The 64,920-nt window shown below is 46.0% G+C and overlaps 4 protein-coding genes across 4 annotated transcripts; 1 reads left to right on the top strand and 3 right to left on the bottom strand.

Annotated features, from left to right (window-relative positions):
* Positions 1 to 4,723: 4,723 nt before the first annotated feature.
* On the bottom strand, positions 4,724 to 39,555 carry LOC135827467 (receptor-type tyrosine-protein phosphatase F-like). The gene is made up of 11 exons (XM_065339960.1): positions 39,310 to 39,555; positions 30,474 to 30,755; positions 26,990 to 27,292; positions 20,740 to 21,027; positions 13,509 to 13,805; positions 12,681 to 12,962; positions 11,207 to 11,512; positions 9,980 to 10,279; positions 8,492 to 8,785; positions 6,786 to 7,076; positions 4,724 to 6,020 (listed from the first exon to the last, which is right to left on the bottom strand). The coding sequence occupies exons 2-11, from the start codon at positions 30,676 to 30,678 to the stop codon at positions 5,542 to 5,544; spliced, it is 3,045 nt and encodes a 1,014-aa protein (XP_065196032.1). The 5' UTR covers positions 30,679 to 30,755; positions 39,310 to 39,555; the 3' UTR covers positions 4,724 to 5,541.
* LOC135827189 (piggyBac transposable element-derived protein 4-like) lies at positions 33,344 to 35,311 on the bottom strand. The gene is made up of 2 exons (XM_065339717.1): positions 35,054 to 35,311; positions 33,344 to 34,618 (listed from the first exon to the last, which is right to left on the bottom strand). The coding sequence occupies exons 1-2, from the start codon at positions 35,309 to 35,311 to the stop codon at positions 33,344 to 33,346; spliced, it is 1,533 nt and encodes a 510-aa protein (XP_065195789.1).
* Positions 39,556 to 53,379: 13,824 nt separating the features above from the next.
* On the top strand, positions 53,380 to 55,360 carry LOC135827533 (uncharacterized). The gene is made up of 2 exons (XM_065340016.1): positions 53,380 to 54,777; positions 54,876 to 55,360. The coding sequence occupies exons 1-2, from the start codon at positions 53,389 to 53,391 to the stop codon at positions 54,876 to 54,878; spliced, it is 1,392 nt and encodes a 463-aa protein (XP_065196088.1). The 5' UTR covers positions 53,380 to 53,388; the 3' UTR covers positions 54,879 to 55,360.
* Positions 55,361 to 62,377: 7,017 nt separating this feature from the next.
* LOC135827188 (uncharacterized) lies at positions 62,378 to 63,094 on the bottom strand. The gene has a single exon (XM_065339715.1). The coding sequence runs from the start codon at positions 63,092 to 63,094 to the stop codon at positions 62,378 to 62,380; it is 717 nt and encodes a 238-aa protein (XP_065195787.1).
* Between the last annotated feature and the right edge of the window lie 1,826 nt (positions 63,095 to 64,920).

The following is a 64,920-nucleotide window of genomic DNA, read 5'->3' as shown; positions in this document are numbered from 1 at the left end:
GGGCTAAGGTGTACCATCAAAAGAATGGGGTGACCATGGGCAGTAATCTTGTTCTCTACCACAGAAGGATTCTTTTCCGATTTCTGGTTTACAAATGCCAATAAATATTTCTGAAATCATCATTCTGTGAGAGACAGCCTTTGTCTGGTGAGAAGGCATCATTGCCTGTTCGCGTGATGAAGTAAAATACAGAGTACCATACCAATGATTCCATACCACTTATGTCACAGCACTTATCCCTGGTGTGTTCCGCGAGGCTTGCTACCAGCTGTGTTCCCAACAGCTGCAAAGCTTTGTGAATGTCTGCTTTGCCATGAAATCTGTTGAAGTATGTTTTTTTTAGTCAAGCAAGCAACAGTCAACATAATGGCAAGCCGTGCCACTGTATACTGCTGGTCAATGAAGTCCGATAGCATGAGTCAAGTATGCGGGCACTGTGCAGCCTGATACATGCAAACACTGGGATATTTGCTGGTCCAGGCCGCAAACTTGACTCACGCAATCTGGTTTCATTGAGCAGCATTGCGCGTGGGTAGTACATGGGTGATATATGAAAGTCGCTCTCATGGGTAATCCAAATCTTGCCAATGTTTATGGCTGACAGGCACAACCTGCCATCATGAACAGTGCCTGCCAAGCTACTGGAGTGGGGAGTCATGGAAATACACCATCATGAATAGTGCAGTCATATGTCACTGCATAGCCCAGCAGAAGGGCCACACTCCTCCACAATACACCCCCCCCCCCCCATGGGCCCATACGCATTGACCAGGCCCGTGATGTTTACAAGACCACCACTGCAGAAGTGTGGTCCTACAGAGCCCCAACACTAAGCCTGGGCCAGAGCTGGGTTCATGTAAGCAATGCCAGCAGTCCGGGATAGTACAAGTGGGAACGCTTTTGAAAGTAATATCTACCACATCACTAGCAAACACCGGCCGAAATGTCTTTCTTACATGTGACTCAGCAAAGCCTACACTGGCCGAAGTTCTACCGCTACAAGCATGACACTTTTAGTGTATTTTGGACTGCTTCTATCTGTGTGCGTAGCCCCCAGACACACAAACAAGTAAAAAAACATCTTCCAAAAATTTGTTTGTGACCTCACGTACCGTTTTCCCGGCCCGCTCACTGCTTCTGCATCGCCTGTTCTTCTCGGCGAGACTCGACGTCACTCTGGCGTGCTGCATGTGCGCCGCGACGCCAGGGGAAGCACGCTTCCCTGCCGATAAGCCGAGGACACCGTTACTACTGACTTCTTGGAAACAAACAGCAAAGAAAACTCTCTTGTCCACGCTAAAAATACCAAAGATGAAAACCGCTTTCTCTGCAAGCACAAAAAACGACTGGTGCCTCAGTTTTGTGTGTACAAGAAAGTTCAGCGGTTGCTCTCTGAACTAGTGTGGCTTTCGCACTATGTAGACGCTGGCGCACAGTGCGATCTAACCTACACGCAGGCCAGGGCTTGCCTACACCGAGTCCGTTCTGGACTGTAGACAGTGCAGACTCTAGCACTGAGCAGCAGTGGCAGCCACTTCTCACTTGTGCGGACTCTGTTCTCCAGCAGCGCGCCATTCCGCTCGTGTTGGGGTGCAAGGCTGACTTGTAAACTCCACACACACGCATACACACAGCTTGCGCACCGGATCCAATAGACAGGGTCGAACAGACGTGCGAACAGCCACCCTCGTATGGCACACTGAACGTGTGCATGGCGCTTGCCAAATAATTATTACCTCCACATCATGCATTGTCTGCTTCCTACACGAAAGGATGCGAAAGGAAAGATCATTCTTCGAAAGTGCAAGCTTTGTAGCAGAGAGTTTATAAATCACACCATTTCGGATCCAAGCCCGCCAACCACGTTTGACCCGGATCAAATCCGGACGAACGAATGGGTAACAGCCAGCCGCCTTCCACAGTCTACTGTATCGCTTGCTGGTAGCAGTCAACATTGGCAGTGCGCTAACAAGGGACAGCGAACCAGACTCCATACTACTACTAACTTCCGCCTTTGCATAACTGTAGAGTGTACACCATGCATGGGATGTAGTTTAGATTTACCGCGGTTTGAGCCACTGAGTAGCAAAATACATTGTAGACTCCACCACTCCCTGCTTTGACTTTTGAGCCTTGGTAGATGTACGTTGCTAGCTACAGACAGTACATTGTACAATCGCAATCCATTATGTACTGCTCAATGAAATCCAGTCGTGTCACTCGGGTACGCGCCGGGCATTCCGCAGCCGTAGACCTGCGAACACTGGCCTGCGAAACAGTGCAAGGCGCAAACTTGAGTGACATGACTGGATTTCATTGAACAACACTTCGTAGTTCTGAGGTACTAAGCTGAGACAACTGATAAGTAGATCTACCTATTATCACTCCCTTAGTATTGACTCACATTGATTTTTGCCATACCTAAGCTGTCAAATATTCCTGCATATTTCACTCCTTAGGGCTACATTGACTGCTTATATTTGACTGCTTAGGGTTTGCGCAGTTGAACGGTGCCTAGTGCAGCATTGTCACTGCATGAGTAGGTGGTGGTGCAACGGTTGTGCAATCATAAAACCGGGATTCATGAGGTTATCGTTCTGGAATTTGAAATACGGACTGTTTGTCGTGATAAATCTAATATTGACTTCATACTTGGCCAGTATAGGAAATAAAAACCTCGTAAAAGAACTCGGCTTCGCCTCGGTCTTTTACTCGGCTTTTATTTCCTATATTGACCTCGTAGTCAGTCAATATTAGATATTGACTGAGTACGAGGTCAATATATCGGTAGGAATTAAAAGCCGAGTAAAAGACCGAGCCGAAGCCGAGGTCTTTTATGAGTTTTTTTATTTTCTATACTGACCAAGTACGAAGTCAATATTAGATTTATCACGACAAACAGTCCGTGTTTTAAATTCCAGAACGATAACCTCATGAATCCCGGTTTTATGATTGCAGTTGCACCATCACCTACTCATGCAGTGACCATGCTGCACTAGGCACCGTTCAACTGCGCAACCCCCAAGCAGTCAAATATAGGCAGTCAATAAAGCCCTAAGGAGTGAAAATATGCAGGAATATTTAACTGCTTAGGAACTGTATAGCGAAAATCAATGGGAGGGACTGAGTCAATACTAAGAGAGTGATAATGCACTGCACTAATAGTAATAGAGCAGGCTGGTCAATGGAATCCAGTCACGCCACTCAAGCTTGCGCCTTGCATCATTGCGCAGCCCAGTGTCCGCAGGTCTAGGGATGGGCAACGCCCGGCGCGTACTTGAGTGACGGGACTGGATTTCGTACAGCAGTACGTACATGTACAGTGCTGGCAACTGAAATCCGACCCCCTAGCGGTGCGCTAGCCGCGTTAGCGATTCGTACGAGGGTTGTTGCTACCTTACCTTTTCATCCGATCACGGACATCACACCCGGAACAAAGGATACATGTTCAACTTGCCGCATTCTCTCCCTCTTCATAATAATTCTATTCTCTTTTTCTCTTTCGTGTCAATGATACACAGTGGTACGTGGTGCAGACTGATTTGAGCGAGAATATGAATAAGAGAATAGTTTTAAGCGATTTTCATCCTGAAACCACCAGTACAATGACATGGACAAGAACATTACGAAAAGAGCACAGTCATGCGCTTCGTTACAAGCCCGGGGGGGGGCACTATTCAAGAGAGGGCTCTATTTTTTCAGTGGCTCTTAGAGACAGGGGCTCTATTCGAGATAGGGCACTATTCAAGAGAGGGCTCTATAAATAGCGCGGGTACGGTATACCATTCCTGGCTAGATAAATAAGGCCGCATCATACTATTAGCGCCGGGACAGCCTGGGGGTTACGCGGCCCTAGCACCACACACAACACTCTACGCACCCGAGGGCAGCGCTACTTTATACTTGAACCCGGATTTCTCCAGCCAGAACTGTACTGTAGTACTGTCACTGGTAGCACAACCATGTAGAGTCGTGGCCAAAGGAATCCGACCCTGGAGTCAAAAGTAGGGGCGCGTTTCCATGTCAATTACATCATGCATGTTCCCAAAACTTATCTGAGGGTCGCAGGGGCCGCATTAGCCTTGGCGCTGCTTTCGGCACGTGTGTTGGATATTATGATATCTTTGGCCACAACTGTACTGCAGTAAAACTCCCCAGATCCGGGAGGATCCGGGCAAGTTAGGACTGAGCACTGCCCCCCCCCCGTAACTAGGCACTGCCCGTAACTAGGCACTGCCCGCAAGTAGGCACTGCCCGTAACTCAGAACACAAATACTTCCTAAATGAAAGTAAACATTTTGTAATGTTCTGAGTTGCGACAATTCTGTAAACCTCCGTTGTGCCTTTTGTGTGTAACATTGATTACAAAGCTGGGGCACAAGTTATGCGTTAGAGTCCACCAACTATACCAGGTTTTGAACAGTCAGACGTGCATAAGGTAGCTCCAGACTGACAAGGAGTACCGAAACATTCCACGGCAAGGAAGTGAGCTTGAGCATTGCTCGATAGCGCTAAACAACGGCCTACCAACTTGGAAGGTTCATTGATATTAGTGATAGTTCCAAAAAAAGGGAAGGTAAGCGCCACCAAGCCGAACACAAGCTACATTCCAGGGCAAGGTGGAAGGCTGGCTTGGTACGATAACAGGACCGTAAGACCATTCGACTATACGGTCTAACCACAATCCGACAACGCAAAACAACAACCACCCAACTTGGGAGGCTCAATTTTTATCAAGGATAAGTATTGAAAGGGAAGCCTCGCGAGGACTAATTGCAACAAACCGAATGCCGATATCCTACAGTACTGTACTTGGTGAATGCTTATGAAGTAGGGTGGTTCTACCTGTATAAAAACAGCCTTACATTGACTTTTAAAAAGCAATACGCCCTATCATCGCATGTGCAGGAATTCAATACTTGAAGCATGTGAAAAGGAGAAATGCCTGTTCCATAGGTAAAGGTAACGATAGAAAAGAAAGCCTTGCGTATCACTTTAGGCGCATTCATCCAACTCACTTTGTCGAAGGATTTTATCCACTTGGCCTAGAACCCAGCACTCAGTGCAGCTGAATGCATTGAAAGTGCTAAAATATTCAAAAGCTAAAGTTTTAAATGGGAAGTATTCCCATGGAGGCGATTTGCAAAAGGGCTAAAGCCACAGGAGCAGAGGTTTGATGAATGCAATACAACGTGCCAGCGTTTGTGAAGATCAAACCTAAAGTAAGAACATTTACCTGAACTGTTGCTGGTGACGACAGAAAAATGGTTCGTAGCAGTAGAGCAACTTGCTGCATATTCTCATATCACTCTATAAATTACTGGCCTCTTGGCTATGCCAAAAAAAACATGAAATTTAATTTATTCAAAGTACAATAGGAATTGAGGAATTATAATTATTATTTCGTAGAGAGTGTTGGGGGTATGGTGTGTGGCCGCAGTGTCGTCATAGTATGTTGGTGCACGTTATCAGTGGTGCGTTGTATCCGCAATCTGCTACAGTGCATGTGCGCAACGCTTAGCTGGATGTTATCAATTCAGGCTAGCAGTCTTCAGAAACGATACAATCGCCGAGAGTGGTCTCATACACTATATCATCTCCCAGAGGCTCATCGGTCACGACAGCTTTGGGTTGGTTTGACGGCATTTCTGAAACATCAGCATAAACCGGGTCACTTTCTTCCACCAGCCCAACTGTTTCATATGCCCCATCATCCATTTTCACGGGATTCGAGGAACATGGCAGTATCACTGCCCCGTACGCGTCATTGCTGGTGAGTAGAGCCTTTTCAACTTGAGGAGTTGGTTCACTTCCCTTCATGATTTCTGCGGTGTTCTGTTTGTCCATGGAAGCGAGTGGAATTCTCGGTGAATCTGATTCCCTGGGTATATACCTGGCTTTGTTACGGCGCTTCCATGCAATAATGACGATGAGAGCTAGGACAGTGAGAACAAGAAACGATGATAGGATTCCAATTGTTATGGTTGTGGTAGCGCTGGTTCCTTGTTGTTGTTGCTGATCTACCACAAAACAGAGAAAGAGCAGGACAAAAGGATGAAGATTGCAAGAAATGAACTGTGTTACTTGTAAAAACTTCTTCCACCTCTAACCTCAGCTGCCAGCGCTATCATCAAGTTCTTCCACCTCTAACCTCAGCTGCCACGCTATCATCCAGATAGCGCTGGTAGTCCTTAAAGTTTCATTCATTGTTTGCTTGTGAAATGCCAATTGAAACTATCTGCCGTTCAAGCTCTTTTCCTATTCCTAGTGGGCAATTCACACGACAGGCAAATCCACGTGCATGGGACCGTTGCTATGGTATTTCCCCAGTGAACGAGAAAAGTGACAGAAAGTGGCTGAAAAGTGCAAACGAGCTGGGGGCCCACTTTTACGATAGTTGTGGCGTGCTCGAGCACATTTACACCAGAAAGCGCGAAACAAGACTTGATTTTTTACGCAGCTCTTTTCACCATGATAATTATTGTATGTGTGTTTTGACAATTTGAAATACTCATGGCAACTGGTGGGTGAATCATTCAAAAATGCAAACGTGCCTGTTGTCGAGCGCAGATGTGTGAATCCACACAGACACGTTTTTCTCGTGAATCACAAGTAAAATGCGCAAGTGCCTGTCGTTTCGAATCGCCTATAAGGCAGTGGCTGCGTTTGGTCAACAACACGCTGTTTGGAAAATGCCTATCTACCACCCACAATACTAGTTACACTGTACATGGTCTGGCAAGATCTTCAGGACCGCCGTAAGAATATAAAACCCCAAGTCTTACCAGTTTCCAATGTCCTGACTGTATAGGAACGAGACAGTGGACTTCTTCGTCCATTGGTGTTGTTGACAAAAACTACCAGGCTGAATGCAGTGTCATCTTGCAGACCAAGCAATGTTATTCTTGGCATTTTGCTGCACGTTGTTCTGGTTTCACCTTGGCTGGATGTACCAAAAAGAGTCAGCGTGGCTTGAATGCAGAATCGCGATACCCTGAAGTTTCCTTGTTCCACCCAGACTTGCCCAGTGATTGTTGCTGATGTGGAAGAAAAGTTGGCAGTGGGTTGTCCAGGAACTGTGAGCACAAGAAATACCGGACCAATTGAACTATCAAAACATGTGAGTACTTGTACTCTGAGTTTCTGGAAGGCTGTCAAATGAATGAGGTTAATAAAGATGTGACAATAGCCCTAAAGTTATTGAGCTGCCATTCACATACATACACACACACACACACCTTGAACCTTGAAACTGCCACCTAAATGTGATCCAGTGCTTCAACACACGACCGCATGCACGCACGCGCACACACACATACACAGACACAGACACACACACACACACACGCATTCACACACTCGTCAATCTTAGATATACAAGTAATCATCGGTTTAATGTAATTATTACCATCGAATACGAAAGCTAATGCACTCAAAAACAATCGTTTGAAATAGGGATCTCTGAATTTAGTACCAAAAATAAAGTGTAACTGATCACACAGGTCAACACTAACATCTATGTTCTTCCAGCAGGATAAAGTCATTTGAAACTCTCCACCTCTCAACACTGCGCTCTTGGCCCACATTCACCACACCATAGCGACGAAGTGTGTTATGCAACTATATTCAATACAGGGTTGCTCTAGGGTTATAGCTGGCTTGAAATTGAACACGGGCAGCTGGGCTAGGACCATTGAAAGTGGCGTAGATAAGCATAACTCCACACATGCAGTATAGCATGGTTATGTACTGCAGATCTGTGGCCATTTGTGTGCAACTGCATGCAGGAATGTACGGGAAAACTACTATAGTGCAGTACTCTTTACTACCTGCATCAAGGTTATAGCCAGAACCAAAGTGAAGGGGGAGGGGGGGGGGGATCATCGGACCCAAATGTTTGTGATATCACCGCCATTGTGGCCGCAAGTTTCATCGACACCAGCACTAGTAAGCAATTGACCAACTTCCATTCCACGTATTTATTTACTGGCAACTGGAACCTGCCATAAGTATGGGTTTCAGAGGTAATTAATGATTATGTGAGTGCACCTACATCATGTGTACTCATATTATTGCTAAAAAAAGGTGGCATTCGCACTCTGAAGGGTAGAGCGTTCATTTTGAAAGGGGGCTGTACTGAAGTTTTATAGCACTCGTGACGTTTCTCAATATCCACAGACTCCACTATATCCATACTTACTCACCACACTCTGTCTCCAGGCAACACCAATCACTGAAAAAGAATATAATCAAATCATTCAAACTTTCGGGGAAGGCCCATCTTGTGACGTGGCAAAATAATACCCCGCTCGTCAAGTTTGGGAAAAGTCACCTGAGACTATGTGGCGTGGCAAAATAATACCCCGCTCGTCAAGTTTGGGAAAAGTCACCTGAGACTATGTGTGTGTGTGTGTTTGTGTGTGTGTTTGTGTATGTGTGTGTGTGTGTGTGTGTGTGTGTGTGTGTGTGTGTGTGTGTGTGCATAGCTTACTAGATTCATCTGTCCGTTGTGGTACGGGGCTACCAAATGGACCAGGTGCAGCCTCTGTCACAGCCCTCACAGACAGGTTGTACACAGTGTTGATCTCAAGCTGGGTGATAGTCAGACTGGTCTCGTTGCTTGTCACATTGAACACCTGTGAGTAGTTTGCAGGGCTGACAATCATGATGTCATAGCGTACCAACACACCGTTTAGATCTTGCTGCGTGAGCCGTCGCCAGGCCAGCTGCAGAGCAGTGCTGCTCAAGTAGGATGTGTTGGTCACGGTTGGTCCAATACTTGGTGCTGCAGATGATGTATCAACAGTAAAGACAATGATAGTGAGCAACAATAACAGTACCATCATCATAGAGCATCATTGTCATTACTGGGTTTTTGGAATGAGATTTGGCAAAGTGATTCCCAACCATCTTGCCCTCAAACCCAATTGAAGATTCCTAGGTTACGATAATTTGAAAATGCCTACCCCACCGAGCCCATCGGGTTGATGCTTGTATGAGCGGCCAAGAGAGGGTTAAAAGGCATCCTCAGGACAGTAGTGGCTCTAGGGCAAGTTTGTGGTAAGCTGAAACCCCTGAAATCTCCACGCAAAGTGGTCATTGACTGCCCCAGCCATGTATTGCTTGGAATTAACAAAACTTACCAACTAAGATGCTTTGATTACGTTGAAGTATTCACGCAAAGTTTTATACAATATTGGAAAGATGTTAAAATATGTCCTACATTGTATCAAAGTTGTATTCGTAAAACTAACAAGGGAGACAGACGTAGTCGGATAGTCTGAGGCGATAACTGAAAAACAAAGTGGAGAAAGTTCAGATCGTGCTAAGAAGGGTCAAACGTTTCCAACTTGGCAGTGACCCACGGGTGATTGGAAGCTCAGTCTGACCTGGCGCAAGGGTAACATGGACACAGCACTCAGTGGGGTTTTTACGTCTTTGGCCATGTTGTGGTGGGTCTGATCCACTCATCAGCTACCACTAGGATGTGCGTATGTGGGTGGGTGGTGTGTTCCAAGGTGCGGAAGAGTAGGCTTGGCCTACTCTCTTCAAACGGTCAATTATTTGAAAGCAAGGCTATGCTGAAGGTATCGTACTGCTCTGCGCGAGCTGATGTCTGAACTAGGGAAGTTAGCAGCCCTCCATGTCCTAGGCCTACGCATCTTACAATGTTCAGTTATAGAGAAGGGCAAACCAATGCAGTGTTCTTGTTGGTACTCGGAGGCTCTGTGTTTTTTGTTACTCAGAGTTTCCAGTTTTAGCAATCACCAGACAGCTGCCACAGCTAGCTTAGTATGTTCTGTGCAGCGATCCCGATACCCTTGGTCGGGGAGTCCACCGCACCTCACCAGCGCAGCTCAAGTAGCGCCTACAGCCCCATTGCTGTTTTTGTTGTTGTTGTTTTGTCTTTGTTTTGTTTCCCATTCTTCCGTAGGTATGGGCCCTGTGATAAAGAACACAGTGTTCAAATCCACCTCACCTGCTTGCTGGGTCTGGAATGATGTGAAATTAGAGATATCTCCCCTGCCAATATTAGTAGCAGCGGCAATGCCCACTTCATACATCGTGTATGGTTTCAACCCGACAAATGTTCCACTAAGAGCAGGTGCAAGGAATGTTTGGTTTGAGACTTCACTGACGGGATAGATAGCTGTGACGTTGACATGGTATGATCGGATTATTCCATTCTGGTCTAGTAGTGGAATTGGAGACCATTGAAGCTGAGCAGATGTGCTGGTCTCGCCGGTAGCAGCCAGGTTCGACGGAGCACGACTTGGAACTAGAACAACAAGTCAGAGGATGATTAAACACAACCACTTGATAAGTACATTGCTTGACAGAATAGCAGGTGAAATTGCTACATGTATTGTATTGTATTTATTTAAAATATTTCTCCAAAAGCAAATGGATGCTTATCACGGAAGTCTCCTACATAAATATAGCAAGAAAAATGGGGAAATGGGGGAGAGGAGAGGGGAAGATGAAGCATGGGAAAAGGGAAATAAGCACCTAAATATCGAGGTATAAAAGCAGGAACAAATCGACGAGAGAAGAAATCACCTCTGCAGTTATTAGCTGGACATTTAGATGAGAAAAAAACCCAGCAAGGATGCATTTCTAGTAAGTACACTGCAGCTTTTCGCTTTACATATGTATTGCATTGCCTTTTCTACCATGATTTTCTAAAATAGAAAGGTAAGACTCCGTTAGAGCAAATTTCTGAATTAAGGAAAGTGAAAGTGAACTTCAAAAGGTTGGAATTCGATCCCAGATGACAAAATTACTTGATCCACCTAGCTTTTATTTATTATTTTTTCTTACGAATGACAATCCCTGCAATCAGACAGAGACAGGGAAAAGGCATTAAGAAGGAGAAGAAAGGATAATGACGAACGGCTACCTGCAGGGGTTGCTAAGCTAGCAGCAGTGCAGGCGAGGTGTTGTAGGCTCCCCCGATCACTGGTCTCGGGTTCCTGGCCGCATTACATTTTGTGTCATGAACCAACAGCCAAACACAGCATGGTATTGTGCATGGCACGGGGTAGTGCGAGGTCACGTACCGTCTATACATGGCGACAGAAAGGGAAAGGACTATGTCGTGAATGGGTGAAAGGATAACGTGATACAGGATAGGACACTACATGCACCAAAGATAAGAATAGATAGAGTACAGCTTCTGCAGGTCACTAGAAACCAAGGATCTTACCTCCCTCTTTAGTGGCAAAACCGTCCATTTGAGTGCTACTGTTCTCTCCCCTTCCATTTTGAACCCAGGTCCAGATGTTGTAGACTATATATTCCTCAAGATTGTCGAAATCAGATACACCATGATCTGTGCAATTGTGTTTCACTCGTTGACGCAGGTCATCAGGTATTGGTTTGCCGTCCACTCTCTTGGTGGCTTGGATTGTAATGCAGTACTGAAGAACATTCCAGTACGGTGATTCGGATGTCACCACTGCCCTCACACTGGTTGATGTTGAAGTGAATTTGACGGTTGGTTTGTTGGGTACTAAAGTGCAATACGCAGAAGCACAAGAAGAACTGAGTCATGGTAGATTGATATTGCACCACAGTTGATAGTGGTATTCTTTCTCTTACTACAACCCAATCACTACCATCATACACAACAGGGTTATCTGGTTTGAAACTGACGACGGGCAGCTGGGTTAGGGCCATTAAAGTGGCGTAGGTAAGCATAACTCCACACATGCAGTATAGCATGGTAAGCATAACTCCACACATGCAGTATAGCATGGTTATGTACTGCAGGTCTATTGCTGTTTGTGTGCAACTGCCCGCAGGAATGTACGGGAAAACTACTATAGTGCAGTAGACTTTAGTGACTACGTATGTGCGTGCAATCCACAGTGCATACATGTTCATGTGTGAAAGCACAGTGCATGGGGAAAGTAATGGGACGAGGGAACCTGTATGGCAGGCAGATCCTTATGTTGCAAAATTCCGTTCGTGTCTTATTTGCGCACGTTGTATTTGTTTGTTGTCTTGTTGAGTCCACTGTCTTATGGTGTAAGTGTACGTATGGGTATGGTGTGATGTGTGACGCTTTTGGTATGTGGTGCATGCAAGAGTACGCATTGCCAGAGTGCAAGAATCTGCTTCCGTCTGTGTGAGAGTGACTGCCAAGTGAATGTTGTGCATGCGCAGTGCTAGTTTGGTCTAGGAATGAGAGTGATGAGTGATTCGCCCGTGGTCTGGTTGTCTTTGTCTTGGTCATGTGTTATGTACGTATTGGTCCCTGATTGGTCGTTCCGATTTGTCGTTGCTTTATCACTGCTTGTTCTTTGTTGTTTCTTCGTGTCGTTTTCCTTCGTTTTTTTCCGTTTCACATTTGTTCACCTTTCTCCTCCTGTGCCCTTTCCGTTTGAGTAAGAAGTCAGAAACACCATCAAGTCGTTTGCGTTGTTGTGTGGCGAGACCAGGGGAGAAGGTAATAACACAGCAACTAGTGTTTCACTTATAACTTAGCTGACAGATGATTGCATTGAGACAGGAAACAACAGAGAGGCAGTTACATGTGAGTTTGGATGATGACATTTTGTGTAGTCAGTGTTTATTGTTCATGGAAGTGTGTTACATGCCCAGCAGGATGATGAGTGTGTGTGTTGCTAGGTGTCTAAGAACTAATTCTATCATTTACCAAGAGCTACTGTTCTTACCAGCTTCGAGTGTTTTGACAATCTCCTCACTGCTGAAAGGTCCACTTTGACCTCCGTGACCTATAGCAGATACACTGATGTTGTAGTCTGCGTTGGCGCGAAGGTTTTCCAGCTTAGCAGAGGACTGATTACCTTCAACGCGTTGTTCCTGGCTGTTGTACTTGACCAGATAGTGTGTGATTGGACCGTTGCGACCAAGCAAGGGTACTTCATTCCATACCACTGAGAGTGATGTTCTGTTGACATCCGTGATGCTCACAGATGCGGGTGGCTCAGATGGGCCTGTGTCAGATGCAAAAATACATCACGTTAAAAAGCCAGAAAAAAATAGCCAACAGCTTGCGGCAATGATAGTTACATTTGGCTTTTCTATATTCGGTTTCTCACTTCAAAAATACGTGCTCAAAATGCAGGAATATTCTACTTGTGGTCATTTCAGTGGAGGCCCAAGATGAAAATTAGTATCATCCACATTTTGAGTAAAATATCCTGCATGCAAAGTCTGGTTTCACCGACCACTTAGGTGACCGTGGACATGAGCAAGGAAACTAACTGAGTAAACTCTGTCCTGCTTTGAGGGGAAATGATCAGAATGACATCCCAACAGCTCACAGACACCACCGGGGAAAATAGTGATGTATGGCAGTATGGGGAACAGTCAAAAATATATAGGTTAACGAGCAGCAGCAGCACCACCACCTCCGCCACAACCGTCACCACAACCGTCACCACCAGCAACAGTTCAACGTTGCAGCCACTACTCCCGTAGCTAAATACAGTAAAACAGGACATGTATCTACTTTTCAGATGTTATCACGCATGACTGACCTGCAGTTGTGGTGTTGAAGAAAAGTTGAGGGGTATTAGGGCTCCTGGCCATGGCGGCGTTGTTTGCATAGCCCACAATGATGTACGTTGAATCTTCCTCCAGGTTGTTGAGTACGATGGTTGTGCTTGTATTGCAAGTTATTGTTGGATTTGTTGGCGACGGAAAACCTGATACTGTTTGACGCTTGTACAGACAGCAATAACTCTGAATTGTGAAGTGACCAGTCAGTGCGTCAAATACCACAGTAATTTTTGTTGGAGCTAGTAATCTAGATATGATGGTCGGAGCTCCCGGTACTGAAGAAAAACAAAATTGCAGGTACAGACTACTCAGAACCTCAGACAAAGGAAATTCTACAAAATTGTTTCAGGAGGTGAAATAATGAAAAACATTGTGCATGATGTTTTTACTGTCACGTCCCTGGACGTGACGACTGTTGCCTGATAGTCCTCTGACAGCAGTGTCTTACGAGTGAGCAGATCTGTTTCGAGCTGTCATGCAATTTTGGTACAGTATGGTTAGACCAGTGTCTTGTCCTACGTGCTTGTCACAGAGGTTGAGGGGCACACGCTTTCCCACGAATGTGGCATGCCTCTTGGCCATGACACATCATGTGACCCAATGCCGGAACCTGGTCAGGTAGGTTCTCGCGTTGTACGTTGCCTGGAAGTGCTTCACTTCCTGGAAATGTGACTACAGGCTTTGTGCAAAACTACATCACCATGACGTTCTACAGGTTTCCATGAGGCTCCGGAGCTTCGTGCAAAGAGCCAAGACTAGCAAGAGCTACATGCAAAGAATGAAGAGCCAAATTGGGCCCAAGAGCCAAAACTGTCCCCGCACCAGGTCAGGGTACGAAGTATCGTGCATGCAAGACTTACCCATAAGAAGCCACTGAGCAATGGAATGTTGGGTGAGCGGGCTCCCCAACGAGACCCTCATACACACCCAATGTATGCTGACGTGGATGAGCGGGCTCCACACGTCCCTTCTTGGCCATTTTTCTCTCCATGTCTTTCTTTCTCTCTCCTTGAATGATTCTCATACGTGTATTCTGCTTTCTGCTGACTGGCTGCACATATTCCTCTTTTACCTGTTCTACTATTTCCTGGAAATTGATCGTACCATTCTATCCAATAATCACACCATTATCTGTATAAAGCGATATAAAAGAAGCTCTCACTCTCTTTTAGTTCAGTCGTGACTCAGTCTTAGCTATCAATCTTAGTTTTAACTATCATCGAGAAAAGAGACGTGGGCAAACAGTAATTGCTTACTTCTTCGACCTATCTAAGGTGTTTGACTGGGTGTGGAACCAAGGACTGCTTGCAAAATTGGCCCACCTTGGACTCGATGGCAAATGCCTCCAGTGGCTTGCCTCTTATCTCCCCAACAGACGACAATGTGTGGAAGTGGAGAGCGGCAAGTCAACCTGGCTGAACATTCCAGCGGGGGTCCCCCAAGGCTCTGTCTTGGGGCCGCTTTTGTTCACAGCCTACACAGTCGATCTGCCAATCGCCTGCATAAATGCCAACACTGAGTGCAGCCAGGTTGCCGACGACACTCCCATCATTGCCGCTCATGAGAAATTTCTCGCCGCAGAAGAGCACGTCCTGTCAGCTGTGACAACCGCCACACAGTGGCTGAAGGATTGGCGTCTCCTGGTCAATGAAAGTAAGACCACTGGCATCCACTTTCACCACACCAACTGTCCACCTCCCAGACCACCATCAATCGCACTTAACGATACCAACCTCACTGTGGCCTCCAGGCATCGCCACCTTGGCCTCATCATACAGCAGAATCTATGCTGGAACTCACATGTTGACTATGTCATCACTAGAGCGACCAGGAGGATGTTCCTTCTCCTGTGACTACGCAATTCCTTAAACACTTCTGCTCTCTCCTCCATCTATCTATCTTACATCCGTCCTATTCTTGAGTATGCTTGCACTGTCCTCTCACCCCTCCCCACAACCCTCAACGACCGGCTTGAGTGCATCCAACGATGCGCCACTCGCCTCTGTTTACAACTCCCCTCTTTGAACACAGAACCCACTCTGTGCTGCTGCACCGGCTCAAATGGCCATCACTTCGCAGCCGCCGCACCCTCTCCATATTCTTCTTGCACATAGCCTGCACCATAGATATGCACCACCACACCTTCCTGCACCTACAGCCCATTCGCACGGTCAGGTTCCCTCGACTTTTTGAGCTACCCACAACACGCACAAACCGGCTAAGAGACTCCCCATCTATGCTTCTCTTGATCGCTTCAATAACATCCCACTCAGCCTCCGGCAAATCAACCCCAGAAAGGATTTCAAAGCAAACATTCTACCTCTTGTCGTCTCTTCCTTATGTACCTGCTCTCATTAATCAGCACATCTGTAGCCCCATTGTACCCAGCCTATGTGATAAACTCAACAGGATCAACAGCGGGAGGCCCTACTGATGCCGATGTCGATGCGCACCAGGAAACTTGTAGTCGTGAGTGTGATACTAGCAGGTCTAGCAGAGTGGACACGACGAGTCGGTGAAGAAAGAAGGAGAGATGACAAGACGAGTCGGTGAAGAAGGAAGGAGAAAAGCAAGACACATCTGCAACATTTATGTTTGATCAAACTGAGCTGAGCTGCTGATACAAAGCGTCGACCAAGCAGCCCTGACTGGAGTGAATGCCCCAGCTGGCCCCTCGTTTGTCAGTGGTTGCTACTAGACCTGCTCGTATCACACTCACGGCTACAAGTTTCCTGGTGCGCATCGACATCGGCATCAGTGGGGCCTCCTGCTGTCGATCCTGTTGACGGGCGGACAGGTCGGTGTGAATCCTGAACGGCAACCGAGCCTGTCGCGTTGGGGAATCTCGGCGGTGGGTCTCGCCTCGCCTGCATACATGGACATTGCAACATCATAATAATAAACAACGTACATGTACTTTCCAGTGGCATCATTATTCCACGTAAGATTTTTCGTCGTTTGTGTGGTGTGTTCCTCCACCAATGAGCGCGTCCCTTGAATATTTATCGCTGGTCTCAAACTTTACCATTTTAGCAGCTTGCATATGCCATTGTTATATGTGGAAAACGCGCACTTGCGCCATTTCTGGTGTATAAGAATGATCATTCCTCCATTATCGTCATTATCATCCTCTTCTGATGAGCTCTGGCAGGGAGCGAAACAGCTGTCTAGAGGCGTGGAACAATATATCTCTCAACGGAAGTGTCCTTGCTGGTGTCTGTATGGTTCGGCTGAAGAGCGCGTGGTTGTGATGAGTTGGGAATGCAATAAATTTAAAATATGGCCGAAAGCTCTGTCGCAATATTTAGTACTACAGTCACCTTCGCTAATAACGACTGCGGATATAACGATAATTCGCGAATAACGACAGAATTTTCATGCCCAGAGCAAAGTCCCATCTAACTGTATACATTTAACTTCGGATAAAACGACTATCTGAATAACGACAATTCGCGAATAACGACATGCTTTTAGTGCCCCAAGGTCATATTCACTGCTTGAATAACGACTTTCTGGGCTTTTGACAGCTATTTCAAGTACCTGTCATGCAGAAGTACCAGAACCCATGCCATGCGTGGCGATGGATAAAGGCACACATGCAAGAAGATGCAGCCAGCTGTCCCCGGGGAAAATCGCGGAAAAATCGCAAAAAACGCGGGGGGAAAACGCGGCATAATATAGCATAATTTGCGGTGAATTTGCGGTAAATATGCGGTAAAAATCGGTGAATATTTTATGATGCGGCAAATTTGCAGTTGATATGAGGCAATTTTCAGTGAGTATGTAGTGAAATCAATCAGTTACAAGTCTCTGGTGTAAGCACTCGTCATATTTGAGTACGATGAGACGTTGCTGACCGAACAGTGCACTGTGTGTACGTGTAGTGCAACAAAAAAGTTCAGAAAAACGCAGGAAAATCGCGGAAAACGCGGTTTTTTAAAGGGGAAGTTAAGGCAAAAATTTAAATTTCACCAGTTGTAGTCTTCGGGGTGCTGAGTCGAATGGTCGTGGTCCGAGGAAGCTGAGACGCTCCCTTCCTACTTGAATCCCAATCGAACTCGCGCACTTCCACCGAAACTGGGTGACTGCGCCCTACTAGATGGGGATTTGTATGCAAAATGTCACTAAAAGCGCCATTTCGTTCTTATAAAAGCACGGATGACCGCGATTGGCCCATATGTTGTAGTCTTTTGGACGCTGAGTCGACTGGTTTTGGTCCGAAAAGGCTGCGATGCAGCGTTCCTCCTTTATTCCCAATCGAACATGGTTGAACAAGCGGTCACGTGCTCCTGGGTGCCCAAATCACCTGGTCACCACGCCAGCAGGCGAGAACTTTCAAACCAAGGTTCAACTCGAGTGACAGGATTGCACCCAAAAAAGGTCAAACAGGCTAGTAAGTTGTACCCCTATTATTTTTGTTTTGTTTCTAAATACATGAGCCCGAGCGCGCTAAAACATGACCACAGCTTTTTTTGTAAAAGTCGAGATAATCGCGATTTGAATTCTGCGGCAAAAATACGAAGTGAAGTGCCACGCGAGTCGCTGTTGTTGTTCTCCTCGGTCGACTGGATTGTTCCGGATGCAATTCTTTGTTGCAAGTAAGTTTATTTGTTTGAGTTTGTATTCCATGTTGCGCTGAGTCGCCTGAAACTGATCGTCATCGATGTATCGACAGAAGAGCCTGGTAGTAGTAATGTACTGCGGAGCGGAAGAAGACGACATTATCGCACTCCATGCGCAGAATAAAATATTTTGAGGATTCGGGTCGGAAACAGAAGGAAGACGATGATGTGAACAGCGACGAGTCATTTAAGGGCGACACTTTCATCGAGCGTAAAAAGAATTGATGCTGGTAGTCCCACGATCTGCAGTGACGAGGAATTCTACTCTGATGGCAACCTGGCAAGCGATTGGCATCGACACTGACTTGGGAGGTGAGTCGGCCGATGATTTGGCCAGAATGGACATCGCTGCACATATCCGGAACAATGCCAGTATTGGTTGCAAGTGCAAAAACAATCAAAGGACTCTGCTGCTCCCTCAACTTGCTCAAGTCGATAATTTGAGTACCCTTATGCGGAACATCGCTGGCATGAGCAGTATGCAGCGAAAGCAGTACTCTCTGGTGAGCGGAGAAAACCGTGTGCAGATGGGCTTTGGTGTGGGGAATATGAGTGCGACGTCTAGTATGTTGAGGAAGACTGTGTGCAGCAGTGTATACTGTATATCTGAAAGTACAGGTGGAGTGTGATGGAGAGGACATGGAGTGCCAACTTCTTCGGCCAGCTACAGATGTTGACCGTGTTTTCGCTGGCGGTTCTCCAGTGGTGCTGCAAACAGGAGGTATTTCGGACACCCAGCTCAGCTGCCTGTAGAAAATTTGGATGTGGCTGAGTACCTGTCAGTTCATGCTATAAGACCCTGGACAGAGGAATTGACCCGGAAAGGATGAACCAAGGGGCATATCAATTGTGTGCAAAATGACACTTTCATGATCCCATTGCTGTACATAGAATTTCGCCATTTCAACAGTGCTGCATACAATACCATTGTAGCAACACTTAGACATGTCCGATCAATCCAAAACTTTCAGACAGTGAACATTAGGCCAAGTAAAAAAAAATATTGTTGATCGTCAGAATTTTCCGAAAAATCGGGGCGGACGGGAGGGTTTTATTTTTATTTTATAACTTTTTTTTATATCTGCATCGACTGCACATCTTGAAATCTTAGCATGTGTTACATCTATGGGGTTATGGGTGTACTACCATTGTTGGTTGTGACTGCTACCAGTCTGCCTGGGCACACTCCAAACACTTTGAACATGTGCAGATGACTCTGTGATACCATTTCCTGCTGCCATGCGGCGGGCACGCACACACACATACACACACACACACATACACTCGTGTGCATGAGTACACACACACACACATACACACACAAACACACGCACACACACACACACACACACACACACACACACACACACACACACACACACACACACACACAGTGGCTGGCGTAGATATCAGGTGGTACACTGTACAGACTACAGTGCCATGTAATGATGTATTGTAGTTGCCAGATTTCACACAAGTACACTGGAATCACACTGCACTGCGTGATGTCGCTACGGTAAAAGCACATTGAAGTTGTACATGAGAGCTCGCGTACGCACGACCTGCTAAAAAAAAGTTTGCATTTCGCTTAACACACGAGTTTTCTACCGTTGATCACAAAAATAAAAAATAAAATAAATCCCGGGACGGACTGAAAAATCGGGGCGGGCGCTGACGATCAACAATCAATTATTTTTACTTGGCCTTAGGTGTGCTAGATCATTTTTAAACAAAAAACTGAAAATCGAATTTTTGGTCTGTGGTCATATTTTAGCGTGCTCTGGCTCACATGTTGGAGTGATCAGCACAACTACAATGTCATGTAGTTGTAGGTCTACATGACTGTACAGTAATCATCATACATGTCATGTACATGTCCCTGTAGATGGCTCCAAAACTTGCAAAAGGCTAATTTTTCCAATCTATTTCCCTTTTAAAAGAAAATTGACTTTGTAGTTCCTTTCAATTGTAATATGAAAAGAGAGTACACATTGGCATAGAGCATGAAAAGAGCTTCATTCTGATATGCATGTCATACTATACAAAAATATGGGTTCACATACATTCAAATGGGACTTCGGGTATACGGACACTTCGCGAATAAGGACACTTTTCTGATGCCCCGCCGAATGTCGTTATTGGCAAAGTTGACTGTATTTCAGCAAGCAGTTAAACTTCGATTCCTCTTTATCCGACCCCGTGTCTGTAATTCTTTTCTCTCGTTGGCCACAGGCTATTGTGAGAATAAAATATTTCAAACTTAGAGCTCGGGTTTGAATGACTATCACAATGTGAAACTAACAGTCTTTGTCTGTTGATCGTGTGGGGTTGAACTTGGACCAAGCCAGCTATATTGGTTGGCCCCTGAGTTGTGCTGGGCTCGTCGTGAAGCCACATGTCTATTCGGTCGCCACTCGTAGAGACTTCTGGGTCTGGTCACTGAGCGACATTCCCATCAAAAACCCTCAGCTTCATGCCGCTGAAAACCCAGAGCCAAAATATGTCAATTCATTGCATTGTCGAAAACTGATGTGCAATGTATGTTTGCGTCTGGAGGGTTTACATGAATTTCAGAGTTGGACCTTACCATCCTGTAATGTTGTCACATTTTTAGGATCTGAATAATCACCATGACCTCCTGTTGAGATGGCAGCAACGGACACAGTGTACACGGTGTTGAATATCAAACCAGACACTGTGGCGCTGCTTGCACTCGTGTTGATGGATGCTACCTGTGTTGTACTGTTCCTACATATCACATTGTAAGTGACCAATATTCCATTCAACTCGTAAGGATCCACATCTTGCCATCCAACTAGCACACTTGTGGCTTTGCTGGTAACCGGGTGTACACCTTCAGGAGCTACGCTGGGAGCTGCACATACAGAAAAATAATAATAATTGTAGAGATCGTAGAATTTGAATTTCTGCTTCTTTTAATACTGATATGAGTATAATGTATTCCCAGTCGGTTCTGTCACTAAAGTGGAAAGTTAGGGTTGGACACGAACAACGGATAACCTGTAAACCTTTGGTCCTTCTTTTTTTCAATAGTGTTACGAACAGAGAAAGGACCAATATGTTACATATTACTTGAAGTATGACTAACAGTCTACCAAGGGAACTAGATAATTATACAATCAGAACTCTGAACCTCCCGCACCTGAGCCTTCCAAGTTGGAAGGTTGTTGGTCTGCGCTTCGTAGATGTGTTGGAGGTAGGTGTCAGGTCGTCGCATGTCTCAACATCCCTGTCAGTGTTGTGCCTTGCTGTCGCACTATCTGACTGTATCATTTTTTTCGTTACCTTGGTGGACTGTTGTTCATGTGTCATTAAACATTGGTCCTTTCTCTTTACATGTCACTAAAAGGCTATAGTATAGGTCATCTGAAACTCGGGTATTGAGCCAATAGTAAAAGTAGAAAGGAAAAGGACATAATGGAAACGAGTTAAGAGTAACTCTCCACCACTGTAACTAGATACTATACACAGTCAGAAAGTGCGACAACTAGGCACAAAACTGACAGAGTACTGAGACATTCGACGTCCTGACACCTAGCTTCAACACATCTCCGTAGCGCTAACCGACAGCCTTCCAACTTGGAAGGTTCAAGGTTATGGAAAGACCAAAAAGTTGTTGACCTACCCAAGTTGGGTGGTGTGCTGCTTTGCTGCTTCGAATTGTAGTTAGACCGCTTTGTCAAATCGCCTACTGGTCTCGTCATCGTCCAGTGGCAATCGACATTCTTTGTTCCGTTGGGACTGTAGCTTGTGCTCGTTTTCGTTGCGCTTGCCTTCCCCTCTTTGGTCTTTCCATAACCTTGAACCTTCCAAGTTGGAAGGCTGTCGGTTATCGCTACGGAGATGTGTTGAAGCTAGGTGTCAGGACGTCGAATGTCTCAGTACTCTGTCAGTTTTGTGCCTAGTTGTTGCACTTTCTGACTGTATATAGTATCTAGTTACAGTGGTGAAGAGTTACTCTTAACTCGTTTCCACATGTCCTTTTCCTTTCTACTTATATAGGTCATCGATTGTTCATATAGGTCAAAGATGAGGTTTGAAGTTTTCTTAATTCCAACAGAGAGAATAGACACTAGGATAGAAGTTGCAGGCAACAATCCATCAGCAGAAGTAGAAAATTAGCATATTATAGAAAGTGATCTAATTGGTCACAGGATCACAGTCAATGTTACTCACAACTTCTAATTCCGAGGTCACTCATGACAAGTTTGTACCGCTTTCGTGGAGGTGGAATCCATCATATTTGCTTTTGCGGAACGCATGATGCAGGGGTCCCGCATCTCTCTGTTTCTCTACACTCCACGTTGGTGGATGTACTTAACATGTTACATGTGAAGTATAATTATGTATATTGAGTATACTCGGAGGGAGTTGTGGTTGCTCGTGAGAGTGCTGAATACACCAAGGTGCAGAGCCTAGTACACACACTTGAGAGGGACGAAAAGCGTTTCTTCTGTAACTCTGAGTTTCACGGTTTTAACCGATCATCAGACAGCAACTTTTTGCTGTCTGATGATCGGTTAAAACCGTGAAACTCAGAGTTACAGAAGAAACGCTTTTTGTCCCTCTCAAGTGTGTGTACATTGAGTATAGAAGTATAATTATGTACATTGAGTATAGAAGTATAATTATGTACATTGCAATTTCATAGAGACTGAGTTGGATAGAAACATATTAGCTCACGATGAGACAAAGCCAGTTGTATATCTGATGATGCCTTTCAGAGACAGAAGGAGATAGAAGGAGATTGTTTTAGGAGACTAGTGCTATTTCGACTTCCCGCTTCCCTGTTATAGTTCTTGTACTCTTTGGTGCTACGCACACCATGATTCAGCCTATGTACATTTCATCACAATTTTTCCGCCAGTATGCTATATAAATTGACGTTGTTGCGCTTTTCCACGAGTCGCATTATTACCATGTACTGATCTCAGAAGTAATGGTACGAAAAGGCCTCATCAGAGATTTACAACTAGCTTGGTCTCTTCGCGTTCTAATTGCAATTTTAGTACTTCCTCCGTATACAAAACTTCGTGACTTTTTTCAACGGTGTTTTTGAGCAAGAACCTGCTCAACGAACCGCGCCATAGGCTGTCATCGACAACACACATTCATGTTGAGGTAGGTTTGGTTGATCTCGAACAGATTCTCCACGGAAGCCATGCGTGTGAGAACGTTGCCGACAGGAACTCATGAGTCAAATAACAAAAAAACTAACACTTACTTGCTCGAAACTGACACCATGACGAAGTGGAGCTCGCGCCTGGAGCACGGAGTCACGACTCACGCGGCACTCGCTGCCCTGAAACTGGCCAGGCTCGTACTTGCGGTGCGCAGCCCCATACGCAGCGTGAGAACATAAATCGGTTCCGCTCGCACGGAAAGATGAAACATTTCAGTCGTCGTGCAACCAGCGCAGACTCCGGATCGGAATGTCGACAACCTAGCTTTCTTCGCCTCTCTCCACTCCAGTCAGACGTCTCCGTTGTGGCCTAGGAGGGGAATCGCAGGGACCTCGTCGAAGCCGTTGTCGAATGCTGGGAGGATTCTCCTGCCGAGAAAATGCGAAGCGTGTGGATGTGCTTGAGCGACTCGTTTCACGGCATAATGGAGGTCGCGGGTTGGAACGACTGAATATAGTCGACACCGATTCGTACACAGCTCTGGAAATGAAGAGTACGCTAGCCAAAGTCCCGCGTCGGATCATCATTGTAGCTGAAAAGAATTTGAACGAAATGCAAGCGAAGCAGCGACTTTTGGCGATGCGGAGTCAGCGTTGTCAGGTGACAATGACAGGAGCGACGAAGACTCTGAATAAACTCAATCTCATTTGTCTGAGTTGCTTTTTTCTTTGTATAATTATTATAGCTTGTAAACAGGTTAGACAATGCCATGAGTGTTATTCCAAGTCAAACGGAACAATTCCAGAGCTATGCGCAGCCTTCAAAACAGTCACAAAGTTTTTGTATACGGAGGAAGTAGTCATTTTTCCGAGTCGAAGCGATATTTACTTGTAGAACTATCCAAAATCTTGATGGCAGACAGGTTGCCTTATGGGGCTGAATGTGCCCTTCTAAGAACCCTCATAGATATGGACACATTTTCCGCGGCCCAGTATGGGTGTAGATGGTGATAATGGTTCCGTTGCCTTCTCCATCGTCGACCCCAGTGTGGATGCCTATAGTTGCAGTTCATTTACTGGAGAGAGAAATGTCGTCGCTTCTGGTCCGCGATCAGGGACAAAAAGTTTGAGAGACGGATTTTCTCACCAACAACCCAGTCAGAACCATGCAGTATTCAGTTTATAGTTTGCAATATTTCCAAAATGTGCAGTGCGTTGGCAAAGGAAAAAACACACTGAGAGAATGCCAAATGACACTAATAGTGGCACATCGGATTGATCACAATGCATGTTCCTCGAAAGTGTCTCCACAGAAGCAGAAATTCCACTCGCATTTTTTTGGCATGGCAAAATTCAATCTTTTTGCCAAAGCGGGATTTCCACCATCGCCATCCAAAAAGGGCGTGTGTGACCTGACTCAACGTCCTTTCCTCTTTTTAAAATTCTGGATTCAATACTCTGTTTCGAAGTCCGGGAGGAGGGGGGGGGGAGGGTGCGCGGTCGACATTGTTCTCGAGGCGGTACTTACACAGTACATGTAGATGGTTTGTTTGTTTTGGAGAGATACACAGAGATACACAGAGATACACAGAGATACACAGAGATACACAGAGATACACAGAGATACACAGAGATACACAGAGATACACAGAGATACACAGAGATACACAGAGATACACAGAGATACACAGAGATACACAGAGATACACAGAGATACACAGAGATACACAGAGATACACAGAGATACACAGAGATACACAGAGATACACAGAGATACACAGAGATACACAGAGATACACAGAGATACACAGAGATACACAGAGATACACAGAGATACACAGAGATACACAGAGATACACAGAGATACACAGAGATACACAGAGATACACAGAGATACACAGAGATACACAGCAATTCAGCTACAATCAGCTACAGTTTGCCTCAAGAACAACTCGACTTTGCACACAGGCACTTGGTTCTGACTTCACAACAGGCACTGAACTGCGAGCCCTAGACCATTCACCACAAACATGCACACACTGAATGGAGGTTGAAACAGGGCCGGGGGTGGGGGGAGGTGCCTCTGTGCCTCTCATGGGCTATGAATTTTTAAACACCCATCGAGTGACACCCTCCTTGGTTGTATCGATGTCAAGTGTTTCTTCAACACTCCCACGAGACCATTGCTCGATTTGAACTGAAATAGTTATGGCACCATGCGGGAAAAAGCGCAGAAAAAACGAAAACCAAGTACCCACGCACTGCGCACAAGCCTTTGGGTGCGTGTGGATATGATCGTCTATCGTCTATCGAGCACCATAAAATAATACGAGTATTGATCCAAGCTGAGAGCTTTTTCGTCGACCTACATTATTTCATGAAGATGGTTGCTCCGACGAGGAGCACACGCTTCTTGCCGAACTTGACACTTGACTGACTCACGACTGCCATCCGGAGCACACCAGGAGCACGTCGCACCTTCCGCTCGGCAAACCTGAAAGAAAGCACCACTCCCTGCTCAATACACAGTGTTTCGGGGAATTCACCCCTCATCAGTTGAGCTTGAGTAGGCTGAGGAAGATTGTGCCTGAAAAGCACCACTTTTATACTGCTCTCCAGGCCAAACCATCACCAGGGATACAAACTTACAGAGACGCTTTGTTTCCAGCGCGACAAACACCTCGTGAAGCCCCAGGTAGCAGCGTGAGTCAGAGTCGCTCATGGAGTTGTGCTAAACAGACGTTGAGAGCCAGTATAGCTATTCACAACGCTGTCACCTCCAACAACTAGTCGCACGTCCGCGTGAGGGACAACAATACAAACTTAGAAGTTGCGACTTCGGCGGTAATAGTCATGAAGATGGTTGCTCCATGGTGCTTTCTTTCAGGTTTGCCGAGCGGAAGGTGCGACATGCTCCTTGTGTGCTCCGGATGGCAGTCGTGAGTCAGTCAAGTGTCAAGTTCGGCAAGAAGCGTGTGCTCCTCGTTGGAGCAACCATCTTCATGACTATTACCGCCGAAGTCGCAACTTCTAAGTTTCTACATTATTTCAATTGGGAGAATCGAGTAAGAATGAACGGGATTTTGAACATATGCGCATCCTGTTAATTCTCATCAATATGCGATGTACACTCGTCACATAATACTACCGAATACTATGAGCTCAGCTAAGAAAAAGTTAAAGTGATGCAGTGATGATGCAATAACCAACAGAATCCAGTATGCACCCCGTCCCATCATACACATCCCGAGTAGCTGTTCACGCATGCAAGAATGGCTAGATTGAATGTGAAACCCAGTGAGCAAAAAGCTCTCAACGCACCTATAATTATATTGGGAGTCCCAAAAAGCAGGTGCTGTCTTTCAGGGAACCTTAGTTGATGTTTGAGCCAGCACAACTTGAGTGAAAAACTACCTTCCAGGACCCATGTGGACAAGCCTTCAATCGGCTTGCCTCAGGGCGATGAAATAATGGGGACCTCAGTTAGGACTTTCGGTATATTATCACTTAGAAGATTAAAAATATGCTGAGAGGAGCAGAGCATGTCAAGTGTATTGGCAACATGCCAGTATGCAGCACTATATTGCAGCATTATTGTACTTCAACTCTCCTGATTTCCCCAGAACACAGCTGCAGGATTTGCTAGTCTGCTCGCTGCATATTCTGAAACAAATCTCTGATACCGGCTCCCTACCTGTTGCTGTTGTACTGAACCCAGTTTGTTCTGTAGCATTTCCATCCGATGCATTATACGTGTTTCTAGCAACACAGTGATATGTATATGTTGCATCTTCTTCAACCGGTGAAAAGACAACAGGACTGGTCTTGTTGCAGATCATGACACTGGGCAAGCTTGACATATGTATGTCAGACACCGATTGCCTTGTGAAGTAACAGCAGAAGTTGGACAAGTGATAATTTCCTTTTACACGCGTTAGGTGAATTGTCACTTCGGTGGCTAGTGGCTTTGTAGAAATGATAGTTGGCGCAGGAGGAACTGCAGAGTCGTGATAAAACAGCAATAACATGTTTTTACATTTGACAGAAACGTAAAGAAGTTGAAAGTTTATCCAAACTTCACTTTCGAAATGGGATTTTTAAAATGGATCCAATAACCCTTTCCATATGGCACAGGTGTAGCAAAACACTTGGCCCAATTTCCACCTGGCAATATAGTGCATCATTTGTAGAGGCTGCAGATGCTTATCAGATGCAGCATTCTAAGTGTTTCTAGCAACACAGTGATATGAATAGGTTGCATCTTCTTCAACCGGTGAAAAGACAACAGGACTGGTCTCGTTGCAGATCCTGACTCTTGACAAGTTTACATATGTATGTATGTCAGACACCGATTGCCTGGTGAAGTAACAGCAGAAGCTGGACAAGTGATAATTTCCTTTTACAGGTGTTAGGTGAATTGTCACCTCGGGGGCTAGTGGCTTTGTAGAAATGGCAGTTGGTGCAGGAGGAACTGCAGAGTCGTGATAAAACAGCAATAACATGTTTTTAAATTTGACAGAAACGCAAAGAAGTTGAAAGTTCATCCAAACTTAACTTTCGAAATGGGATTTTAACCCTAGAACTACCAGAGGCATCATATGATGCATTTGCGAATTTCAAAATGTGATTGCTGTGATATGGGCGGTTAGAATCCCCCCAAAATTTTGTGACTTTTATTTATTTTGTATTGTGTTAGTGGCAGTGGGCTGTATCTCCAAAATTTGAGTACTGTTCCGAAATGCCAGGGGGTGCTACCTAGAATTTCCGCGCGGCATCATTTTACTCCACATACTACAGTCATCAATATGAGGGCAAATTTGGCTCAGAAACCCACGTGAATATCGTAAAGAGGAATACGTTGGGGAGCAAGTAGATGGGGGACCATGGAGGTGGTAATTTGTACATATGGAAATGCTAATATGCATATTTCACGTGTAATTATGGTCAATATCGTAATCCTGAATCCTGTCGAAGCAGACAAATTTGTTCCCCCGAAGTGGTGGAAAGTGATCCACTATATCATCTGCAGCATTGAACGATATGAAGTGCCAGCGCAGGTATGATATTCTTGGAACTTCCTTTGAGTTTAGGTCGGTCTGGCGCAAGCCATGTTCGGCAGGCGTAGTGTCGCTACCGAAAGCATTTCATTTGATTTTGAAAAAAAATCCGGGGCAGGAGTTTGGGGATGAATGCGAGGAGAGTGACTGGATCATTGTGGGCGAAGAATTTAAAGTGACCGAACACAGAGACATAGTTACATGCTCCAGATGAAGAGGAGTGGATACTAATTGCCCCGGCTTCTCAATGAGTCTGATACAGGATCCGACTCGAGGGAGTAAGCAGATCACGGTGATGAGAAAGCTATGGAGCCATTCCCAAAACAGAACATCAACCTCCAAACCTCGGGAAGGACTTCCTTCATGAAACTGTGCTCTCTGGCAAAGTGGCTAGACAGTGGAAAATGTGTTGCACCGAGCAAGCCCGAAAGCACGCAACCATTTGTTGCTTCGGAAGTTTGTGGGCTTTTCCGGGATATTCACAATTTTGAAGATGGGGCAGATGCATTATTCGCATTTATTGACCAGAATATGATCCATCAAATGCACAAGGCAGGAAGGAAAACAGAAAATTGGAGAGGACTCTACTTTGAGTGACGGCAATATCATGGCATTGGTTTCACAAGTTCCGCAAGAGGCGTCCTCTGTACCCGCAATAATTTGCCGACGGCCCTTCGGCTGGATACTAATGGACACCAAATAATCAAGTGAAATTCCTAAAAATGTTTTCCAGGAACTACTCTGCTACTTGAGGTTTGATCACGAAGATGGTCTCCGGACACGACGGCGAACGGAAATTAGTTGTTTGCTATGAGTCGCGACACCACTTTCTCCTTTCGCTCGTAAATGTATTTATCACAGCAGTCATAGAATGACCAACCTGGCTGAGGAAAATCCAGCACGTTGGCGAAGCAGCAGCCATTTCCGGGGTGATGGACTGAAATGTAGAGTTTGCAGGATGGGCATGTCAAGCAAATGCACGTCAATTTTTCCGAAAATTGACGAGAGGTCGCCCTTTCGCTGCGCGCAATGCCAGCTGTTTGTCTCCAAGATAGTGCACCTGTAATTGGTTCTTCCTTTTAAAAGTTACCCTTTACCCCAAAGACTTCCGTTTCCACACATTTTGCCAACAATAATACCAAGCAGGTATGTTTAGGTCCGGTGGAGTCATATGATGCCTCCTGTAATTCTAGGGTAGTTACATTTTGGTAGTTCTAGGAGTAAAAATGGATCCAATAACCCTTTCCATATGCCATAGGTGTAGCAATGCACTTGGCCCAATTTCCACCTGGCAATATAGTCGCGGCATAGTTTGTAGAGGCTGCAGATGCTTATCAGAGATCACACGAATAACAGGAGCGGGGTCAAATTCACTTTCTGCCTAGGTACTTTGATTCGAAAACGTTGTCACATTGAGTCTACAATATGTTTTAAACTGAGCCAAATCCGCATGGCTGTGCTATGACCAATGACCGGAAGCGCCATTCCAGGCAGTTTGGCTCAACTGATTTTGAACGGACACCACGTCAAACACACTTTTAACTACCCCCAACAACTATCGCAAAGCTGGAACTGATATGAGGACGAACAGACGACACAAAGAAACATCTTAGCACGAAGACGGAGATCGCTGGGATCTTCACCACTACTTTGCCGTGTTTGTTTATGTATCTGCTTCTTTGTTTAACAAGTAAACAGCAGCTTGTCTCTCATCAATGCTGCACCAATGAAACCTGATGTAAGAACAAATAAGGCTAGTCCTTTCTCTGTACTGGCGGTCGCGAAGTGAGTTTAAAGACCTGACCTTGCAGAACCACACATATTCCACACAAAGTCTGTATGCAAGGGAACCGAATAACCGAACGCACACCAGATTCATGGAAAACAAAAGGACCAAGGAAGGAAAAGTTACTCGGACCCAGAAAGCTCAATATATAATAATTATTAATGATTATTGTATACTTGTATTTAGGGCATGTACACAGCATTGACCATTCAGTGTACATGTAACATGACATGGCTCGACGTTGGCATGCAAAGGTTTTTTTTTCAGAGAAAAGTGAAAACCAGTATACCTGAATTGAAGAATTGGACTGCTACGAATTCATGTCTCTCTCCTACCTTGTTGAGTTGTTCTGTCTGTTTGGTTGATACTTGGCCCTATTCCACCTGAAGAAACAGCAGCTACTGAGAATGTATAGCTGGTATCAAATATTAGCCCTGAAACCGTCGTTTCATGGGTTCCAGATGAAACGTTCTTTATGCGAACAGGTGCTCCCTGATCTCCATAGGATATTCTATATCCGAGCGGTTTGCCATTGAACATTTTAACTTGTGTCCACACCAATTTAACTCAGACATCATTAAGAAAGAGGGAAAGGCTTTCAGGATGGTTAGTTGGCGCTGTAGAGTAGGAGAGAGAGAGAGAGAGAGAGAGAGAGAGAGAGAGAGAGAGAGAGAGAGAGAGAGAGGTAGAGAGAAAGAGTGAGAAAAGGCCAAGTAATATTATAGTGATATACACAGAAGAACTGACTTATAAGACTAGTGAAGTTCTGCTCTATATATAACTAGAACACAACCCGAAGAATCTCAGGAACACGCTTCGCATTCCGGTGCCATTTAGGAACCTGTTCTGCTCTATGGTTCCATAAAGGAAGCACGTGGAATGTTTCCTGGGATTTCCAGTTCCAAATTTGGCAGCTCCTTGATTTGAATGATGCCCAGTAGGTCCACACAATTTTTTCTTTTCATGTGCCGTTTGCACCCGCTCTCCACTCCACACATGCCCTAACACCACTCCCTTTGTAATCACACCTTCTTCAGTGCTAATTCGAGGATACCTGTGTTTCTCGTGTTACAGTTATGGCAATCGAAATCCGACATTTGGCATAAGGGACTACACCATGCAGTGCGCAGCCCCTGCAGCCCTGCATACGTACAGTACATGTGTTACATGCAGCGTTATCTGTCTCATGACGTTACTCGTACTCATCACAGTCAAAGTTTACCTGAAAGGTTCAAAGGTGCTCACAAATCAATGTCACTGAAGACCAACACTCCTCATGTGTACCATGTCTGTGAACTATGTGTATCGATGCTGTGACCTTTCGACCTGTTTGGGATGCTTACGGCTCTAATGTACAAATTAGGTGCAGTTCATTACATCATTGATGTCCATTTGTGGCGCTGTCCCCTATGCCAAGTGTCGGATTTCGCTTGCCACAACTGTAGTTTTGGATCCAATATTGAAATATTTTTTTTATTTTTTTTATTCTCACGATGGCCTGTGGCCAATAAGAGAAAAATAATTACAGGCACGGGGATCAGATACAGAGAGGTCAAAGTTTAGCTGCTTGCTGAGGCAGTAGCGATGGCAATACTTATTGAATATTATTCACTTGATTGTACCTTAAAAATATTTGCTTTGTAGTCTAACCCTCAGTGTGACGAAGATTTCTGATGATAGTTATGCAAAAAATACACGGCTCGCATGAGACTCGGCTGGACTCCTGCATCTGCAGGAATGCCGCCACCCTGTAGGATCAAGGCGCAGATGCAGATCCTAAGCGGTGGGAGGTGAGTAGATTAGACTCACCACAAAGTGGTCAGAGACCGAAAATCCTATTAGCTGCAGCTATGCTTCCATGTCACATGAAAACGTCTTTAAAATCCGTACTTATTGTTCCTCTGGTGTTGTGATGCACCTTTCCGACTGAATGGAAGCAGGCTACGGTCACCCCCTTGCACAAAGGCAGAGGCAGTACGGCATTGTCCACTACCTATCGACCTATATCGCTCTTGCACCCGATTAGTCGCCTCTTCGAGTTTTGCTTGGCATCTAGCCTGAACACTTATATCGATCGACACCAATTGATTGTGGCGAGTCAATTTGCATATATCCATCAAAGGTCGACAACCGACCAGCTCGTCCTCCGGAGTCCACGGAGGGCTGATATCTCAGACACCGGTGGAAATCTTCCTAGATTTCCGGAAAGCATTTGATAAGGTCCATCACCCAACACTCATCAAATGTCTAGAACGATGCATGGATCACTCCACAGTTAAAAATAGAGCAGACCGTCTCCGCGACTCGTTCTGTCAACAGTGGAGTTTCGCAGGGATCACATCTTGCCCCTCCAATCTTTCTACTATATAATAAACACCCTCCCTGAGAGTCTCGACCATAGTATCCCCTTTCTGTTTGCAGATGTTGTAACTCTTCTGTATGCTCATCACCAGGCATTATCCCTCGATGAGAATCGATCTAACGTCCAGCAGGAGCTCAACAGTTGCCAGCAATAGGCCAGGGGCGTCCATGGTGAGTTCTCTCCGGAGAAGACTTCCCCCCTCTTCAACTACCAACTCCATACACCATCACGAACCCGTATGGACACTATCCCTATTCGTCACCCCACTTCTGTAGGGTTACCTTGGTGTAGAGCTAAACCCTGACCTAAAGTTTCATAGTCATTTTGTAACCGTTTTCAGGAAGTTCCAGCAAGGAGTTAACCTACTCTGCTATCCGGGCCGTCATTTACATCACTATGATATGACACTGCTCTATAAGGGTAACTGAATACGCCATTCCAGTGTGGACATATAGATCAAGTCACTGAGCACCTAACTAGCCTTGATGTACTTCAAGCTAGAGAATGTGTAGATCCATTTTAACCCTTTGTGAGTCCACTGGTTTCGGAGAAAATGACCAAATTTTCCATTCCGACAATAATCCCCTGTAACTCCACAGTTTTTGAGAATATGTAATTAGAAGTTGTGTTTTTCTGAATGGAATCGTTCGGCTGAATCCAAAAAACTATGTTAGAATGTTGCCATGGTTACCAATGTTGCCATATTAGGCACATATTGTCATAATCAAGTGTATAGCCGCGTTATTTACAGAGCGCACCATAGGAAGGAAATGAAACCATACTTTTATGTACAAATATACAGTAGACAAGAAAGAAACTCACAGCACTGAGATAAGATATCCTTCACGGGAAGTGGCGTGCATGGTAAGCGGCGTAGCAGTCGTGGTCGCTCGTGATGTGGAGGTGAACATCGCACGTAGTGCAGTAGGTTACACACTGGTGCTGCTTGTTACCCACTTCTGTGCAGTTTCTGCAGTTCTTCCTTTTCCTCACTCCAGGTATGTGAAGCTGAGCAACTGAAACCTGGACATCCTGCGGAACAGGCACTGGGCGATACGAGCGCTTTGGTGGCGGTGCATGCTCATCAATCGATGACAGCTGCCGGATGAGGCTACAGCGGAAATCCGAGTGCTGCAAGTTGCATCGTCGACTTATCACCCCTGGATGCTGGCTCTGCCACAAGTGAAAGAGGCGGTATGCATTGACAGCGCACACGTCGACCATATCCAAGAAGAGACTCTTCCAGTATTTCTTCGTTTTGCGAAGCACACGGTGCGTTTCGATCAGCTGATCGAACGTGTCGACTCCACCCATGCTGCTGTTGTAGTCTCTGATGCACGTTGGCCTCTGCACTTCCATTTGCTGGTGTGCACCATCAATCTTGACATTTCTTGTTACTGTGTCATGCTCATGGCCCTGATGTATGTTGCTGTACATTGACACACACCGCTTGTCCTTCCGTTGCTGGTACAGGTGATCTCCGTTGCGAACATAGCGTGTTGCACCTCGCTCTGCATGTTTCTCGAACTGTTTCATGTCGGTCCGCAATACGGCTGGAAATCCAGTGCGGTTCGCGCGGACGGTGCCAACCAACGATATTTGCTTGGTACGAAGAGATGTGGCCAGGGTTTCGGAAGTGTAAAAATTGTCCGTGTAGATCACACTTCCGGCGTGCACGTCACTGACCAGCCGCATCACCACAGCATGAGTCAGGCCATTTTCACCTCCAGGTTGCTGGCCTGTGTAAACTTCAAAGTTTACAACAATGGAGCTTTCGGCGTCGCAGGCAGCGAAGACCTTGAAGCCCCATTTGACGGGCTTTTTGGGCATATACTGCGTAAAAGGAGCGCGTCCCTTGCACTTGACCATGCGCTCGTCAACACTAACGCACTTGCCAGGGATGAACAAACGCTTGCAGGCCGCCTGCAGATGGTCGTGAAGGTATCGCACCTGACGAAGTCGATCATTTATATCCTCTGTCCTGAAGTCCACAATCTTGATGAAGCACATCAGCGCTAAGTACCTCCGGTAGGTTCGAATCATGCAGCGTGCATAGTTTCCGTTGTACAACGACGTAACGCGCCAGTAGTCCCTCGTCGCAGGCAGAGGATGAAATTCCTGGAAGAAGAGAAATGCAGGGAGGCCGTAAAACTCATTACGGTTGGTCTCCTTCCACACACCATCCGTCTGGTACGTCTTTTTTTCAGCGATATGCTCGTGCGCATACAAATTTGTAAACTTGACAATTGAATCCACAACTTCGTCCGGGAAATATAGTTTGAAGAAATCAAGTTCACATGTTGGAGCGAAATTATCAGGTAGGTTCAAACCAGTGCCAGTTATGTTGAACTCAGGTGTATTGGTTTGCAGCTGGTCAACATCATCATAGCCACTACAATTTTCGTACTGTATACCACGTCCTCGTCCTTGCCCTCTTGCAGCTCCGCGTCCTCGCCCTCTTGCAGCTCCACGTCCTCCCCCTGTCGCAGCTCAATGTCCTCGCCCTGTCGCAGCTCCACGTCCTCGCCCTCTTCCACGCGCGGGGACACCTACTGCTTGGCCTCTGCCTCGTCCAGCGCCGCGTCCACGAGCAGCGACGGGAACAGGAATAGCGATATCGTCAGCCGAATCGGATCCTATTTGCTCCAAGTCGGAAAAGAGATCGTCATTCAGGCGATCTTCCTCGTCAGACGAAATAAAATCGTTGTCCGAGTCACCTACCTCGTCGCCTGAAGAGCAAGCGATATCCTCTACTGGGAGATCTGCTTGGTCCGCGTCTTGTATTAGGCGAAGCGCCTCGTCTGCATCCATCGCTGGATAAGTCCAAATTCTAATTTTGACATAATTGCAAAGCGGCTCTTTCAAAGTGTGCTATCAAAAAAATTTTAGTGGCGACCTACATCATGTTTAGTACCTACGTCACGGAAATTTTATCAGGTACGCGGTGGTGAAGTCTCGGCGCGATGCGGTAAACCAGTCAAGCGCGACGATCAAAAATGTGACGCGCATTTGAAACGAGCGAAATCGCTCGTTGAGCGCACAAAGGGTTAAAGTCCAGTAACACAGCCTTTGATAAATTTGAAACTAAAGAAAATCTAAAATTAATAAGCTATGCCATATTCAATCCATTCAATTTAGATGCCAGTTTCTTTCACTGGTCATCCTCTTTAGATAAATCCATTCGCACCCTAATCACCTCGCAATGTTCCACATTACCGTTACTAAAAGTAAGCGCCGTCCGAACAAACCAGTCTTCCATCGTCATGGCTGCATACTATCTTCTATATTTCTGGTTTAGGCAGGCACTCTGTGGGACTGTCTGCCCCCTACTATAACCTCAATCATCAATATTGCTGAGTTTAAAAGAGAACTGCATAATTGGCGCACTAGCCAGTGGCTAGAGCGTGTTAGCGCCGCATGAACACCTGCCAGCTGGTAGCTTGATTACACTAATCAATCACGCAGATTCACGTAGCTAATCAGTAATCTACAGCGCAGCTCTGAAACTGCGCCAAGAGAGGTTGCAGCTCACACCTCGTATTTCTTCCGCTCCAAACTTTTCCCACGTGCCTTGCTTTGAGTGTTGCCTTTGTGAAAGTAGAGTTCGCTGCTGTTGCCTGGCTTTCACAGTTTTGCTCCTTGCTTTTTCTTCCCCACCAACACCCACCCTATAGCTGTTGCTCTATGTTAACATGTTGCTATATTCTCTGCAGCCTATGTGGTCTGCACTTGCATCCGCTGTAACTTGCCATATTCAATTCTTTAAAAAAAACGAAATAAAACCATACAAGTAAAATAAAACATTGGGGAGTGCGGATGTTCGCTCACAACTGGTTTGCCCTGTTTGCTTGCTTGCGACTCAGTTGCAGAGTCATTGCCTGTTCGCGACTCAGCAGAGTCTTTTCGCGTTGCGACTCATTTGCCGAGTCACGTGACATTGCACCAGTTGTTCGAATCCAGCACTCCACCTATCCAATTTAACTCAACCAGACTATTCTGTGTGTGCTCGTTCATGCGTGTGGGTCCGCATGCACGCGCATGGACATGTCCGGCTGTGTGAAGCACGGGCTAAAGTATGGATAAGCAAAGTTTCAATTCAACTGCAAAGGTATTCACTGATATTCCTTGTTTTCCTCATTGATTTGCTCACTACCAGCTTTCCTATTCGTCTTGTTATTTCTCCTCAGTCTCTGCTCACTTAGTATTCTCATATTCTCATCCTAATTGTACAGAATGGAGACCCCATCGATAGGCCTAAACGGCTTCTGGGGAATCCTTATAAATAATACAAATTATACAAATTTCGGTATGAGAGCGTACAAATATCTCTACATTTACTATATACAGTCAAACTTGATAGGACGAACACTGATAAGGCGAACTTTCCATTGGTACGAACTAAGGCCAATCCTATGGTTGGACAGGCATCATATCAAGTCAAAAATATTCGTTTACGACGCACTCCTGTACGGCGAACTTTCGTGAAGACGAACTAATATCAAGCGTGATTTGAGCAAAATCAGCACGTAGCACGAACGCTTGGTCCACATGCGTGCGCTGGCTGTAGTTTTTTTGATAGTGGAGGCCTCCTGTATGGGCAAAACGAATCGATAGCATTTTACAAGGCGGAGGACATGCCGTCATGAATTCATTGCACATGATTGTACTTACCTGTTGCTGGCTTATGCTATGAACGAGAGAGCTTGGAAGCTCATGGCCCTATGCTATGCTTTTTGCCTAGCTCATCATGCATGTTATTGTATTGCACACAGTTTCCATCTGTTCGAATAGCATGCATGATGAGCTAGGCAAAAATGCAGAGCGTAGGGCCCTGAGCGAAAGAAATAAACTTTCTCTTTGCATTCGAAGGTAATACGACACTGTCTACCACCTTGACGACCTAGGCAAAAAAAAGCATAGGGATGTTATACATTTTTCATTTCTCCAATTTTTCAAGACATAACCTAGGATTCGAACCCGCACTATCGCCCTGCATGCATTCCTCCGATACACTTCACATACATACTCATTCTTCCAAGTTGCTTCACGTTATGATCTTGCATTTGAAAGCCCTCTTTGAATATTGTGGCCAGCTGTCTTTGATGGCACGGTACAGGACAGGTACAGGATAGCGCCAGGAATGCCAATGGCACAAACACACAAACACACCAACACACACGGAACGAGAGAGCTTGGAAGCTCAGGGCCCTACGCTATGCTTTGTTGCTTAGCTCATCGTGCATGTTGTTAGAACTGATGGAAATATTTCCTGGGACCGGCGCTGACTCTGCCGACCACGGGCGTTCTGGAGTCGACGGGATGTCTGTCCTGACGTTTCCTGGGACCGGCGCTGACTCTGCCGATCAAGGGCGTTCTGGAGTCGACGGGATCTCTCTTCCGACGTTTCCTGTGACCAGCGCTGACTCGCCTGTTCATGCATATTTTGGAGATGACGGGATCTCTCTTCTAAAGTGTGTTTTTGCTGACGCATCCTATCACCTATTCGGCAACTAACATCCATTCTAACTGCATTTCCTCCTCGTCTCCCTATTTCTTTCCAGAAAGTCTCCCTATACATCAGGGAGTCGTATACATAATACGACCAAGAGTACATACGACGAATATTGTGGTTAGCTGTTTGTGGCCAGCTGTGTTTGATGGTACGGTACGATACGGGACAGATACGGGAGCCAGCAAATACTGTGGCCAGCTATGTTTGATGGTACGGTACTAGACAGATACAGGATAGCGCCAGGCGTGACACAAACAAACAAACACGAAACGAGAGAGCTTGGAAGCTCAGGGCCCTGCGCTATGCTTTTTTGCCTTGATGACCTAGACAAAAAAAAGCATAGGGATGTTTTCTTTAAAAATCCTTTTTTTAAAACCTGGGATTCGAACCCGCACTATCGCGCGCCCTGCATGCAGCCCCCGATACACTTCGCATACATACTTATTCTTCCAAGTTGTTTCACATTGTGATCTTGCATTTGAAAGCCCTATTTGAATATGCATTGTGGCCAGCCATCTTTGATGGCACGGTAGGGTAGGGAATAGGTACGGGACAGGTACGATCGAGGGTAATACGACACCGTCTAGCTGCCCGCAATATTCAAATAGGGCTTTCAAACGCAAGATTAACGTGAAGCAACTTGGAAGAATGGGTATGAATGCGAAGTGTATGGGGGAATGCATGTAGGGCGATAGTGCGGGTTCGAATCCCAGGATATGCCTGAAAAAAAAGGAGAATTGAAAAATTTATAACATCCTATGCTTTTTTGCCGTCAGATACGGATAGCGCCAGGCGTGACACAAACAAACAAACAAACAAACACACAAACAAACAAATACCAAATTAAAGCTGTGTGGACCCTGGCTAGCGCCAGACGTTACTGAAGTAACGTCTTCTGCATAGCTACGGGAATTAAAGCTGTGTGGACCCTGGCTAGCGCCAGACGTTACTGAAGTAACGTCTTCTGCATAGCTACGGGAATTAAAGCTGTGTGGACCCTGGCTAGCGCCAGACGTTACTGAAGTAACGTCTTTTGCATAGCTACGGGAATAAATGCTTTACATGTGCCACAGCATGCACCTTCAGATAAATATATGATAATATTATGCATATCAATGTTTCTGTCAGATTTGGTTAAGGAGAACTCCGGATAAGACAAACAAACTTGTTCAGTCCCTTGAAGTTCGCCCTAACGAGGTTTGACTGTACATAAAATGTTACAAAATTTGAAGCAGTGATAAGTTAGTGAAGTGCAAATGGGTAGTAGACACTTTGCAAGCATACATCGATGGCTTACCTGAAGCATTAGTCCTTAAATTCACAGCAGCAGTGGACTGTGATTGCAGGGTACCTGTCTTTGTGTAGGAGAACATGGAGTAGTTTGCGTATCGCAGGAGGCTAGGTATTGGTACATTAAACGTGCTACCACAGACTGGCGTCATGGAGGCATTATGTTTCACACAAAATTCTGTAGTTCCTTTTTCATAAGCAGAAAATGTTGCAGTTACAGATGTTGTAGCGGTAGAGTATGTCACAGTCGGGATTTTAGCTGAAAATAGAAGCAGAAGATAACAATAAATGAAAATCCGCGTCGTTCACAATAATTACGTAGTTCATCTGCCTCTGGAAAAACAATTGGCGGCTCTGTTCCGCCCTTTGTCATGCTAGTCTAACTCAACTTGCACCCCCCCCCCCCCCCAGCCCGCAATGCACAGTCCATGGCTACACAACACGACTCTCTTTTATCCGAATTTTAATTCAGAAGGGCATCATCAGAGATGTAGTCAGAACGTAGTTATATTTCTCCCGCGCAACAACATTTTTTTCTCTTGCGAATATGGCATCTGATGTTTTTTCTTTTTTTGCTGTTCTTTTTGCCTGACTTCTTCAGTCCGTTTTGGGTCACACCAGTGTCTCCGCCCTCCCAACCTTTATGTCTGCACATCTTCTTCCCCTTCTTTCTTGGCTGTAGATATGTTGTGCCTGTTTTTATGCTGCCATTTTGCCACTTGGGGTTATACATCCGGTTTTTTCCCTTCAATCATGCGTCCGTCGGCGCGAGGGTTTTTTCCCGGCTGGCTCAGCCCAGAGAAATTGAAGGTCCCAAGTGATGTTTGTCCTGGCCTATTATGTTAGCCGAAGGTACTCATTCTTTCCTCCTGCGGCCTGTCCCCCTGTTGTTGCTCCTAGTTTTCTCCTGCATTCTGGTTAGTCACATCTGGCTGCGGTCTACTACCCTCACTCTGCACTACTCGTTGCAGAATCCGCTTGCAAGTCAGGTGCGTCCGCATTCTCATCTATTGCAGGAAAGAAATCAACGAGAGAAGAAATCACCTCTGTAGTTAAAGGGGAAGTCCGGTGTAAAATTTAAATTTCACAGTCCGTAGAGTTCGGGGCGCTGAGTCGAATGGTCTTTGTCCGAGGAGGCTGCGGCCTGTGGTTCGTCAGATACGCCCAATCGAACATGTGCAAATTTGAGCGCGCATCACCCAGATCCAGGTGATGACGTCACAGCGTGCAGCCAGGTAGCCACACCATCTAGTTGTGTACAAAACGGCCATATTTGGAACTCGTTCGATTGTGGAATCGTTTGTCGCTGCTTCTTCGGACCAAGACAGTGTTACAAACACTACGTACCCTGTGATTTTTAGCTCGGTAAACCTCAAGGTTATATCATATTTTAGCCGTTTCCGAGTTGGACTTTTTCCGTCCGCATTGCACCGGCCTCTACGGCTCCAGCAATGCGCTGCGTGCATGCTGGCTGTAGTGTAGCCAACAAACTCATCACGCACAGAACTACTCCCGCACTGCCAAGCTGGGGTAGCTACAACAAGACTCGAGTCACAAGACTCAGAAAACTAGTCAACACACGGACTTGTCATGTACTACACTCGTATCAGTTGTATTGTTCAGTCATGTAGTCAGAGAACGTGCGTTTCTCCTTGCCGGTGCCGGTGGTTGTGCTTTGAGAAAGAATATTTTAGTTTTCCGCTACCGCCTCATTATTTTATGCTACAGCAATAAGTGCACAACCGTGACAAATGACAAAACAGCGAACAGCTCCCGGACCTAGAACTTTCAGATCCCGTAGCGATGCGAGCGAAGAGCCGTGCCCGTGGTTCAAAGAGCCTGCACTGCTCTCCAATTAAGTAGTCCGAAATATGCCAAGTTCACACCAAAACATCACCATGTGGCAAGCTACTGGAGTCCAAGCGAATCGGTATGGAACACAATTTAGAGCACTCGCATCACTCTTCTCCATTTTGACGACTCTGTTCTCCAGCGATCTGATAATTATATCAGCCTCGTCTGCAACAGCTGCTGCTTCTTCATCAGTCGGAAACTCAGTAGCGCTCATTCTTGACCGGCCCGCGCGGCAATTTCTTCAGCTGAATACAGAGTTTCTCAGCCCCAGATCAAACTCATGAAGGTCAGCCATGGCTGCATCCTCACTCTCACATGTAATGGAGTTACGTCTTCGGGGTCGCTTTCACCACCTACTATCGGTCGGCAAATCATTTGAAATGGCACTGACACTATTGCTTTCACGCACTCCTTTTGACCTAGCTGCATGCTAGGACGTTGCGGAGGGTGTGGCGCGGCCGCATGACGTCATGGCGCAGCCCCCGAAACTCAGTTTTTTAAACGGAAATGTCTCGAGAACGCTTTGTTGGAGACACGTGGGATCAACACCATTCGACTCAGCGCCCGAAACTCTTCCGACCCTGAAATTTAAATTTTTCGCCGGACTTCCCCTTTAACCTTCGCCACTGGGTACAAGCTTTGCCTCCTGCTCAAAATATCTCTGAATGAAGCGCTGGCATTCCGGATGTCGAAGTTTCATTTTTCTTTTCCACAAAGCGACAGAATCGTCAAATACACAACCAACTCTGTCAACACAAACTTCAATGGAAATGAATCTGATATCGAGGAGCTACAGAGACTTTGTTGCACCCAGATTAGTACGCTGTGTCACAAAAAATGCCCCAGCACCACTTTTACAGTGCTCGGGCCAAGGGCCTCGTGCATGGACTGACTTAGGCTAGCCAGCGTCCTCGAATAGCCAGCATCAAACAGCATCAAACCAGGCAGCATCAAACCAGCAGTCAGAAGGCACAGGGGGCTGATGGAGCGGAGATCATCCACAATGACGTCACGCCACCGCTTGCGTGGACCATGGCGAGGGTGCGTTGCAGGGAGCTCTCCAAACACAACTGGCTTCGGCATACGGTCGTCGTTCATCCGGCCAACATGGTCAAGCCAACGCAGTCGGATGATGTCCGCATACAAACACACGCACGCACGCACGCACACACACACACACAAACAGACATACAGATGGGCATACCAAACGCACAAAATACGGACACACGTACACCAAGCAATTAGAATACAAGGTAGTGGGCTTTGCCATAGTTGTTTTTTTCAAATTTGGTCTGATAAATGTTGGCGAGACAGTGCAATGAGCGACACAGTGGATAACATTGAGCCAAGAATTATGCAATAAGCCAGGAGAGATACCTCTTCACAAGGTAAATAATTATATGCATAGGTTCCCGGCAACATCAATCGGGCGAGTCACAGCAATGTAGGTATTGCAACTTCAATGAGACACATACACAGCTGGCCACCCATGCCTGGCAACTTCAAACAGGCACGTCAACCACATGGTGGTCGGCAACTTCAAATACAACATACACAGTCAGTGTTACCAAGTGCCCTCTACCCCCATGCGTACTACCCATTAGTAGTATAGTGCGGTGGGGGTTCTGACTCAAAAGTCACCTTTGACCCCTGGCTTCCTAACAAGGAAGAATAGTCCATATATGGCAGATGACCTTTGAGTTGACCTTTGACCTTTGAGGTGCCATATAAGGCTGAATAGTCCATATATGGAAGATGTCATTTGACCTTTGACCTTTGACCTTTCCGTATACGGATGAATAGTCCATATATGGAAGATGACCTTTGACCTTTGACCTTTCCATGTGACCTTTGACCTTTGCTGTGACCTTTGACCTTTCCAAATACGGATGATTGGTCCATAGAGGGAATGTGACCTTTGACCTTTGGGATTGGTCTATATATGGGGAGAAGTGTCCTTATAAGGAAGTTGTACATGGATGAGGTCATATAAGGCATCTTCCATAGTGGGGTGAAGTGTCCTTATAGGGAAGGTGTACACGGATGAGGTCATAGTAGGCATGTGTCATAAAGGGGTGAAGTGTCCTTATAGGGAAGGTGTATACGGATGATGTCATAGAAGGCATGTGCCATAAAGGGGTGAAGTGTCCTTATAGGGAAGGTGTACACGGATGATGCCATAGTAGGCATATTCCATAGTAGGGTGAAGTGTCCTTATAGGGAAGGTGTACATGCTGTAGTTTTTAAATAAGGCATATTCCATAGTGGGTGGAAGATGCCTTATATGGCATGCGTATCCTGGCCAGGTCATATAAGGCATGCAGTCATAGTTGAAACAATCATTGAGGGCCTTTCTGTCTGAGGCTTTGAAGAAAAGAAGCATCATGTAACAAAGCTGGGTTCGTACCCGCAACCTCTCGTACGGAAGGCATTAACTGTACCAAACGACCAGGACGACTACACACAAGACCCAAGGCTCAAATCGCCTATTTATACCCGGACCGTAAAGAAGGGAAAAAAACGCATCATGTAACAAAGCTGGATTCGTACCCGCAACCTCTCGTACTGAAAGCACCAACTGTACCAAACCACCACGGACGACTATGCAGAAGAGGGAAGGCTCAAATTGACTACATATACTGGGACCGAAGCTCACCAAGGTCTCGCTGGATGAGACATCAGCGACCTATCGACAATGTCATCGAGCATGGAAAGAAGGGTGGGTGGTGGTGGTGGTGGGATCAGCATGGCATCCAACAGATGGACAGTCGCCAACAATCACTACCCGTGCAGGATCATGATGCAAGTCAACCCGCGTACAGAGCACTCGTTTCATTTATTTTATATTTTATTTTTTCATATGAATGACATTGTGAATCATGATCTAAGACTGTTCACATCCTTCTTTGTGAGCCAGGTATTGAATTTATTATCCGTGTAGCCTTTCCATTGCACAAGACGTTGATCCTTGTTGTATTTCAACACCTTATCGAATCTCAAACCGGTCTCTCTGGCGTGTTGCAGTTCTGCTTCGTAAAACGATCCGATGATGTGTTCTCCCATCAGATCACGAATCCTGTAGGTGTGTGGTGATGTTGGCAGGATGTCATCCACCCTGAATACTTCCTCCGTCCAGTTTGCAGTGTAGCCCTTCTCGAAATGACGCTTAGATACGGTTAAGCGCACCTCATCATCCACTTTGAACTTGGGTTTCGACTGCAGGGGGTCTTGTTGATCTGCATCTTTTGGTATTCTACCGTTCGATGCTTCGGTAGGTGTCATTCCAATGCTTCTATGCTTTGACTGGTTGTAGCGGTCTAGTAGTTGAGGTAGGACGTTGAGGTACGTGTTCGTGGATTTCTCTGTAAAGTGACGCCACATTCTTGACTTCAACGTTCTATTGAAGCGCTCGACCACCACCGCTTTACCCTCGTTATGGGTGCTGTACATGATGACGTTGTGTTGTGATAACCATCGTTTCATGGGGGCATTGTAGAATTCCTTGCCTTCGTCTACCCAGAGTTTTAGCGGTGTCCTTCTGGATGTACTGACGATCTCATCGAACGCATCTCTCACGGCGATACCCGTCTTCGATTTCAAAGGCATTGCCCAGGCATAGCGGCTGTATAAGTCGATGACTGTTAGCAGGAATTTGATGTTCTTATTGCTTCGGGCAAACCGTTGCATATCCACGAGATCTGCACTCCATATATGGTCAATTGCTCTGCTCTTCACCTTGCGTCTTTTGAAATGCACTCGTCTGTGCTTGTGCAATTCGTTAGCCAGTTTCGTATGGAACTGTGCGGGTTGTATCTTCTTCTTCTTCTTCTTCTTCTTCTTCTTCTTCTTCTTCTTCTTCTTCGGTCTTCCATCATGAATTGCCCTTTGCACTTTGGTGTCCCACAAGACTCCACCACCGCCTTGCAAGACACCTAAACTGAGAACCAGTTTATCGTTTTCCAGCTTTTCGTCATCATCAAAGACTCTTCGGAAAATTCGAAGTGCTTCATCCAGACCATATTTGGAAAATAGCTTTCCCATCAATATGGCATACCATCCACATACTGCTGTGCTTCTGTCTTGAACGGCTTGGGTGTTGGTGATGATCTTACAGTCTGCGTAGGCTTCTTTAAAGAAATCGCACAGTGCAGGTTCAGTGTAATCTTGCTCCATAGTGTATAGACTGCGTCCGAAACTGTCGAAAACCAAGATCACGTTTTGCTCGCGACACACGGTCAACCAATGATGTCCGCCTTCCGTTGCATCGTACACCGGTAGAACGTTGTCGGTGTTGACGATACAAAAGTCTCCATTGTTCAAGGGTGGCAAGAGGTCGTAACTCGTACAGCCCACGAACCCTTCGACACCATTCAATCTTCCTTTGATATCGGCACTGCTGAGAGGATAGTCCATTCTTGATCATAGCCTGAAAATATTTGGCACGTGATCACATGGAGCGTCCGCTCAGGATATCCTTGATGATACGAGTGATTCTGCTTTTGTCCTTCAGCACCTGTTGAATGAATGATGCATCGTCCACCATCACCTTTTGTGCTCTGATCATGAAATGCTCGGGATGGATCAATTTTGCTTCTGTTGTTCTACCATAGGTGGAAGTCATATCGTTGAGATCTTGAAACTTGAGCTGTGATCCCGGTACAGCTAGCACAAGGGTGGTTAGTTCATGAATCTTTCGTTCCGATCGAAGGAACCCATCGACGTGTTTGTCGATTCCCATGGCACCTGCTATGGCTGCAAACGGGTACCTGGACATGTAGATGCGATTCGTCTCGTTCACCAGAGTAGTGTAGTCGTCCAGCGTCTGCGTCTTCAGGGCATCCGCAGCCGCTTCCACCCGACTCCTGAACCTCAGTCGATCTTCGTCGTAGAGTTGCAGCAGTTGTGATCGGCTTGTGAAATAGTTGCTCTTCAAAAAGGTTACCGGTATATTTGTATGTCGGAGGAAACTGTCCAGGATTTGCAGGATCCATCGATCAAATTCATGATCTTGTAGTAGATTGAAAGGCACTGATGTTAAAGGTGCCTTTCTCTTCTTCCTGACATCTGCAACGGAATCGCGAACTTGATCGGTAGTGGAATCATAGTTGAGTATGTTGGATGCAATCACATTTCTCACAGACGGGTAACTGATGTGATCGGGATTGTTTTTGAAGTGGGTGTCATATAGACGCTTTACACGCGGATCGGCTTGCAGTTCCAACAGGGTGGAGGTGTTCAAACTGTGATCTGGCACTTGAGAAAGAACTTTCTTGACGCTTTTCAAGTAGCTATTGTAGTTATTACCTCCTTTTTGCCTCATCAGTGGTGGTATACCGAGAACTTCCCACGAATTTGCTCTCTTCTTGATGATGTGCTGGGGATGTTTTGACATAAACTGTAAGGTTTGCAACCTTTTCCGCTTGGGTATCACGAAAGATCCCTTTCTGAGCCCCACTCTTTGTATACTGCTCGGTAGCCCATTGGAGAATTTCACCGTAAGATGCTCCATTCTTATTCATGGTTGGAATTTTTTTACGTTTCAGCTAACTTTCGGGCTAACATTTCGGCTAACTTCTGGGCTAACTTTTCGGCTATTATTGGATTTTTTTTTTATTATATTTTTTTATTTTTTTAGAACGAAACAGCATGCTGTCCGCAGATTGAGTATTTTTTTATATTTTTTATTTTATATATATATATATATATATATATTTTTTTTAATGTTTCGGCTAACTTTCAGGCTAACATTTCGGCTAACTTTCAGGCTAACATTTCGGCTAACTTCTGGGCTAACTTTTCGGCTATTATTGGATTTTTTTAAAAAAAAAATTATTATTATTATTTTTTCTTTATTTTAATAATGCAATGAATATAACTAAATGCGCACTCATATCACAACCATGGGGACGAATCATGTATTCCAGAACGTTTTCTTGTCACAATTATCAATGGAATTCGTGACTAAAGAGAATGATGAAACTACAATAGGATTTATACACTTGCAGTGGAACAGCGAGGATACAAGCATAGTAAGAAAAATAGCACAAACCTAGGAACAATTTGCACAGGTAATAAACTATAGGTGAGGTGAGAAATGATAGGAAATTCAGCAAGTGCAGTGTGACAATGGACATGCATGTGTAAGTGTGTGTGAGTGCGAATTTACTGGAATAGCGTAAGTGCGGTGACATTTTCTTTTTGTTTACAAAGATTTGGATCACGAATGCGAATGTAGACTGCTTCTAGAACTTTTAACTGCTTGAAACTACTTGCAGAACGAACAACACTGAACCAAGAATCATCATAACTTTCACGACACACGGGGTTAGACAACAAATGCAATTTAATTGCCGATGTATTCTTCTTCTTCTCACCGCCTCCGCCTTCACTTGGTTTCTGAGCGCCACCGTCCCTCACACCATCTGCACCATCATCGTCATCATCGTCACCGTCCTCTTCATCATCGCTGCCACCTTCACCTGTCGTCGGCTCTCCCAGCAACTGACCACCGGGTTCATCATCGTCACTGCACACGTCGCTTCCACACTCCTCCTCCAGCTGCCGTCGCGTTCTCTTCCTGACCGGTCTTCCCTTGCCATTGCCAAACGCCTGACAGTCGTGAACTCTTCCGCTGGCATCATCCATATCCGGAGAGTTTCGATGCATCTTTCCAGTCACCTCTGCAAACCGAGCTGCCGCCAGCCGTTTGCTCCTTCTCAGCTTTGGTGAGTTGCGGTTGTCTGCGTCCGGCGTTCCGGTACTCGCTGATAATGAAGATAAGACACAGTGTTCGTCTTTGTTTACATTAATGTTTTTTCCCAATTTCTGCGTGCTGTGTTGGTTTTTCCGAGACACCGTTTGTGGAGCAGAAGCCTCTGCCGGAACGGACAGTGGAGTTGGGTGCTTACGTGGTCGGCCACGCTTTTGTCGGGAGGACCTCGCCGCCTGTGACAATATTGAGAGCGGCACGTGTTGTTTGATACGTTCGGACAGATGTTGAAGGGTCCTACCAACATACCGACTACCACATTGTCGGCATTCAAAGTAGTAAATGAGGTGACTCAATTGTAGGGTTGGTAGGACATCCTTCAACATCGTGAACGAACGGATCGTAGTGAACACGGTAACCACATTGGTGGCAAAGTAGGTTTTCTCCACTAGGGATTTCACCACACGGGCCGTGTCCTTCGATTCCTTCCCTTTCCAGGGCAAGCAAAGAAATACGCGGCACGGCAACGGTCCGATAGCTCGTTCCTTAACAACAGGTGTAGTTGTTAGAAGTTTGTCGAGGAGCTGCTGCGGGTAGCCATTCTTCACAAATACGGAGCGTAGAAAATCAAGTTCCTGTTGTAGCTTTGTTGGTGAACAAATGCGTTGTGCCCTATTTACAAGGTTACGAACTAAGTTTGACTTGTACTGGGAAGAGCAGAACGAGTCAAACATCATGTACTGCCCGGTGAAAGTGGGTTTACGGTATACTGTAGTCAATACACCAGTCTGGGTCTTTTCGACTAACACATCCAGAAACGATAGCTTATTGGACTCTTCATGTTCACACGTAAATCTCAGTGCAGGATGGATTGTATTCAGTTTCAGCAGAAAGTCGTCAGCGTCTGCTCTCGAATCAAAGTACGTGAAGGAGTCATCCACAAACCTGACGTACAATTCCGGCCACTTATCTATCTTCGATTCACAGTACCCAACAAACACATTGGCTAGGACCCCATGGTTGTGATATGAGTGCGCGTTTAGTTATATTCATTGCATTATTAAGATTATTGTCTCCACGTTGCCTTTTTCTTTATTTAATTTTCTTTTTTTCTTCTTTATTTTATTTTTATTTTTTTTAATGTTTCGGCTAGCTTTCAGGCTAACATTTCAGCTATTATCGACTACATGTATCGCGATCGTATACACACACACACACACACGCACACACACACACACACACATCAACGAGGGGTTTATTCAAAAACACCTTTAATGCAGTGTCTTCGCAATACGTGTAGTACTGATTAGAAGAGCAATCAATGGTTAGGATAGGCCTGCGACACACCGTCAATAACTTCTCATACAATCTAAAGATAATGAATGACTTCGTACACAGACCACCAAACAGAGTATTGAGATAACGTTTGATGTTGCTTTTATCGGTGAAGCGAAACAGATACATAAAGTTTGCATTGATCTTCATGTCCTTAATGTTATCAAAGCTCTGAGAGAGAAAGAACACGTTCAACTTATGATGATGACTGTACATGGTGAAGAACTTGTAGAGACACTCTCTTTGACTACCATGCTTCAAACCCATCACTCTGATGTCATCAATGATCACATAGGTATTAGGCTGGAGATCCATGTCTTCGATGCACTCGGGCATGATGCTGTAATGCTTAAAGGATTTGAGGTTTGGAAGACGATACTGATCGGCAGGCGTGTTGGAGATGACCACCATACGCTCGGGTTCCACGCGTTTCAGGAGTTTGATGAGAAAGTGGGATTTACCCATGTTGCTCTGTCCCAGAAACAATACGTTTTGTCCCCAGGATTTCAGGGCAGGAATGATTTCCGTGAACCAATCCTTAGACTCGAATTGAAGACCAGGAACGTGCAGCTTGTGTCGAGCAGTGACCGTGGATGGAACATCGTCATTCCTTACGGGACTAGCCTTTTTCTTCCTCTCGGTTTCCTGTCCAAGGAGCGAGATAAAGTCCATGATCAGATGTTGAAGGATGGGCCGATGTGAGCGGAACTCAGAGAAGACGGTCCTGCACTGTTAATGTTCTGTCGAATTTTTTGAGCAAATGGAGTTTCAGGACGGGTCAGTGATCTCTGTGGTGGTGGTGGTGCAGACAGGAATGACGAAGCTTCGTTCAGGGCACGATGTCCTAATTGCTTGAACAAGGCCCTTCCTTGTTTCTTTATTCCTCGTGTGTTGCGACCTTTGGAGAGAATTTGACGAGCTGGCTTTTTGGTTTTTCGAGGTGCTCGTTGCCGAATGTTCTTCGGAGCGTGACGACGACGACTTTTAGCGCGCTTCGTGGTACCTGTTGATCTTCCCTTCCTTACTCCTCTACCGAATATTTTATCCATGACGTTGTCACCTAGTGATGCCATGGTACCCATGGCTAAGGGAGCAGCCAGATTCGTTAGTAGTGGTATGGCCTTGGCGGCTAATCCTGGTGGAATGGCTAGACCACCTCGGTGCATGGACGGGTTGTAAGCCGTTTTCATTTGTGCTTCCACGATGTCTCCGGACTCTCCTCTCCCCAAAAGCATGGGAAGAAGAGTCATTCCTGCCATGGCAGCCAAGGGTCCAAGTCCACCGCGTTGCATATCATCTTGTTTTGTCATGGGTTCCGCCATCTGCTTGTCCATCTCCTCGGGTCCAGCACCAATAAGGTTTTTCCAGAAGCTCTTTTTCCAGAAGAAACCACCGTGTTGTCGACTCGACGATTTCAAATCACCACCGTAGACACGATGTCTGGTCTCTAGGTCACCACCTTCCATGATGCCCTTTTAGTACTAGATCGGAATTAATTTATACAACCTCGGCTTTGATGCCTTCGTCTTTGCTCATAGTGTACAGGTACTTGTCCATGCAGAGAAGGTTGACTTTGATCGAGGCACCATTTTCGCTAGGTCTTCTCAACGGAGCGTTTGTCACGTCGTTAAATTGATAGTCGATGGACAGATTTCCTCTCGATCTTGGATTGTCTGTCATCCGATCCAGATTCAAGTTGATAGGCACCATAAAGTAGTGATTGCAGTAATCTGCAGCAGTGATGGGGATTTGCGTTCCATACGTCTTGCCGAAAAAGTCTTGAACCAGATTGTAGCCACGCAGGTAGGAGGATTTGTTGTAATCGTAGAAGTATTGTCCTTCCGTATTACGACTCACATCCCACTGGAACTTGAGCGGGTTGTCAAAGAGCGTCTCGTCGTTGACAGTGACGCGAAGTTGACTGAGATTTGCATGAATCATGGCCAGTCTGTTCGAAGAATGTGATGCTTGGCCTCCAGCCAATGTTGGTTGTGTACCAAGAGTCAAATCCGTGAAGAACAGGATCATTCTGCGTGGTATGTCTGCATTGTGAAGCAGTTCCAGTGTACCAGCATCATCTGAAATGCTCTTTTGTATGAGACGAGGGCACCACGTATGGAAATAGAGTTGCTTGGGAAGGCGTACACGATCGGTAAGATTGGGTTCCATGCGATAGGTAGTGTACACAAAGTCCAGTTGGAGTAGATCGATGTTAATATCACCGACACTCAGAGCACTGTTGCCACCATCTCCCTGATCACTAAGCATGATGTATCTGGAAAGCTCGGATTGGGGTAGATCAAAGCGAAGCTTCATCTGTGTACCCGGTGGTAACCAAGCATCGTCCTGATTGAAAAACGGTAGGAAGGGTCTCAGCTTGTATTGAAACCGTCCAACGGCTGCTCGAAGTGCATTTTCCTGTACCGTGTTGGAGAAGCCTTCGTTGGTCACAAGCTCGACGGTGGGTGCACGCTTGGGTGTGAAATTAGCGTCGAAATCCGGTGCTCGTGCTGCATCAGCGTGTACAGCGTTTGTTTCGAAGGCATAGCCATGCTTACGCTTCACACCAAGTTGATAGGGCGATAAATCCACACCTCTCAATGCTCTTTGCGGATCCAGTTTCTGTAGACCGTAGAGATCCGAGTCAACGTACTGAAGACGTTCGCTGCTGCTTTCCATTAGACTGAGGATATGCTGAACCATCTGCATGTCGGCAACTTTACTCGATTGCGTGACCTCTGTTCCGTTGATCTCCACTCGAATGTTCTTGAACCACGAAAAGGCTGGTGACGTGGTGCACACCCATCGCGTATAGTCTCCAGGTTGATTATCGAGATTGTTTTTGACACTATAGCGCATTTTCACGATGAAATAGCTCTCCCCGAGAGCAATGAAATTCGGTGACGAGATGTCCAGTTCATTGTTCAGGGATGGTGGTGAGCGATCTCCTGTGGAAAAGAGTCGTACTCCGCGTCTACCCTCAAGCAACGAGAGTTTCTTCTCCGTCCTGTCGAGGATGTTCTTCTGAACGATCTTCGTGTTGGTCAGGAGTCCCGTGAAGGACTCCGGAGCTTGCGGCGAGTAGATCTCCTGTGCCATTCGTGCCAGTCACATTATAATAGGGGCGAATTTTTTTCAACGATCCAATATCCAGTGTCTTGCGAAAGTCGTTCATCATCGCTATCAATCGTCGATGCTCCTCGTTAGTGAGCTTCCCATCTTCCAGAGTGATGCCCAATTCCAACATGAACGCGTCTTCAGCTCTCTCCATCTGCTGCAGTTGTTCGATACACGTGACAAGCTGACGTTTGGTGTCGAGAACGTGTTTGCCTATGCATGCCATGATCACGCCGATGATCGTGCTACTGATGGCGATGATTCGAATGCGATGTTCTCCAGATACGACACCACTCCCTTGGAGAATATTGAGAAGGGTTTGAGTGAGTATGAGAAAATACAAGATTGCGGTGTTGTAAATCACGTACGTCTCCAGGCAACGCACCTTTTCGCTCTCCAATTCCTTTCGTTTTGCTATATCCTCCACCATGTCTCGCACGTGGCGGACACGAACATCTGGAAGATCCATCTAAGTCGTGCTGGTGATCCGAAGATCAAGGTAGACGGGATATCCGGAAGTGATGTGTTCGCCGGTGTTGAATTTCAACCAAAACGAAATGCTAATCACGTTTTCGTGTGGAAGCAGCAATCGCTTGTCTTCTTTTCCAAACACGTAGTTATTCAAACCGTTGAGGGTTTGAATGAGAAAGGTCTTCAACACCCTCGAATCAGTGTTGTCTTCGTACTCCACAGCAGGTCCAATGAGGTCGGTGTAGAGCAGGACAAGTCGTCTGTCTTTTGTCAGATCCACAGCGAACGGGAACGTGTGAGATCCCTCGATAGTGTATGGCTTGAGAATAGTGCCCACACCCAGCACCAATCCGGGTGAGTCCTTCTTCAACAAGCACCGTTTCTTCCTGGGTACCGAGACACTTATGCGGCTGGTGTGACGAGAGTAGGAAAACACAATGTCTCCGTGTCCTGCTCGTTTCAGAGTGGCATTGATTATAGACACCAGATCGTCTACATCGCTGTATGTTCCCGTCTTGATGGACAGTCTATCCTCTTCTTCTTCTTCTTCTTCTTCTTCTTCTTCTTCTTCTTCTTCTTCTTCTTCTTCTCTGCCTGACAATGTCAGGGAGGAAGATCGCTTTCATTGACACTGCAGAGTTCAAGTTCCTGGGGCGAAGGCTGCATGCTGATTGCTCTGAGCAGACCCAGCGGGAAGACATCCGTCAACTCACTGTATCTCTCATGCAAAAAGTAGATGGCTCTTGGCTTCAAGACCACCACAAGCTATGGCTTTACCACCATCTTGTAGTGCCCAAGCTTTCTTGGTCTTTCCAGGTTCTTGAACTCACACAAGGTTTTGTACGTGAACTGCACTTTATGTGTTTACCATTTCTGAAGAAATGGTCAGGCCTACCTCGATGCGCAAACTCTGCCATTCTTTTTATTGGCAGTCGCAAACGCTTTGGCTTACGCCTCCACTACCTTCCTACGGTGTGGAAAAGGTGCCAGTCCATCAAATGGCACATTCTTCGATCGAGTGGGGACGCGCGCATGAGGGCGCTGTACACTCTGCGTCGGAGTAAGGATGCGAAGCTGACAAAGCGATATGCGGCGACAATAGAGCTGGAGTGTGCAGAGGCATCAGTAGGTTCAGGGACTCTTCGTCCACCGTCATCTTCAAGTCATCGTGCAGGGTTGGGTGCTCGTGCTCCGAAGCAGCATTCCAAACCCCCGAGGAAGGATCTCCTTCAAACATTTGAGGAGATCAACGCGCAGGAGCAGATTTTGAGGCTGAAGACTCTTCAGGTGCAAGGCAAGTGGTTGGAGTGGACATCGGTGATGTGGCAGGACCTCTCGTGGAAATCCCTTTTGTACGGTGGTACTGGTAAGGATTTGAAATTTCTTCTCGCATCAACCCTCGACGTGCTACCTTCTCCGACGAACCTACGCCGTTGGGGAAACACCGTAGTGGATCCGTACTGTAGTTTGTGCCGTACCTGGGCCTGTACTACGCGCCACGTGCTTGGCGCTTGTCGCGTAGCGCTGGACCAGGGACGTTACACCTGGAGGCACGACAACGTACTCGGGGTCATCGTCAGGAACATGCGTGAGGAGATTCGAATCCGCACTGCTGCAAACACCGTACAGACCGAAAATTCAAATGAGCTTGACTTCATCTCGTTTTGCAAGGCGGGAGAGAAGCCAGTTCGCGTTCAGCCCAGACGAAAGTTGGTTACGACTGATCTCCTGTCAGCGGCCTCAGACTGGAAACTTCTTGTCGACTCAGTTAGTGCAAAGATTTCTTTCCCTAGCTGTGTTGCACTTACCACCCTAAGACCAGATATAGTTCTGTACTCTACGAGTCGTAGGATTGTATTCTGGATGGAGTTGACAGTTTGTGCTGAGGACAGATTCAGTGTCAGTAACTCGCGGAAGGACAGGCGGTATGCGGATCTGGCCGATCAATGCCGAGCAAACGGGTGGCAGGTCGTTTCTTTTTCGGTTGAGGTAGGTGTGCGTGGTTTCATCCCGGACTCTCTTCGGAGGGCTCTGAAAGCGCTTGGATTTTCTAATCGAAGAATAAAATTTATTTGTAATTTGTGCAGTAAGACGTCTCTGCGAAGCAGCTACATCATCTGGTTGCGGCGTCAACAAAAACACTGGTCGGAAGATCCACTTTTCTGAGGTACTGTATGTGGGGCTCCGTTTATTGAGGTGCGTTGAAATTTATTCTCTTTATCTTATTATTTCTTTTCTATAATTTCCCCATATGAGTTCCTATCAGTTGCTGTGAACACCTTGAGTGGAGAGCGCTTGCTCGAGCGTTGAACCGGGTTCTTAATCCACCATACCCAGTTCGCAAGGCTGGGCGGGGTTGTGAGCAGGCTTTCATTTCATCTTTTCTTATTATTTCTTATTATTTCTGCTTTTCATCTCATTACAAAAATTCTGCGCTTTTTCTCCATCTGCGCATAAAATCTAGACTGACAACCTGCTTGTTAAATCATGCACCTGCTTTCAGGCGTAAAAACCCTGTTGTAGAGGTCTCAGTCCTCATTTGTTAGACTTACCTGTCTTTATAAATGTAACTTACTTCTTCTTCTTCTTCTTCTTCTTCTTCTTCTTCTTCTTCTTCTTCTTCTTCTCCATGTACCAAATAGAGTTTGTTCGTTGCCTCGTCTATGTTCTCAAAGTGTACTTCAAACTGAGCCGATTCAACATGCAGGACTTTATCGCGCGTATCCAGGTCCTTCACATTTAGAGTAAAGTTCGGTTTGTGCAATCCCCTGCTCACCCCCGACGTGTTGTTCACCACCGTCAGTATCACAGACATTCTGATGTTGTGATGGTAATCACTATAGGTAGGTTTTATTTTTCATTTTCATCTCAAGAATGTAGAGTAGCATGTGTGCGCTATATATTATATGTACAATCGAAGTACTTAATACTTTCAGATATTGTAGTGTGCCATGAGTTCTGTGTGGATGTCCTGGATTGTGTGAGAAGATAAACTCTCGACAAAGTGCAAATGACAGAACAACTTTGACGTAGTGCGGTTGAAGAATTGAGTACCACCAATGCGGTAATCGCAATCTTCGATTCCATTGGTTCTGGAAAATGGATCCGTGTCCAAGTTGGAATGTATCAAAATGGAGTTTACGTATAGAGTGAATAGGCCTTCTGAATTCCGAGCGTAACTTATGACACACTTTGTACCCAAGAGATCCGTCATGCTCGACACAGGCTTATCCAAAGCAGCCGATAATTGGTTCGTTAAAGACGAAACGGGTAGGTTGAATGATGAAGAGCCGGAACCCGTGAAGTAGTTGCCACTTATGTGGGTGGCAGTGAACAACACGTACAAACTAATTTCCGACAGTATCGATGTCGAATGCCTTCAACGCCATGTTTCTAGGGTCAGGTGCATCCACTTGAATGACTTGGAACATTGCAAAAGACATGTTGTCGTGAAACAGATTGACGAATCGTTCTCTAATGGAAACTTGCTCGTGTTGTGAAATGTTGAGGTAGAAGTGACCGTCTCGGAACATGTCGATGCCGTTCACGATGATTCTCTTGTCGTTCAAGGCAACGAGATTTCCACCTCTGTACGTGTTTCTCCTCACCCTGGTGACGGATTCAAATCTGCTAGGATGAGAGTATATGTAGAGGTAGGCGTTTCTCCGAATGTAAGGTAGTAGATGAAACGGATCGGATAGGTTCTGACTTGATTGCGGACCCACGGGACCTCTGGTTCCTTGGGGGCCCACGGGACCTCTTTTTCCTGGAGGACCGGTTGGACCGATGGTTCCTTGGGGACCGACGGGGCCTATGGTTCCTTGATCACCTTGGACACCACGTTCACCTTGTGAGCCGTCTTGCCCATCTTGTCCTCTAGGTCCAATCTCACCTTCAGGACCCACTAATCCACGTTCTCCACGTGGTCCAACTTTACCTCTGGGACCTTCTGGACCAGGTATTCCTTGATCACCTTTTTGACCGCGCTCACCACCTTGTCCATCAGCTCCTCTAGGTCCAGTCTCACCTTGAGGACCGATCAATCCACGTTCTCCACGTGGACCAGCTTCATCTCTTGATCTATGAAGCCGACCGAAAGCCGTCCATTCCGAGCTGAATTTCTTGTACAAGATGAGCGTGGTTGCGTCCACATAGAAGTCACCGTTTCTCCCTACAGAGTTCAGTGGCATATCACCTCCGCTAAGCCATCCCAATCCCCGATCACCACGAGGACCTTTCATCTTGCGCACAGCGTCGATGTCGTGTTGCAATCTTGATGATGATTGACGGATTTCATTCTTCACCCAACCGGCAGGGACAGCACATGTCAAAGAGCTATCGTCGTACGTCAAATTACAGATCGAATGCTCGTTCATGTCGAGGTTAGCATCCATGGGCACGGATCCGTCTGTTTTAACGTGCAGCTCATCAGCTGCTATGGTTTGATCTGTGTAGCGCATAGATCTGTTTTCCACATCTTGCACATTGCTCTCATCGGCTTTCTCCTCTTTCAGTTTCTCCACATCATGAACCAAGGTGTTTTCGGTGTCATCGTTCCCCACAACCGATTGCATCTCGGCAATGTCATTCCGCATGCTTTGCATGTGTTTGAGGGAGGCCTCGTCACCATCACTCCTATGGAAATGCGTAGCCCAGTATGCCATCTTCGCACACATACACACACACTGTACTAATTAGGTTAGGAAATATTTTCTTTCTCAAATAAATCGTATTCTTTGATGGGTGTGCACATGAGATCACCCTGGTTCATCTTTCCCAATTCCATTCTTTTCACATCCTGCAACCCATTCTCCACTAGTAGGAGTGGGGATACTAGAGTCAGAAGAGGCAAGGCAGCACTCTTCAGTGGACGTACTACTCGACACAACACCACCCATACTTGTTCTTTAGAAGTTTTATTTTTTTATTATTATTATTTTTTTTTATGACTATCATGAGATATTGGAGTAGAAAGTAGTATACAGTCAATCAAGCCCGCCAAAAATATTTGACCAATCAGCATCGTGCACGCTAAAATCCATCTCATTTTAAAGGTTCCTTACACGATACCGCCACCTTTGTGAACTGATACAGTATAGAAATAAGATCACAGTCAAACGTGTGCATGTTCTGGATCACGTGATCAAGTGAATAGGTTTCCCAGCAATAAGCATCAATCAATGATGTCATAAGAGATATATCAGATGGAGATAAAAGCAGCAAATTCGAACGCAACGTGGACAGTTGCAATGAAGACACCATCCTAGTCGACTCCATGAGATGCAGTACGTATAGGAGTGGAAAATGCTGAGGAAGAGGTTTCATGATTCGACTGAACCTCAACCAGGACACATTGCTACGAGGTAAGTAGGAATGTAGTTTACGTAATGCATCCACATTCGTATCGTATACTATACAGGATAATGCTATAGAATAGTTTAGACTCTTGTACAAACAGGACTTCTTCATCGCACTTATCTGCTCTCGAAGAGGGTGTACACGAAGCTGATCGGATAAGAGTTCAGTTTTCGAAAGAAAATGCAAAAGATGACGATCCACACCACATAACCGCTCATGTGCAGCATAAGGCTTCTTCATCAAACTACATCTCTGATGCACCTCAACTTCAGGTAAGTAAACCACATCCATGACAAGTCCACACGAAGAACATACGTATCTTCCTTCATGAACAACATGATTAAGATGATGACACTGTTTTTCCTCCCCTTCTTGCTCTTCTTCTTCTTGTTGTTGTTGTTGTTGTTCTTCTTCTTCTTCTTCTTCTTCTCTTGCTTGTTCTTCTTCTACTTCACGAAGTCTCTTTTTACGTACATAGGCACGTAAGATATCAAAATCAGAATCCATCTTCACCCCACATCATCACCATCTTCATAATGAAACATTATCCAACAATGTATCTACTTTATATACCGACTCCCATCCGAGGCAATTAACAGGTATAACCATTGGGGGTACAATCATGATGCCATATCCCCTCAACCACCTCAAACACCCGAAAAATGATTTTTAAATATAAAAATACGGCACCCGGTTTTTTTACCCCAAAAATGGGGCCTTCAGCTCCCTTTCACCGGGTAGTGATTGTTGGCGACTGTCCATCTGTTGGATGCCATGCTGATCCCACCACCACCACCACCACCACCATCACCATGACCACCACCACCACCACCCACCCTTCTTTCCATGCTCGATGACATTGTCGATAGGTCGCTGATGTCTCATCCAGCGAGACCTTGGTGAGCTTCGGTCCCAGTATATGTAGTCAATTTGAGCCTTCCCTCTTATGCCTAGTCGTCCGTGGTGGTTTGGTACAGTTGGTGGGTACGAATCCAGCTTTGTTACATGATGCGTTTTTTTCCTTCTTTACGGTCCGGGTATAAATAGGCGATTTGAGCCTTGGGTCTTGTGTGTAGTCGTCCTGGTCGTTTGGTACAGTTCATGCCTTCCGTACGAGAGGTTGCGGGTACGAACCCAGCTTTGTTACATGATGCTTCTTTTCTTCAAAGCCTCAGACAGAAAGACCCTCAATGATTGTTTCAACTATGACTGCATGCCTTATATGACCTGGCCAGGATACGCATGCCATATAAGGCATCTTTCACCCACTATGGAATATGCCTTATTTAAAAACTACAGCATGTACACCTTCCCTATAAGGACACTTCACCCTACTATGGAATATGCCTACTATGACATCATCCGTGTACACCTTCCCTATAAGGACACTTCACCCCTTTATGGCACATGCCTTCTATGACATCATCCGTATACACCTTCCCTATAAGGACACTTCACCCCTTTATGACACATGCCTACTATGACCTCATCCGTGTACACCTTCCCTATAAGGACACTTCACCCCACTATGGAAGATGCCTTATATGACCTCATCCGTGTACAACTTCCTTATAAGGACACTTCTCCCCACATATAGACCAATCCCAAAGGTCAAAGGTCACATTCCTTCTATGGACCAATCATCCGTATTTGGAAAGGTCAAAGGTCACAGCAAAGGTCAAAGGTCACATGGAAAGGTCAAAGGTCAAAGGTCAAAGGTCAAATGACATCTTCCATATATGGACTATTCAGCCTTATATGGCACCTCAAAGGTCAAAGGTCAACTCAAAGGTCAAAGGTCATCTGCCATATATGGACTATTCTTCCTTATTAGGAAGCCAGGGGTCAAAGGTGACTTTTGAGTCAGAACCCCCACCGCACTATACTACTCCCATTGCCATTTTGCAGAATTTTTCAGAGTTTTGCGCACTCGTTTTTTCAGGTCAACATTTTGACTGACTATTTGTGTAATTTGGGGACAAAACCCGATACTGCAGCTCATCATGCAACAGAATTACAAATGTTCGTACAATTATCAAGTTTATTAGGTCATAACTTTGGTCTACTTTGCTTGATTTATTCAATTCAGGGCTCGTTAGAAAGCTCTTGGCAGGAGCAAAGCCAGGCCACCAAGCTCCATTATGAAGACGCCACAAATCAGGTGCAGTATTAAACACAGCAAAGTCGCCAGCAATAGCCCTTGGCGGATTATGCCGGCATAATATTTGGCATAATCTTGGGATTTCGTCAAAAAATTATGCTCCGGCATAATATACGGATTCCAACGTGTAAGGTCGGCATAATCTTTCGGTTTAGACAAAAAATATGCTTAGGGGCATAATACAGCTTTGTCAGAAAGCCTGCAGATGTTTTTTTTAAATACCCCAGTTACGACTCCTTGTCATAGCCCTTGGCGGATTATGCCGGCATAATATTTGGCATAATCTTGGGATTTCGTCAAAAAATAATGCTCCGGCATAATATACGGATTCCAACGTGTAAGGTCGGCATAATCTTTCGGTTTAGACAAAAATTATGCTTGGTGCATGGCCGTGTGTGTATGCGTGGTTTCTCAATCCTCTATGTACAGCGTGAATACATAGTGGAATCGAGCATAATTCAGCATAATTCAGCATATTTGTTGGCATAATTGTGGCATAATCAAAAGCATAATTTGACGATTGGTCGAGCATAGTCCGCCAATGGCTAGTCAGCAAGCCTAATATGCAAGCAAATTCGTCCCATCAACATCATTCCACACTCCTTCAGCGCATAATGCTCACATTTTTTTCGAGGCGTTTCTAACTTCAGCCGGCTACGTCACTATGATGTGCTCAGTCAAGTCGCTCAAAGGAAAAAAGGGATTTTCCCCGAAAATGGCAAAGAGATTGATCAAAAGAAAGGAAAAGGACAAAATGTTAGGAGTTGTGACGAACATACAGCTGTTACAACACTGAGACAGTACAGCATACCACTGAGAGGCAAATGCATTTGACCCTCCCAAAAACCAGTGTTCACGACCAAGCATTTCTCACAGCATCGCTCATTAGCGTATGTCCTTATACGTAACCATGGCAAACCCCTCTCTGATTCAAACAAGGCCACACCACGCGGACTGCACACCACGCGGACTGCACAACACACAGTTCGGCACAACACATCTCCCATGGTCGCCAATTGGCCTGTTTCTCTGTAGCCAAGCTGCTCTATCTTGGGTATCTTGGTGACTTTAAGCTGCAGAGAAACTGAGGATGATTTATTGACCGCTAATTCCCAGAGCAGTGTTCTCTTACTGTCAAATAAAAAGGGATGCAGCTAAATACTCGTTGGCTCGCAACAAGCCATAAAAGGCCAGTGTCACACTTGCCAACAGCATGGCATGGTCTGCAGGGGCATAATTTGATCTGTCAAGGTACAGCCGGAATTGAGCAAGATCGGGCATCGTCATCCCTCTTCGATTAGATGCAGAAGGAGATCGTTACTTCTCAATCCCATGCAACACAGCAGTCAATCGGGCAAATTTGAGACTGCCAATTGGTGCGCCATTACAGAGCAAGTGGTATCTTACGGCAGCTAAGTACACACGAATAGTCGACAGCGACAGGCGTTTGGTAACAAACAGGTCAGAAGTAAAGGATATAATATGTTCAGCGGTGGGGATAAGAGGGGGAAAAGAGTGGATTTGACAAAACTTTATGTATGGGGAAATACCGGGCTTAAAAGTCTGGGCTGTGGAACCAGAGACTGAGTCTCTGACGAGGTAATTACTGGCAGCAATCAGAGCAGCGAGTTGAGCGGAGGAGGTGGCACTTGGCATTGGCTGGCTGTGGAAGCCAGTTCTCGGAAGCGAGTAATCTGCAGGCGAGACAAAGCATCAGCAATGCAATTATCAACACCGGCAATGTGCCGTAAAAACAATATGAAATTGCCAGATGCGGCCTGAGCAAGCAAGAATCTGATAATGTGCATTTAATTCTTCTTGGGGTATGAACCTTTCTGCCACGCTAAAACAGCAACTTTATTATCACAGTGAAACATAAGGCGCTTGCCGGACCAAGAGTGTCCCCACACAGCGCATGCTAGAGCAATTAGAATCAGCTCACGAACCATAATTGCTTCATCCTGCATCTCAGCGGCCCAGTGCCCCAAAAAACCATTGTCCTTGATAGAAACCGCCAAAGCCAACATCAGAGACATCCGTGAAAAGCTCAAGGTCAGGGGACTTTGAACACTAGCCATCATGGAAGAATAATTTGCCGTTCTCGTTTGCAGCAAAGCAGCGCCACCATTCGATGTCCAAGTGGGCTTCTGTGTCAATATGGATGACTGACTGAAGAGACGGAGCGGGGCAGCTTAAACCGATGACGCGGCGGATGAAGGTCCTGCCAGGTGAAACCACCTTGGCGGCAAAGGACAGGGTGCCTATCAGCGTCAGCAGTTTCCGTTTTGTGCAGCTAGCGCGCGTTGACCAGTCATTCAAAGCCTCTAGCATGACAGATAACTTCTCGTCAGGTAGCCGCATCACCTGCTCAATGCTATCGACTTCTATGCCAAGTACTGTCACCACCGTTGCTGTTCGAACCGCCTTCTCTGCACCAGTGGCGAATGGGATGCCGAGGTTGTCAAATACCTGCAGAAACGTTGCTTTTTGAATAGCTGCTGTGGAGCAGTGGACAGATGAGCTAGGTGGTGCGACTCCGGTGTAATCATCGAGATAGTGCTCCAAGTCGTGAATGGAATAGTTATGGCGAAGAATCCAGCACACCAGCTCAGCCACGGTGTTGAACAATGCAGGCGATAATCGCAGTTGAAATGGAAGCATCTTGTCGACGTAGTAGTGACCTTGCCACACCATGCCGAGCAGAGACCAATCGTCAGGGTGCACGGGAACATTACGGAATGCATGCTGCCGGGATGTCAACTTTGAACACTGGAGCACCCTTGCCATGACGAATAACGTGACATACAATATCATCAACAGCCACATACATCAAGCTGTATTGGTCCTCGGAGATGCCATCATTGATGTTGTGTCTGGCCGAGGCAGAGAGGTGCACAATGTGTCTGTGCCCACCAGACTCCTAAGGCAGGACCCCTATGCCAGCTGATCGAAATGGCACACATGGTGGTGCGGGGAACGGCTCAGCAGCATGACCACGTAAGCACTCCTTAGCCAGGTATTCCAAAACAATGTCAGGATTGTCAAATGCAGAAGACAGATAAGGGAAGTACGGGGATCAGCGTAATCAATATGAAAACCGTGCATCAAGACATGTATAAGTGCTTCTACCATTCCTCTATTAGGGTAGTTAGTGAGTTCGTCTGCCAAAGCGTAGACGTCCACTGGGCTAGACGGGCGGTGCTGTGGCAGCGGTGCATCCGAAGGTTAACTACCTGGCCTTGGCGAGGCCGGGGCAGCGGCTGGCTCCATTGCCACCGGTTTCGCAGTAGGAGCCAAGTGGTGGTATCTACAGATGCGAAAGCTAAACGTGCCTTTGTTGAAGACGTCACAGGTGTGAGTGGTGCTGCTGGCGAACTTCTGTGCTTGAGTCCGTGGAGTATACAGGCAGGACTCGGCAACATGTCCGTACTTGTTACAGGCGGAGCAAAAATGACAGAGACTGGCCGGTGAAACAACGGGTGTAGAGGTCCATGTGGATTTTATCCCACTGCGCCTCCAAGCAGCGCGACGCTCTCTGGCGGAACTGAACATCGTACTCAGCTACTGCCGCCCATCTGAACCTCTTGGCCGCCTACAAAACCTGTAGCTATACCCCTACAGCTCCAGAGACTTGGCCAGTTGTTGGTCAGAGATGATGCAGCAGTGAATTGTCCATGCCTCGATCCACATGCTGAGGAACGAAATATTGGGCTTTTGCCGCAGGTCACCACCAACTGGTCGTCTTGCTCAGAGAAGCAAATGCATTTCTGAAGTGGTTCGTCGGCAGAATTGATGGGACTGGCAGGGGGCAATAGGCAGCTGAGATCAATATATTCCCCACTGAGTACTTCCGCAATTATTGTCATGCTTGAATGGCTATGCACGGTAGTAGCTCGAGGCTTACCGGAGGCAGGCGTCAGGAACGAAGTTGCTGCTGCTAGTACAGACACAGAGGGAGGGCTGGCTGTCACGGCTGGCTGGCGGTTGAGAAGGAGATCGTCAGGTGCATGTACTTCGGGCACATCAAGGGCTTCGCCCGGTGCGTCCGCCGTCAGAGCAGGAGCAGAAGCCGCCAGCTGTGACAAAGCTGCCGAGGCGATCATCTCTTGCAACTGTGCTGACTGCCTTGCAGTAAAACCACCCAGAACATTGCATACTGGCCAACCCTCCCGGTTTTCCCTGGAAAATCCCGGGAAATCAACACGACTTACGAGGTCCCGGGGATTTCAAGCAAACTCCCGGAAAAGTCGTAGTTTTGCCTGATACAGGATTTTCCTGATAACTCCATGGATTCGCCTCGATTGTCCCGTTTTTCAAAAATATGTACGGTGCCTTTTCGCACTTCGAACTGCGCATGACACTTTCAAGACCTGACAAGCTTGGCCTGCAAGATCTGCACTGACAAACTGAGAGGCGGGCGCCAACTAATCAAACTGCACTGCAGGGTCGAACTGTGCTGTACGCAGATCTGCAGAGTCAAACGTTTTTCGGCGGGAAAAGCTCTTTTTCCCTAGTTTATGTGCCATCCAGGAATTTTGAGATAAATCCAAGGATTCTGCATGTCTTGTCAAGGGTTTGAGATATTGGTTGTTGGTCAGTGTGCATTGTAGATT

The sequence above is a fragment of the Sycon ciliatum genome, chromosome 11 (genome assembly GCF_964019385.1).
Source record: "Sycon ciliatum chromosome 11, ocSycCili1.1, whole genome shotgun sequence".
Classification (NCBI taxonomy): domain Eukaryota; kingdom Metazoa; phylum Porifera; class Calcarea; order Leucosolenida; family Sycettidae; genus Sycon; species Sycon ciliatum.
Note: the sequence above shows the minus strand (reverse complement) of the source record. Positions and strands in the feature narration are given on the sequence as shown.

Bases quoted from the DNA above. Each gene is read 5' to 3' on its own strand.
- LOC135827189 (XM_065339717.1), bottom strand. From the start codon at position 35,311: ATGGATGCAGACGAGGCGCTTCGCCTAATACAAGACGCGGACCAAGCA. The intron at 34,619-35,053 runs GTAGGTGTCCCC...CTCTTCTTCCAG, and splicing joins GACGAGGCAGAGGCCAAGCA to GAATTTCATCCTCTGCCTGC.
- LOC135827467 (XM_065339960.1), bottom strand. From the start codon at position 30,678: ATGTTCAATGGCAAACCGCTCGGATATAGAATATCCTATGGAGATCAG. The intron at 13,806-20,739 runs GTAAGGTCCAAC...GTTTTTCTTCAG, and splicing joins TGTGACAACATTACAGGATG to TACCGGGAGCTCCGACCATC. The intron at 10,280-11,206 runs GTAAGATCCTTG...TTGTTGTTCTAG, and splicing joins TTTTGCCACTAAAGAGGGAG to TTCCAAGTCGTGCTCCGTCG.
- LOC135827533 (XM_065340016.1), top strand. From the start codon at position 53,389: ATGTCAGGGAGGAAGATCGCTTTCATTGACACTGCAGAGTTCAAGTTC.
- LOC135827188 (XM_065339715.1), bottom strand. From the start codon at position 63,094: ATGGCAAGGGTGCTCCAGTGTTCAAAGTTGACATCCCGGCAGCATGCA.